The sequence below is a fragment of the Larus michahellis genome, chromosome 1 (genome assembly GCF_964199755.1).
Source record: "Larus michahellis chromosome 1, bLarMic1.1, whole genome shotgun sequence".
NCBI classification, from domain to species: Eukaryota; Metazoa; Chordata; class Aves; order Charadriiformes; family Laridae; genus Larus; species Larus michahellis.
Genome location: NC_133896.1, coordinates 212,514,882 through 212,586,970, shown reverse-complemented (window position 1 = coordinate 212,586,970; position 72,089 = coordinate 212,514,882).

Here is a 72,089-nt window from a genome sequence, read left to right as displayed (position 1 = left end):
CTGCACATTTTTATGCTTACAAAACTCTTTGATTTTTGTGTCTGGAATCTTCTTGTCTTATATCTCACCTGGCAGAAAAGGACAGCCAGCTGAATATGAGCCAGCAATGTGCCCAGGTGGCCAAGGAGGCCAACAGCATCCTGGCCCGTATCAGGAATAGTGTGGTGAGTAGGAGTAGGGAAGTGACCGTCCCCCTGTACTCGGCATTGGTGAGGCCCCACCTTGAGTACTGTGTCCAGTTTCAGGGCCCTCACCACAAAAAAGACATTGAGGTGCTGGAGCAGGTCCAGAGAAGGGCAATGAAGCTGGTGAAGGGTCTGGAGCACAAGTCTTGTGAGGAGCGGCTGAGGGAGCTGGGGTTGTTTAGCCTGGAGAAAAGGAGGCCGAGGGGAGACCTCAGAAAGGAAACGGGGGAGCTGGTGACAAGTGATATGGAGAAGGCTGAGGTTCTCAATGACTTCTTTTCCTCAGTCTTCAGTGGCAAGGGCTCCAGCCACACTCCCGGAGTCACAGAAGACAATGGCAGGGGTTGGAAAGAACTGCCCATTGTAAGTGAAGATCAGGTTCGTGACCATCTGATGAACCTGAAAGTGAACAAGTCCGTGGGACCCGGTGGGATACACCCATGGGTACTGAAGGAACTGGCGGATGAGGTTGTTAAACTGCTCTCTATTATATTCCAAAAGTCATGGCAGTCTGGTGAAGTCCCCACGGACTGGAAAAGAGGAAACATAATCCCCATTTTCAAAAAGGGAAAGAAGGAGGAACCAGGGAACTATAGGCCAGTCAGTCTCACCTCCGTGCCTGGTAAGATTATGGAGCAGATCCTCCTGGAGGCACTGCTGAGGCAGAAGAATAACGAAGAGGTGATTGGGTACAATCGACATGGCTTCCCCAAGGGCAAATCATGCCTGACAAACCTGGTGGCCTTCTATGAGAAGGTCACAACATCAATAGACAAGGGGAGAGCAACTGACATCATTTACCTGGACCTAAGCAAAGCCTTTGACACTGTCCCGCGTGACATCCTGGTCTCCAAGCTGATAAAATATGGCTTTGATGGACTGACAATTCAGTGGATAAAGAACTGGCTTGACGGCCACACCCAAAGCGTGGCTGTCAATGGGTCCATGTCCAAGTGGAGGCCAGTGACAAGTGGAGTCCCTCAAGGATCAGTAGTGGGACGGGTCTTGTTTAACATCTTCCTCAGCGACATGGACAGTGGCATTGAGTGCAGCCTCAGCAAGTTTGCCAACGACACCAAGCTGTGTGGGGCGGCTGACACGCTGGAGGGAAGGGATGCCATCCAGAGGGACTTGGACAGGCTGAAGAGGTGGGCCCATGCCAAGCTCATGAAGTTCAACACGACCAAGAGCAGGGTCCTCCATCAGGGTTGGGGCAATCCCCAGCACCGATATAGGCTGGGCAGTGACTGGCTTGAGAGCAGCCCTGAAGAAAAGGACTTGGGGGTGTTGGTGGACGAGGGGCTCAACATGAGCCGTCAGTGTGCACTAGCAGCCCAGAAAGCCAATCGTATCCTGGGCTGCATCAGGAGAAGTGTGGCCAGCAGGTCGAGGGAGGTGATTCTCTCCCTCTACTCCACTCTCGTGAGACCCCACCTGGAGTACTGCGTCCAATTCTGGAGCCCCTACTACAAGGAAGATATGGACGCGCTGGAATATGTCCAGAGAAGGGCCACAAGGATGATCAGAGAGCTGGAGCACCTCTCCTAAGAGGACACACTGAGAGAGTTGGGGTTGTTCAGTCTGGAGAAAAGCAGGCTCTGAGGAGACCTTCTAGTGGCCTAGCAGTATCTTAAGGGGGCCTACAAGAAAGCTGGGGAGGGACTTTTTAGGATGTCGGGGAGTGGTAGGACTAGAGGGAATGGATTAAAACTAGAGATGGGATGATTCAGACTGGATGTTAGGAAGAAGCTCTTCACCATGAGGGTGGTGAGACACTGGAATGGGTTGCCCAGAGAGGTGGTGGAAGCCCCATCCCTGGAAGTTTTTAAGGCCAGGCAGGATGGGGCTCTGAGCAACCGGATCTAGTGGAAGGTGTCTGTTCCCATGGCATGGTTGGAACTAGATGATCGTTAAGGTCCCTTCCAACCCTAACAATTCTATGATTCTATGATTCTGTGGCCTTATCACTACAACTACCTGAAAGGCGGGTGTAGAGAGATGGGGGTCGGTCTCTTCTCCCAATTAACAGGCAACAGGACAAGAGGAAATGGCCTCAAGTTGCGCCAGGGGAGGTTTAGATTGGATATTGGGAAAAATTTCTTCAACTGAAAGGGTTATTAAGCATTGGAACAGGCTGCCCAGGGAAGTGGTTGAGTCACCATCCCTGGAGGTACTTAAAAGCCGGGTAGACATAGTGCTTAGAGATATAGCTCAGTGGTGGTTTTTTTCAGAGGTAGATTGATGGTTGGACTCGATGATCTGAAAGTTCCCTTCCAACCTAGGCGATTCTATGATTCTATATATTCATTGGTCTCCTAAAGTACAAAGTGGGCTGCGCAGGTCAAGGCCTTACTGTAGCTGATTAACTGGGGATCTTCTTCCTCTGCCTTTTCTTTCCAGACGTCTCTTAACATTGAAGCAAGGTCTTAGAGACACCAGAAGAACGAAGCTCAGGTGTCAAGCTGGTAAGATGTGGAAAAACAGAGTTATTTCTGCAAGTGAAACGATCTCAGAAATGAAACAAGCTCAGAAGTTTCACCACCTGAGCATAGACCCGGTGCTGCCCAGCTTGTTAAATGCATGGATTGAGTCTAGGCCCAGGTGAACAAGTCAATTCCTTAAAGACCATAAAGTTGGCATAGGCCTGTTGGAACTATGTAGCCAAGGATGCTTATTTAGCTCAAGGGCACTGTTATGATTTTAATCTAGGAGGATTTGAGTGTTATAACCTCTCCAGTAAAAACCTGGGGGAAAGAAAAAAGGGAAAAAAAAGGAAGAAAAGAAAGGAAAAAAATGAGAGAAATGCAGAAAGGGAGAGAGATTGTAAATATCATTGGCAGCAAGCAGACTAGAAGCAGCTGTCTCTGGCAGACATGTTTCATTCAGATCAAACAGAGAGCTGTGGATGTTTGGAAATAACCCACATTTACTATATATTTAACTACAAGCTTTCCGTTTGTTTGGAGGCAATCAGGGATTTATGCTCAAACAAGAACTTTTCTCACCCAGGTTTTGTTCAGAAAGCACCATTTTCCCGTGGCACCGGTGCATGAGTGCCAGGGTGCCACATGGAGCACAGGCAACCCACGGCGGGAGGAGGGCTCCTGATTTCACAGCTTTTGGTCACACAGTCCTGGAAGTAAATGGAGCTGTTTTCAGAATGTGCCTCCCTCCAGGAACATAAATGCTCCCATTAGCAGGGGGAGAAGGTGGCGATGACCTTGTGCTTTGGGTGTGATAGTTGTTGAACCCTGGCATCTGACAGTCGTGACCACTGCTGACTCCTCGGGGCTTCTGCGAGCAGAGTTTCCCACGAGGGACTCTGCCATCTGCCATATACTCACAGGGACGACAGTCAGTCTGGGGACTCAGAGTCCGTCCTCTGTCATCTGCAGAGATCCTCTGTCCTCCTTAATAAGGACACTGAAAGGCTGTAATTTTTGCTTTACCAGCTCTGTCACATTTCCTGCCTATTCAATTTCTTTTCAGTTCTTCCGAATGTAAATGCTTTTTTTCTTTTTTCTTTTTTTCTTTTCTTTTTTTTTCTTTTTTTCTTTCTTTTTTTTTTTTTTCTGTGCAGATGCACTCTAGCATTTCAATGATAGTGTTTAAAGCCTTAAATAATATAGTAGTGCTGCTGTCTACTTGCAGGACTGTCCATGGACTCTTGTTGCGTCACGGCTATTAGGATCAATTGCAAGGAGAATACAAGATGATAGAGTGTAATTACCTGCGTTGGAGCCTTGCCCAGACTGCCAGCACCTGCATTCCCTTAAAAAAAAAAAAAAGAAAAAAGAGAATGTCTTTAGAAAGTCTAAGTGGCAAGTTACCTTGGTGTGGACAGTGATCTTTGCTAGTGCTCTTGAGGCAGGTCTTGAACCTGCCTTAGGGCTCCACCTTGCAAGCCATGAGGATGCTTCCAAGATGTGCCTGCTAGTCCCAAGTCTTGCTGGAAGGAGGTTGTGTGCACCTTGCGGAACTGCTCTGCGCCACAGAGACAGTTGTCTGTGGGATCTCACAGTGAAACTAGGAGAAAATTGCGAATCCTTGTGGTGGTAAGTGGGGAAAAAGAGCCTGGTGATTAGGAGAAACAGAGTGCTATTACAGATTGTTTGTACAAATCTCTGTATCTGGGACAGACTTTTTAGTAGGGCCTGTAGCGATAGGACAAGGATTTTAAACTAAAAGAGGGAAGGTTTAGACTAGATGTAAGGAAGAAATTTTTTACCATGACATTGGTGAAACACTGGCCCAGGTTGCCCAGAGAGGTGGTAGATGCCCTGTCCCTGGAAACGCTCAAGGTCAGGTTGGACGGGGCTCTGAGCAACCTGATCTAGTTGAAGATGTCCCTGCTCATTGCAGGGGGGTTCGACTGGGTGGCCTTTAAAGGTCCCTTCCAACCCAAACGAGTCCATGATTCTATGATTGTAAAAGTAGCGGAAGGTGTTTCCTTTCCAAAACAGAGAACTTCACTGTTCTGTATTAGGGTGTAGCTCTACCAAAGAGCACAGGGAAAGGCAAACATTTTTTACGCTGATTTTGCCTTATGAGGAAAACTCAGCATGAAATTATGACCTGAGATACCGTAATGTCGAAGTGCACTGTCAGTCTCCTGAAGATCACCTCAGTATAATTTGAGACAGATTGTCAGAGGACTGAAAACATTCCCTCAGCAAAAATCACTCTTGTATTTAAATTTTGTAACAGAAAGACTGCTTCCCCAAATGATTACACACACCAGAAAACTGTGTTCCTATTAAAAAAGATCACAACTTAGTTTTCTTATTCAAAGACATACACACATATGGGCCTGCTATTTATGTGTGTAGGCACCATGATAAATCCCCATGATAAATCCCCAGATGAAAGTAACAGTTCAGAATTTGCTAAAACACTGTGGTATTATGGAACACTTTCAAAAGTGTGGATTTGTTTTCCACCTTTTTCTCCAATAATAAATATTGGACTCAGCAGTAAGGGATTATAACGGAGCCACAGTAGTACTGTAAAGTGTAGGATTTACGAGCCAGATCTGTAGAACATAAATTTTCCAACAAGGGCTGTAATTATATAAAATGCTACATGAATCCAGCAATGTGAAGAAATCTATTTTTAGGGCAAAAGTTTTCCAGTTATCAGAGTTTCAGCCTTTGGCTGGGAATTAAATACCCTGCAGGACTGAGGTGCTCAACAGCTTGTTGGAACCGGCACACGTCTCTTTCTTGCTAACTAGACACAAATCCCTCTCGAACCCTGGGAAGGGCCTCCATTACCTGAACTGGTCAGTTCTGGGGTGTGTCTGGTATCAGCACTGGTGTTAGCACAAAAGATAGTCCAGGTCAGGGTGAGTAAAAATATAAGAGTTAGTGGAGGGAAACAGTGGTTCATAGGAAGAAGGGACTTGACTGAAGTATTTTCATATCCTAATGGTTCTGAAGGGTTATCAAGTCTACCACAAGTCTTCACAACACCTAAATAGCTGCAGGTTGTGTCCCTTGAGCAGATAGCTATTTAGCCTAAAACCAGGTCATACTTCTAGGTCAGCTCCATGGTAATGCAAAGTCTCAGTTCCTATTTAATGCTTCTCAGTGGATGAATTCTTCATGAAGTATTGTTCTTCCCTTTCCATGCATTGGCTGTGTGCTGACTACTTCACAGGGAACAGATTTTACTGTTTTTCTCTAACCCCCAAGATCACTAGTGCCAGTTCTTTTGAATATGAACATTTTGCTAATGAAATCAACTGGAAACAACCTCAGAACTGTTTTTTTTATATATTCTCATTTAGGCCATGCTCTCTATAAAAGTGAGAGTCTACTTCAGACTGTCCTGTCCCTGTGTCCATATGTAAGCCAATTAACTCATGCAATGAATTGCTCTCAGTGCTGTTCATTTCTCCCTTTTCTGCCTTTTGTTTTCGCCACATCTCACCAAATCACTTTTGAAATTAGACCCACATCCTGCAGGCAGGTCCACAGGAGTGGAGCACTAGGCTGGTCAATTGTTTCCCCAGCTTCTTTAATCATAGAAAACATAGAAATCATTTAGGTTAGAAAGGAACTTTGAGATCTTCAAGTCCAACCAAAAACTCAGCACTGCCAAATCCACCACTAAACCAAGTCCCTCAGCGCCATGTCTACCCGTCTTTTAAATACCTCCAGGAATGGTGACTCAACTACTTCCCTGGGAAGCCTGTTCCAATGCTTAATAACCCTTCTGGTGAAGACATTTTTCCTAATATCTGGTCTAAAACTCCCCTGGCACAACTTGGGGCCATTTCCTCTTGTCCCATCGCCTGTTACTTGGGAGAAGAGACCGACCCCCACCTCTCTACACCCTCCTTTCAGGTAGTTGTACAGAGTGATAAGGTCTCCTCATCCGGCTTTTCTCCAGGCTAAACAACCCAGTTCCCTCAGCTACTCCTCATAAGACTTGTGCTCTAGAACCTTCATCAGCTTTGTTGTGAAGTTGTATTGGAGCCAAATGCCTAAAGAAGGTTGAGATCATGCCCAACAATATATGAAAAATTTTAAAGAAAAAATAATGTAAATCTTAAGGAAAAGTGGATGTAAGCCATAACTTTAGCTTCTATAAGGTGCCTTCAGCTCTTTGTCTTTGTTTTCTTAAACCAGGGACTGCAGGATTGTCCTACCTCACAGAAAAGTCATGGCAATAAATGCATTAAAGAGTAAGATGTGGATAAAGTAGCACAACAGAAACCACTTCATACTCACATACATGAATGCATACGTACCTACAGTTTGCAGACACATAAAAGAATAAATCCAAGATGCTTACTCTTAAAAATAAATTGCTTTTTTGTACCGATTTCATAGTTTTCTGAAGCCTAGTTCATGAGATTTGGAAGTGACTGCTCTATGGCTTGAAACAGTCTCCAGACATCTCCCACCAGTTCTTTGCAATAGACCAACCTCTAGTGGAATCTCGCCACTGAACTTGGTTATTAAAATCTGCCTTTGTGTTCTTTTTTATAAATTTAATCTACCATTTGCCATTTGCACATTTGTCGTACTAAAAATGACTGTTTGGTGCTTTCCCCTTAGAAGCTGTGCATTTTTTCCTCCATAGATACCATTTCCAAAGCTCATATTTGTCACTCCAGCAAAGCCCATGAATGAGCTATTTAGCCATATAATAAAGTAACAATGAATGAAGCAAGAGGACCAATTGAATTGGTGCTATTATTTCAACAAAATGCTTTTAGCAATTGCCGCTCTCTTCATAGAGACCTTCACTGCCTTATTTCACTAAATGACACCATGAGTGTAATTACTTTGATTCAGAGTGTTGGAATCACACAGGTAACAAATTACGCTGCCCCCTGATGAGTAATAATTCAATTATTCAGTGGCCTTATAACAGTTTGAAATAGTGTATTCTCATTTCACAAACATCATATTTACTGCTGGAAATAAACCATTTCTGCAAAGTGAAATATTAGGTCTATATATCTTAGCACATGTAAGCTCCCAAATGGATCACCGCATAACTGCATACCTTTGGTGTTTTTAATATTAAAGGGACTGCAGAGATGCTGAGCCTCTCGGGTTACTCCATCTCTGTAGATGTGTACATATGTTTTGCCTATTTACTACCTGGTGAATCAAGACGTTATTATAAATATCAAGGAGCAATTGTGCACAGAGTGAGGTTTGATCTCAGTGGCACCAGCGCTATTGGAATTCATCCTGAACTGGAAGCAGAATCTAGATGTGTGTCCAAAGAGACATTCCTCGGACATGACTCTTCTTTTCTGTGCTCCAGCACAAATGAGGCATATAACACTGCTAAAGCCAAGCCAGTGTAAAACAGGGGTGAAGAGGAGAAGAAAGAGCCCTGCTTGCTCAAAGGTCGGTTCAAAGTTAAACTTTTGGGGTAAAATGCATAAAGTCCGGAGAGATTTTAAAATGCCTTAAGTGCCAAATTCCCAATTAAGCAATCTCCAAATTATATTTAGACATCTAGGAGCGGAGCTTGTGCAAATCCCGCAGACGGATGTCTATCTTCACCTTTAAGGGCCTAAATATTTTTAAAAACTTTAGGTGTCTTAATCTACCGTGGTGTGATTTATACGAGCTGTGTCCAGCTCAGAAGGGCAGCATTCCTCCAGGCTGGCTGCAGGAGGCATCAGTGAGGAACTGCCAGACCATTATTGCTGGGTTTGGTCCTAAATAAAAGCACCAGCAGCTGCCGCTGCAACCCCTTTTTCATCTAATACTCGTCAGCTTGGGGTTTTTCTCCAGGATGTGGCAGACATGGATTCCGTTTCTGGATTTGCCTAAAGGTGTCCAAACTTCTACTTCCTTGGGGACTGTCTTGACACTCTTCTTATCAGCAATTTGGTTGAACAGCTTTCAGTCTTTCCCATGGAAGTTGTGCTGTTATACATGAAGTATTTAAAGATGTGTTAATCTCGTAAGAGCAAGATGTGCTCCACTGGTTCTCAGTGCGCCGCGGAGAGCAGATCACAACAAGGAGGTGATTTTCCTCTCAGGTAAGGACTCAGTCCCTAGACAGTGGAATCGTTCTGTCTCTGTCAAAGAATTTCCTCAACCAGAACTAAAGTCTGGTATTGTGGTATATTTTTCCCAGCTTCGTTTAAAAGCTATGGTCATTTAGATGGTTTTCTAAAAGTCAGTGTCACAAGGTGGATGTAAAAATATCACTTTACGACTCGCAATAACTGAATTCCACTAAGGAAATGTACCAAAACTTTGCAATAAATGGCCACAAAGTTATAATAAGATGAGGGATGAATCCCTCAAGGGAAAATGAGAAAAATGAAAACAGATGAAGAAAATTAAGCTTATTATCTACCAAGTCTCAGTGCTGCTTACCAGTATTCAAACACACATCTCTCTAAGTCTAAAAAAATCTGCAAGATCATGAACATGCATAAGCACTATGGATTACTGCGCACATATAGAAATACAAACCCACAGGGAAGGATGGGTAATCAAAAGTTGGACTTATTTTTACAGGAATGACTGAGTTTCTTCCTCTCTAAGCAGAGCAGTGCTACTTAAACATCTCTATGCTAGACAGAGATCTCAGCATGGTAGATCATAGTAAAAGTTTAGTTCCTAATCTTACAAAGACACACGACACACTTAGCTTTAAGGATGTGAAGTGCTAGAGAAATGCTCATTTTGGACCGAGTTTTCCATTCTCTTCCATGCTGCTAATTGCAATGAGATGCTCTCTTGAAATCTTCATTATTCAGTTTTCTCACTTTAAAGTATGAACACAAAAAGCGTTGACTTTTCCCCACCATGTAACATCTACGACAGTTATTTCAGCTCTCAAAAGCATAAAATGACTCCTATGGATAAAGATTTCAATTGATTGGAAGCCAGAAAAGTCAAGATAAGCTTGTCTGCTGTTGTCTCTCCTGTCCTGATTGCAGTTCGAGGATCTAAGTGTTCAATCCTGAAATGGGTTTGAAGTAGAATTCAATCCCCAAAACCTCCTGCTATGTCGCCACCCTGTTCTGAAGGTGAGTAACCCCAGCAGCTGTCTCAGTCTTTTAACTTTGATGTACCCTGACAGTTACAGAGCAGCTTGGCCTCTCTGTCCTGCTTAAGCTTGACTGTGATCCCGAGAGCAGACGCTCCTGAGCCTGCCTCCCTTGAGGGATTTTCTCAGGAACAGAACAAGTCTGACACACTTGTGTAAAACTAGTCTCCATTCAGAGAGGAATGATGTTTGCTGCTCTCCTGTTTTTGATTCCTCTTAAACAATAGTATTTGGAAGCAGAAGACCCTTATCCTTTTGTCAGACATCAGCTCCCCACTTGCCATCGCTCAGGGAAGTTCTTTGCCTACCCAAGTGCACGTAGGAGTTAGGGGGAAATTGGAGAGAGGAATTCAGTCCCTCTTCTCAGTGCTTTTCAGAGAACAAAACAAGATTCGTTGCCTTGGTGAAGCAAAGGAGCATGAACATGGCTGTGTATTTCATTGAGTATGGTGGTTGTTCAGGGTAGTGGAGATAGGAGATCTCTCCCATGATTATTCTGATGCTTTCTCAGATGATTGTCTAATATTAAATTCCAGTCCAGAGCTAAACGCATAAAATTTAGATGTCAGAATAGTCATTGACTAAGTTTATTTTTGGAGATACTGCTAAATATAATGTGTTTGCAACCTTGTTATGGATAGATGGAGACATTTATCTACACTAGTACACTTGAAAAACAGTTTTGTGGGAAGGAATTGCCACGCTGAATACTTTGGTTTATGCTAGGTGAGAATGTCTGCTGCAAAATCCGCAAGGCTTGCCAGGATGCATTTGGTGGTCATCCTTATCAGCTTTTCCTCCCAATCAAATAAAATCAACCTCTGACTGGTTGATGACCTAAATTCCGGTGCTAGTGAGAGTTGTTGAAACTGAGGAACATGGGTTGAGGACTGAGAACTGGTTATTTACAAAGAGACATTGCCTGGAAGTACACTGTGCATTTTGCGTATTTCTTTTTGCTATGAAAACCGGGCATTCAATAGTGGGACCCAGAGAGGTTTCTGTTTTACGGGAAATCAGTTGAGGGTTGCTCATCCATATTCCAAATGAAAAATAAAATGCCAATAAACAAGAGTGTTATGTAAGAAAATAAAAATAAATTCTGCTAGACCTTTTCAAAACAGAAATCTCAGCTTTTCTCTCCCATTATGCAGGTTTAGTATGTTTCAGATCAATATTTTATATGCGGTGTAATAGCCCTCCATTTTCTTTAAACAGGGTTGATTTGAGAAGGGAAGACAGAAAGATTTTATTGCTGTCTAACTGGTATTGATTCCATAACTGCTGAATTTACAGCAAAAGGGACTCCAGTGAAGGAATGAATTTTTATTTCACGTGACATATTCCCTAAGGAGAACGCAGTAAAAAGAGGGCAAAGAAGGATTTGGACGAGATCATAAAAATCGAAGACATCATAGGGAGAGAATTCAAGAAGGCTGGCATGGGCACTCCAGAGGAAGGATCAGCCATATCTTTGTCTTCCCTGATTCTCTGAGCTGCTCTTAAAAATCTCCAATGACAGAGAGACTCAAATCTCCCTAGGTGATCTGTCCTCATGCTTAAATAGCCTTATAGTCAGAAAGCTTTCACTGATGTCTGGCTTAAATTTCTGTGGCTTTAATTCTACAGCTGTCTTTTCCCTTTGACTTATTTCCCACAGAGAGTTATGAATTCTCCGAGTTAGCTATTTTCTTGAAGTCCATTGTCTTTATTCTCCTTCTTTCCTTTCCTTAGACAAGAATGCCACTGTTCAAGATGGTCAGTGCCATCTTACCCTCCCTCCACTTTCACATCGTCAATTCCCTGTTGTTGCAATAAACTGTAGAAGACAATTCCGCCTCCTTCCTTTCTCCAGTTTATTTCAAGAACTAGACAGCCCGTGTTCTGCTGTATTAGCTGGCATGTCCGTTACTCCCAGCTTGTGATGATTCTTCTGATTGCTCAGACTAAACCTTTCTTCTTGATCTTTCTGTCTTGGTAGTCTAAGGCAGATTGAAACAGAAATTGTGGGTACATTCATAACATTAAACTTCTCTTGTCATCGTTATTCAGACACTTTCAGACAGCCTATTCCTTTATCTGCTGAATCTGGAACAAGTATATGTATCTTTTTTTTTTCCCCCGGTCTATTCCTCGAGCTGTAATTTTCCATATTAATATTCTAGCTATGCCAGTTATCTCACTATTTATAGCACTGAAGTAGTAGTTTTTATTAGGCATTATGCTTTTAGTCCATGCTGTTTATTCCCAATATCTCTTGCACTGGAATATAGACGTGAAAATACAGATATCAAAGACATAATTTTGAGCCATAATTCTGCTGTTGACAATGGGCTTGGACATTAACTCTGTACTCTGATCAAATACGTATTGGTGTCTCCTTGTACCATGCAGGAACGCAGGAGAATAGCGAAAGGTAGGTAGTTGCATATCACCTGTTTCGGTGCCTATGAGAAAAGGGCCCTTTTGAAATATAAATAATGCTATTAGACCATACTCAAATATTATATGGAAATGCTAATTATAATAATTTATAATTTGATAAAGTTTACAATTTGTGATTTAAAACTATCAATCAAAATGTAGTTTTACTTGTTTATAGCTTAGGCTTACTTACAAATTATTCATTTCAAAGCATGGATATTCAGCTCTAAGCCAATTTCCCACAAAGCTGCAAGGGATCTAAGCTCTTATATCAATGATTCTTAAGTTTGTAATTCTCTAAGTTAGGAGGCCTACTAATACAGCAGATCCATTGACTACAGCAAATAAAAGAAATAAAATTAGTTCTTAGAATGGATGAGGTTAGATGGACTGGATTCCTCCCTAATGTGCATGCTAGTCTTTGAAAATATAAATTAGGAGACCACAGGCCCTTTGGATTTCGAAGGAATTTGCGCAAGTAAGTTACCTTGAATATCCCATTCTTCGGATATAAACAGTACCATTGCTAATTTTCAGTACAAGAAACTTTATAAAAAGCTGACAACATGGTTATGGTATGTGCAAGATCCAGAATCACCTTCTTTCCCTCAGCACTCAGTATAACAGAAAGTTTTCCTTGTGTGAAGATCAACCTCTTAAAACTTTGTATAAATATTATTTCCTTTTGTTTTCAAATGCTTAGTTTTGGGCAAGGAAGAGGTATCATCGGACAAGGCCATGTCCCACAAAATATCGGGCTCTCTACAGTACTTCTGTGGCCAGCAATACAACCATCAACAAAGAGAAAGGGAGCCTTATGCAGAGGCAGTTGCCTTTCTCAAGCAAGGGAGATATTTTGGGGTAATTCACTGCTTCCATATTGTGCATTATTGTATAATTTCAGAGTCTGATAGAAAGCTTGCTAAAACAGAGTCCTGAGGACCCCAGGTCGCTTTGGATCAAAGTAAAAACAAGGTTTCGGCTTCTTAAACTATATCAGAAGCTCAACTCTTTTAGATCCAAACGTTATGTGACAAACTAATACAGCAGTCAGTACCAGCTTGAAAATGAAAAATTCTGTCCCACAGTAATTTGTGTGATTTTGCAATTTCTTCTCAAATTAAGAGGCTTTTTTTTTTTTACTCATCACATTCTAAAATATTTCATTTATACTCACTACATTGTTCTGACTTTCATAATATGTTCTATTATAAATCTTCAATGTCAGAATGATATGACAATGGTACACTCAAAATGTTTTAATTATATCAAAGTGTTAAAATTAAGATAATTACTATACTATTGCTAAAGGTTTTTATTGCATGAAATCAGCATTTTCAGATGGAAAACCGTGCCTTTGCAAGATGTTTTGATCATATTTTACTATTTTGACATGTTATTATGGGGAAACTTTTTCTCTTATACTGTTATAAAAACATTTGTATAATTGGAATGCTAACTAATTATGAAGCCTGGTATACACACGAATATTCTAAAACTTCCTATTCTCATTTTGAAGATATATACCTTGTCTATTCCTTAAGCAACATTCACAGAGAATAGGAATCTGTAAGCAAAAAAATATTCATCTATTTCATTTCTTTTTTTTGTGGAAGCTTTTAAAGATCAGTATTGGTCCTAAAATGTAGGATTCTTCCTGTGGGGACCCAATCACAAAGGACAAAATCTATCCATGATCTTATTAATAAATTTTATATTGCTTTTTAAGGGTTGATCTCAGAGCATGTTGCTATGATTTATCGAATTCTAGAAATAGGGGAACTAAGGCACATCTGAAGACAGGGACTTGGCTGTGTCATCTCTTCTTGAGCCCTTCACTCCACCTGCAATCTGAAGGACATTGGTGTGTGTTTAACGGTGTATTTTTCCTTTTTTTTCACCCATATATATATACATAAAAAAGAAAAATGTTCTTTTCTCTTCTGTGGTGAAGGTGGAGTTAAGCCAAGAGGCATAATGCCACTGAGCTTTATAAAAATGTAGGTCCTAATGCAGACAAGTACTATTGCTATCATGCACTCTGACATAACCACACAATTAAATTTTGCACTGTCACAAGAGGATATTTGTATCTTCCTGCTGTATCTATTGAAAAGCCATCCAATCCTAATGAAAAAACACCTGAAGATGGAGGTTTTTTACCTTTTTTTTTTATTCTATTGCAAGTATATTTGGACGAAGAGAGATTTAGGCCAAAGACCAGGCAGACACTGTGTTATTTCTCAGAGTGTGTAAGGTGGCTATAGCATAATTTGTATAGAGGGCACAAGTGCAAATTGCTGTTTTTTAGGACTGTGTTTCAAACCTGAGTGTAAGTATGATATTTAGGCGTGTCAGAACTGAAATGTCGGATGCCTCCATTACCAGCACCTCAGGGAAGATGAAGAAGAACTTGCTCCAGCAAGTAGTCCAAAGAGGACCTGCTACAGCTCTGAACCTGATGTGCTTTCACCTCAGAAGGACAATCATCCCCTCCAAAGTGTACCTGTGTAGCTCTGTAACAAGCCATCACTAGTCACAGCCACAGGGTTTCTACAGAGTTTGCAGGTTCTCGGGCGGGAGGCTTGTCTGCCTTCCTCTGCATGAACTTTGTTCGACCTGCCTGTAGCTTTGTTTTACTTCATTTAGTGCTGACATCAATTTCTCTTATTGACCAGGTGTCAACGGCTAAATTGCGTAACTTTATCTTTCTATGGTGCCACTGTAGTTTTACGCAGATAGCAGTAACGAAGTGCAAATAAATATTTCATGTAAAATGAAATATTTGTGACTCTAGCACAATGATGTTTGGTAGAGAAATACAGGTAAAGGCATTGAGAAGTGGAGACACTGTTTGTGGTGGAGAAGAGTACAGGCATGGGATGATAAGAATTGAGACACAAGCTGCCTCTATAAACAACTGAATAATGGTTGGTTAAAGGAAGGTAGACCTACAGATGGACAAAGCAGACTTCAGGGGTAACAAAAAGTACAAAGAAATAGTATCTAACATACCTAAAAGGCACCAAATAGAGTCAATTCAGATGTAACATGGAGCTGTAAACCAAGGAAGAAAAAGCAAGGTGTCAAAGCACGTTAGCAAACAGGCAAAAATGACCCCAAGTGGATCCTAGAGGGAGGAAGAAGAAACCATCAACATGAAAATCATGTTCCTCCTGGCCAAGGACTCCAGAGGCTGAGGACTCACTGTCCACACCCTCCAGCAATCCGAGGCTCCTGATTTTAAGACCAGAGGATCAGTGGAAGGGTGAGCATAACCTCAGGAAAAAAGGGATAAAACCTAAGTGTTTTTGTTACAATTTTAATAGTAATATTGCTATTATTGAGATTCCTAACTGTATTATTATATGTTCTTTCTTTTTCTGTGTTAATTATATCTAGACTAATAACGATTCTTGAATTAGACTGTTAAGATTTCATTTATATTGAGAATAAACTTTTAGCTTTATGTATAAGGTGTGTTTCTCTTTGCCCACATAAAAGATTTTGAGCATAACAAGGCAGCTTCTCTGGGGTCAGCATGTGTATTAGATTATTATTTGTGCCATAGATTTCCAGGCTGTTTGCTTCTGATAGTATATAAATCTCAGTTTACTGGCACCCTGCAGCTCTGACTTAGTTTTTAGCTGTGATTTATCCCACTAATATACTAGTAGAAATATTCCTTTATTTTAGCTTATTTTTATAGACATTTTTATAACCGATCCCTTTAATAATTCAGACCAATTGCTTATCTTCTTTCTAGGATGTTGCCAAAATAAGAAAAAACATTTTTACTGTAAGCATGATTGAAGATAGGAACAGGCTGCCTGCAAATATTATGGAGTCCCTGTCCTTGGAGATATTCAAAACCCAGCTGGACAAGGCCCTGAGCAACCTGCTCTACTTGACCTTGCGCTAGACAGAGGATGTTGGACCAGATGATCTCCAGAGGTGTCTTCTTACCTCAGCTCTTCTGTGATTCTCTGATTTTGACTGGTGCTACAAGAAATGCCACAGTAATCTGTTGTGATTCTGCTTCCTTGCTGGCTGTTTCTAGACGGTGTAAACTGAGTCCTGGGTTGCCAAATTATTTTATTTTATTTGTCTGGGAGGCAAGTTTTGCAAAGAACAAGGCTCTTTCTAACAGCCTCTGGCTTCAGTCAAGGTGCAGATTACTCAGCACCTTGATGGTACCTTGCAGGATGAAATTAACTGGCAGATGACTGCATTCCTATTCCATTTGGTGTGTGACCCTAGTCATGTAAGAAGTCTGTGTTCCTTTGTATAGATCTGGTAAGACTGATACCATGAATCTTGTAGATAAGAGCTTGCAAGGGTGGCGCAGGGAACATATTATTTGGGGAAGCTGGAATTTCTATTAATAGGAGCCATTAGGAACAGGTTAGACAGATGGAAATAGTTCTGATGGAACTTGGGACTAGACCGGGTAACCTCTTTAGACCCTTTCCTGTGTTTTCTGTATTTTTTCCACACAGGGAAGCTGAAGTATAGCACCTGGGGACAAAACATGTCACTTCTGTTCAAGTGGAGTTTTATTTTCCTGCAGGACTAGTCTCAGCTAGAATCACTAACATAAGTAACAGGCCTTGATTACTTCCACTCAGTTACGCCATCAGCGATTACAGACCCAGTCCTACCCTGACTGGCAGTGGTAGAAACGAGTAGCAGATCCAGTGTGGAAGCAGTCTAATATTTTATGTGACTTCTCTTGTGTAGAAGAACACTTTACAAATTTCTTTTGAGCGGTTTTGCACTTGTGCAGCTACTAGTAGCTTCAGAAGGTGTCATCCATAGATTTCTGATGACAGGTTTTTTTTTCCTGCATACTTACAAGAAGAGATCTTGGGAAGTCCGAATTATAAAGAGAAGGGTCTAGGCTTGTCGATAATGGAAAAGTGGCTTGATCTCAAAGGAGCTGAGAAGTGTCAGTCTCACACACAGTAGAAGAAAGCCTGGATGGCCCCCTTCATGCTGAACTGCCAGCAATAGTTCTCAGTTGAAAAAGTCGTGATGAACTTCTGTTGATGCGCACTGGATTTGGATGGTGGAAATAAAACTTAGCAGCCCTTCATTTCTGTTTTACTCTGTATAACATGTATGAGGAATCGTGGCAGCAATGGTGATAGGGTAAGCACTGTGGGATACTGATAATCAGGATATAGCCTGGGTATAGCCTCAAGCTTCATTTCTTACAACCAATAGCCATGTCTTTTTGCTGGATAGTATGAAGACGTATGCTAACATGTGGCTTGTAAAAACATTAGAGAGCTGTTTGGTCTTCAGTATATGTATGAATTGGATTGCCAACTATTAGAAGAAAAGCAGCAAAAGCACATAGTCTGCCTGTGGCATACTCTATGCCAGGAGCTCAGTGAACCAAAACCTAGAGCTGGCTGTTGGAAGGAGGGGAGTGAATTTATGGCTGTTTGTAGTATTTGTGTCCATGCTCAATACCATGGTGGAGTATCAAAACCCAACTTGCCTGAGTCTTAAAAACTTACTAAGTGAGGCCACACAAGGATGAGTTACGGAAGCTGTTCTTTTCCATGGTCTTATGGTCTTCAGCAGTTATGCCAGCTTCTCCAAGGCAAAGTTCACACCATCGTGAATCACCATCTAACTTTCTTGTGGTTTATGAAGAGAAAGAAATCCATTTGAAGGGTTTTGTGTAAGTATTCTCTCTGAAGAGGGCAAGAATGCTCTTTAACAACAGCAGGATATAGAACTCAGCAAGACTAAACTGTTAAGTTAGAAGCCTTAAAGATGGACAGAGTGAAAGCCACTTCTGGAAATACATCATTACCTTATGACTGACATTTCTATTGATTGCCATTGTGATATATAGACCTTCTATAATGTTAACAATAAAAGAGCAGTGGCAGAAACAAACTGTATCCTTCACAAAGACACATCTCTGGCTCCTGGAATCTGTCGTTCTCTGCTGTGTTAGGGCTTGACCCAAACCCTTTTGGAGCCAATGGACACACTCTCACTGTCTTCAACAAGCCTCAGTCAGTCTTGTGAAATCCAGCACGCTTTAATATCTGTAAAAATAAATACCTATTAAAAAGGGAGGTAAAAAAAGAAGCAGTTCTGGGAGAATCAGAGCTAATGAGGCTTGATTGCCCTTGAATTTGCTGTCTATGAGTTCTGTCTGAAGCAACCCATGATTGGGGTATTAACTAGTGTTCTTCCCTGTCTGCATCTTCTTGGAGTTTGCTAAGATGCGAAACTCATGTTTCAGCCTTTCTCTTCATCTGAGTACTTAAAATGCAAAAATGTACAGGAATTTAGTTATTTTAGAGAGTTCTAATCCTTTGCCACATTTGAACAATACATTGAAATGTGACTACAGAAGGACACAGACAGAGAAAATAATAACATGACCACGAGTCTCTCTTCTTAAAGAAACTGAGCTAAAAAATTTTCTTTCCCTTCCCTTGCCATGACATACGCAATAGTCTGAGTACGTGCTGGGATAACAGAAGCTATCCAAATCAGCGCGGATGTTTTTAACAGCATGCAAATGTGAGGGGAGAAACATGCTGTTTGAAATGCCACAAGCCATGTTTGATTAATCACAGAATCACAGAATGGTAGGGGTTGGAAGGGACCTCTGGAGACCACTGGAGACCATCTAGTCTAATGCCCCTGCCAGAGCAGGGTCACCTAGAGCAGGTTACACAGGAACGCGTCCAGGCAGGTTTTGAATATCTCCAGAGAAGGAGAGTCCACAACCTGTCTGGGCAGCCTGATCCAGTGCTCTGTCACCCTCAAAGTAAAGAAGTTTTTCCTCATGTTCAGATGGAACGTGTTCTTGCGTTCCTGTTTGCACTCATTGCCTCTTGTCCTGTCACTGGGCACCTCTGAAAAGAGTCTGGCCCCATCCTCTTGATACCCACCCTTTAGATTTTATAAGCCCTGATGAGACCACCTCTCAGTCTTCTCTTCTTCAGGCTAAACATACCTAGGTCTCTCAGCCTTTCCTCGTAAGAGAGGTGCTCCAGTCCCTTGATTATCTTTGTAGCCCTCTGCTGGACTCTCTCCAGTAGTTCCTTGTCCTTCTTGAACTGGGGAGCCCAGAACTGAACACAGAGGGTGGCCTCACCAGGGCAGAGTATAGGGGGAGGATGATCTCCCTCGACCTGCTGGCCATGCTCTTTTTAATGCATCCCAGAAGATCATTGGCCTTCTTGGCCACAAGGGCACATTGCTGCTTCATGGTCAGCTTGTTGTCCACCAGGACTCCCAGGTCCTTCTCCAGCAGGTCAACCCCTAACCCATACCAGTGCATGGGCGTTATTCCTCCCTAGGTGCAGCACCCTACACTGGCCCTTAGAATCATAGAATCATAGAATTGCCTAGGTTGGAAGGGACCTTTCAGATCATCAAGACCAACCATCAACCTAACTCTTGACAAAAGCCATCACTAAACTATATCTCTAAGCACTATGTCTACCCGTCTTTTAAATACCTCCAGGGATGGTGCCTCAACTACTTCCCTGAACAGAATTGGGCCCTTGTTGAACTTCAAGAAGTTCCTCTCCATCCAGGTCTCTAGCCTGTCACCTGTCCAGGTCTTGCTAAAAGGCAGCATAGCCTTCTGCTGTGTCAGCCACCCCTCGCAGTTTTGTGTCATCAGCAAACTTGCTGAGGGTAAACTCTGTCCCCTCATCCAGGTCGTTGACAAATATATTGAACAAGACTGGACCCAGTACTGACTACTGTGGAACACAGCTAGCTACATGCTTCCAACTGGATTCTACACCGCTGATCACAACCCTTTGAGCTCTGCTATTCAGCCAGTTCTCAATCCATCTCACTGTCCACTCATCTAACCCACACTTCCTAAGCTTACTTAAAGGATCTTATGGGAGGCAGTTTCAAAAGCCTTGCTGAAGTCAAGGTAGACAATGTCCACTGCTGTCCCCTCGTCCACCCAGCCAGTCATACCATCGTAGAAGGCTATCAGATTGGTGAAGCATGATTTCCCCTTGGTGAATCCATGTTGACCACTCCTGATAACCTTCTTTTCCTCCACATACTTAGAGATGACATCCAGAATGAGCTGTTCCATCACCTTTCCAGGGATGGAGGTGAGGCTGACTGGCCTGTAGTTTCCTGGATCCTCCTTCTTGCCCTTTTTGAAGACTGTCTTTCCTCCAATCCTCAGGCACCTCTCCTGTTCTCCATGACCTTTCAAAGATGGCAGAGTGGCTTAGCAGTAACACCTGCCAGCTTCCTCAGCTTCTGTGGGCATCCTATTGAGGCCCAGGGATTTGTGGGTGTGGTGTTTGCCTAAATGATCTCTAACTAGATCCTTCTCAACCAAGGAAAAGTCTTCCTTTCTCTAGATTTTCCTCTTACCTCAGGGGTCTGGGATTCCTGAGGGATGGCCTTGGCAGTAAGGACAGAAGCAAAGAAGGCTTTCAGTAACTCCACTTTCTGTGTATTCTCCATCACCAGGGCACCCACCTCATTTGTGAGCAGGACCACACTTTCCCTAGTCTTCCTTTTGCTACTGGCGTACTTGAAGAAGCTCTTCTTGCTGTCCTTGACATCCTTTGCCAGATTTAATTTCAAGCGGGCCCAAGCCTTCCTTGTTGCATCTCTGCATACTCTGACAACATTCCTATATTCCTCACAAGTGGCCAGTCCCTTTTTCCACATTCTGTAAACTTCCTTCTTCCATTTGAGTTTTTCCAGAAGGTCCTTTCTCATCCATGCAGATCTTCTGTCTCCTTTGCTTGATTTCTTACTCATAGGGATGCACCGATCTTGAGCTTGGAGGAAGTGGTGCTTGAACATTAACCGGCTCATTTGGACCTCCCTACCTTCTGGAGCCCTAACCCATGGGATTTCTCCAAGTAGGTCTTTGAGGAGGCCAGAGTTATCTCTCCTGATGTCCAGGGTTGTAATCCTACTTATTGCCCTGCTTCTTCCACACAGGATCCTGAACTCCATCATCTTGTGGTCACTTTTTCTTATCCAGCCATGCCAATATTCCGATACATGATATTTAAAACTAGCAAGTATTTTTAAAAGATGTTCTGCTGTTGCTTTTTTGATTACCTTTATAGTTATACCAATCTTAATATCTCCCAGTCTTTGTGTTCTCAGTGTTTTCTCTAGATGACGATTCTTCCCTCATGGTTGCTGCAGACTTCTAGTAGTTCAAAGGTTTGGACTACAATAGGCTAGTGTAGTTCAAAACCTTCCATGGTGTCTTCTAGCAATGAGTGTTTAGATTTAAGCAATAAAAGCACCCCCACAAAAAGCTCCAAGGTTCAATTCAATTTACAATAAGACGCTAATGACAATCCCATAGCAATAAGTATTCATTTGCAGGTAATGTGTTAACTCAGCTGTCCAGCAATGTGCAGTAATCACATAAAAGTAACACATTAACTTAACCAGTCATTAATTTCAACCAGTCATTAATTTCAAGCAATTCATAGTTTCCCTTCAAACCAGGTCATATGACTGGTTGTGGCAACTCAGCAGAGTGGTCATGAAATGCTATTTTATCCCAAGAAGAAAAAAAAGTTTGAGTAACTAGAGCTACTCTCTCTGTCTCCATTCCCCTTTTTTTCTAAGATGCCTCAATTTAAGCGCATCCTAGAAAATCTTCTTGGCCTGAAATTACATGAATGTGAAGGGTATTAAAAGACATTCTCTTACAGTAACTGATCCAAATCTCTGGGAATTTCCAAGGGATAAAAAAGGCAAACAAGAAACAGGAAAAAGGCAATCATATTCTGGTGGAGGTGAATTTCTATGAGTCATTCCCCTGGCATGATCCAGATGTTACCTAAGGTTATAATTTTTCGGATATTTTCGTGTTAGTTCATCTTCCCAGTCCTAAACCAGGAATGACCCAGCAGGATCACAAAGGACTGTGCACGATTTCCTAGGGAAAAAATCTTCCTTAGATAAAATTTGATCAGAATCTAAAGACTCATGCTTGGTGAGTGTAAGATTTGTCTAAGCAGCAGTAAATGCAAAATCTATGTGGTTCTGCATCTTCTTCCTAGCAGCACACACTCGGAGCAAAAAGGCAAAAGCCTCTTTGCCTGCTCTGGCATCATGAAAAGGACAAACATCCAGCCAACTTTCTCCTCTCAAAGGTTATTATGTTGTTTGAGGGAGATCTCATTGCTGAAAATCACTTCAAAGTCAGATGTGGAAGCTGGTCCAATTTCAATTATGAGTAAATTTGGCTTTTTCTGTTTCCTAGCCATTTAGCATATGTTATCTTGCACAACCTTGCTTGAGAAACCTTCACAGTTTGGAGCTAAGCCTCTGAAGCAGGTATATTCCTGCTTTTTGTGTCAGCAAACCAGCTGTATTCTCCTAGTGGCTTCAAGTACTATATAAGAAAAAGCAGGGAATGTTTTTGATATCCTGGAAAAATTCTTCAGGCAGAAACTTTAACCTGTCTTCCCTTAAATGATTCTGCACCTACACCTGTTGCTAGCAAGAAATGCTCTCAAGTCCTCTGCTTTTGCCTAACCAGTATCTATAGGTACATTTGTATATCTTTTATCTCTCTTATGTGCACGGAGATCACCTCATAGTAGAAATTCTGTGTGCAGCTGCCATAGCAGTCATGAGCTTGGCTTACTTGTGGGACTTACCACAACAGTATTTGATAATCATTGATTGATATGAGAATATATAAAAATGTATTTTTATTAAGGCAAAGGTAGCTCCTACTGGTGTTGCCTTGTGTGGTGTAAACACCTATGGAACAGCCAGATCCAGCTGCTGGATAAAATTATACACAGGAAAATAATGTCTCATCATTCTTTTTGAGTAATAAAAAATATGAATGATTGAAATCAAAAAGGACCTCTAATGGTGTGTTTCTAGAAGGTGGTGATGCAGAACCATAACTCATATGTCCTCGTGACAAGGATGCCCTTAAGGTGTACACTGAGTATTTCAAAGAGGCAGCAGTTTACACCATGATTAAAATAGTCTGTTTGCCTGGAACATCCATTTAAGCAGTGCAATATCCATTTCTGTCTCCAAAAGTGATTTCTAGCATAAGTCTTTTGTAATTTCTATTAATATTGCAGAATGGAGAAGATTGATACTGATTCACTCACCAGCTCACTTAATTTTTCTTCAAGTATGGATTCCTATTAGGAATGTGCCCATGTAATGTAATAAAACTTGCTCATACCATTTGCAATCAGGTCTCAGCGCATATATTTTCCCCAGCATCTCCCCCTTAATAATAATTGTCAGAAGAAGTGGAGGACATAAATGAATACTGCATGATTCACTGGCCTCCTGATAATTCGGTCCATTGTGATACAGGAAAGCCTGAAAGCTCAAGAGCAATGGTTACTGATAAGAGGGGAGTGAATTCATTGATATTGTAGGATCAGTTTTGCTTTCTAATAAGTAGAAAAGGAGAAGTAAGAAAGAAGCTTAAAAAGTCTCTTTTACTGCCGCGTAGATTTGTTCCTGTGAGCCCTTGCCACATGTCTCTTGCTTGCTACACTGATCTCCATCTGTGTACTCCAGTTGTTTAGATACTTTAATTTAACTTTTTCTATGATAAGTAATACATAGAAGAATTCAACAGTAACTCCAAAATGTAACGCTTTTCTATTATCATGTTCCCTCTCCTGTGAAAATAGTTTTTCCTATGCTTTTCTCTGGTATTTATGACAAAGACCATTATAAAGTCAGTGTCTACTGGTCAACTCCATGGAATAAAAAAGAAAACAGAGGGTCATAGCTGCTCCTGTGTGATTGGCATTGGCAAACATTCAGCTTTTGCAACTGTATCGTTTTGCCCCTTTGGATTTATTTTAATAACCAGCTCTACCGAAAGATTCATTCCAACATGCTTATGGCTACAGAAGCCAAATTTTCTGGTCTATTACTCTCATCTCTTCATTCTTAACACTGGCACCACACTTAGATTTCCTCTGGTCTTCTGGTGACACCTCTGATTTTAATGACTTTTTGATCTGTGCCAGAGAATATGCTGACTCCCGGTTTTGCATCCCATAGTGAATCCCATCAGGTCCTGCAGATGCTGATTTGATGTTTGCTTGTTCCACTAATAAGCCTCGTAGTTTGGATTTGATCCTGGCCTTCTATTCCCAGAGCAGTAGTTGCCTTCTGCTCTGTCTGATCTGTTATGCTAATGTAGCTTGTGACTAGCACAAACCCAAAGAGTGGTGATTTCCCCTTCAGGGGACATAATAGATTCATCAAGCCCTGTTCTGCGCTCAGCAGCGTCTGATACAGATACATCTGTTCAATAAATCATATATCCAGAACTATCAGTAGGACAGAGGCATTTTTCCTGGAAGCATGAGATTTAATTACCTTAGCATATGTAATTCTAGCTTTTATTACCAGCGATAAAAAATGTATCACCTAAAAAACCGAACCTCAGTGCTTGACTCTGTGACTACCGATAAGAGCAAACTCTCTGCCTTGCATGTGTTTTACTGGGATTTTGTTGAATACAGGAAAAGTCCAAGAGCATCATCAGATTAACAAAAGAAACAGTTTGAAAGGACACCCCTCCTCAGCTGAGATGTGATAATAGGTCACGAGTGTGCAGCTGAAGCACCACAACGTGCAGCAGATTAACTTAAACCAGGGAATGTGGAAAGGCCGACGTGCTGCTGTTACGGGCATGTGTGTGAGCCCCAGGAGGTTATTTCTTTAGCGCTCTGCATCCCGTGGCCTTTCCAGGTCAATAGAAAGCCCCGGTGGATATTCTGTCCATAAATGGTTTAGCTCGTAATGATATCTGCAGAGCCATGATGGCATTCAGAAACCTTCATATCCTTGTCTAATAGATTAAAAAAGTTTTATTTTCCTGCTGGGAAGAGCAGAAAGTCTCTTCCTGTGTCCTTGCAGTTAACACTGTTGTCTCCACTATAATTTTTGGCTGCCACTGCCCTCAAGACAAGCATGAAACAACTGATGGGAAAAGCACCTCACTTAGGAAAACTTTCCAATCGTAGGAAATGCATGGTGTATGGTACCCACTGGGAATTAGCTATTCCCCTGTGTGGCGTGAATACCGTCCATGCAGTGTGGGTCGTGAGGCCTGGGAGCAGCTGCCCTTATGCAAGGCAGCAGTTCCTCTCCCTCAGGAACTTGGTGGGAATGAAAAGCCAGGAGACCGTGGGCCATGGAAGCAATCGGCTAAACAGCCTATCGGTGTGTTGCTTCGGTGGGAGGCAGTGGTGTACTAATTTAAGAGAGAAAGTGTTATAAATTGGTGGTGAGGATGATTACTGGTCAAAAAGTGATATCAGTGTAATTGATGTTTTTTTTTCTTCTGAAACTGCAACATGTTCCCCGTCATGACCTCGATCAACAGCTTTGACATGCTGCTGGAAAGGGATTGCAGCACAGAGATGGTGGTCTGAGAGATGAAGGAGGTGGAATCTCCCTTACAGCTCCAAAAGGACTCAGCAGTGATATTACTAAATACAAAATTCAAGGTGACCACATATGCTTTTTCATTAAAAATCAACGCTTGCCGTGGAAAGCAAATACAAATATTTTGTTTTCCAAAATATTAAAGGTTGCGGGTCTCCTGTGGTAATCTGAAATCTCCAACAGGTGTGAGATGTTCCTAGCAGATGTAGTATTAATTAAGTTAACTTGAATAGAGGATTAGGTGTTTGCAAGGAAGGGTTGATTATACCCTGATTCTGAACTTGGACTGCTGTTGTAAATATGCGTGGACTCAGTCTAATCTACTTCTGTTCCTTCTGACACTTTGTCAGTCGGGGATATGTCTGACCATTCATTGCAGGCTTTGCTAATTAGGTTGCAAGACATCTTAGGTCAGGTTCACGCTGGAGTAAATCTATAACTTCTGAACTGGAGCTGAATTATATCTGATTGGTTCAGAAAGTGAACCAAGGGATGGCGGAGTTCATTTATTGTTGCCTGGGATGAATCAGGCAGACATTGTGTGAGCGTCTTCTGTAAAATGGAAAAACAAAGAAGAAGTTGTAAAAATGAGCAGAGGCCTGTGCAGTAAATTTAAGAGCTCCTCCTCTGACTGCCTCAAATATTTGAACAAGAGGGCATACAGTGAAATCAAAATGAGGAACAGTCAAAGCTGATAAAATACAAAATTATCTACAATTATAATTATCTACAAAATGTACAATTAGCCTGAAGAACTCATTGCCACGGGAAATTGCACATCTCCACTACAGAAAAAGGGGTGTACTAGGGTTGCAATAACATACAGAGTTATTCTAATTAATGCTAACAGTATAGCTAACATAATTAATGTCCCAGGCTACAAGACTAAAGCCAGTCACTGATACAAGGGGAATACGTTATCTAAAGTGAAGGGTACTTTATTTTACAACTGCCTTAAAAATTTCATTTTTTCCAAAGTATCTGCTCCTGATGTAGGAAACAAGATATTAGGAGAACCTTACATCTGATTATATAGGGCAGAAGCCACATTCATGTAAGAAGATCTCTGAAAACTAAGAAAAAACCCACCCAAGATAATTGGGTGCTTGATGCTCCCTTGTCCACTTTCAGTTAAATACCAAGAACAAAAAAAAAAAAATATATATATATTTTAAGATCAGTCTTCAATGTTATTTTTTGTGCATATCTTTTTTAGGCCAGGAACTCTCTTTACAAAGGACTCTAAGACATCATTCAAAATTTATGTGACCAAAACAGTAAACCAACAGTATTTACTAGCCTGGATATAATATCCTCTGTTGTCTGACAGCAGTTCTCTTCATTGAGTTACTCATTAGTACATTCTCATTAGTACCTACTTTTGCTGAAAGCAAATAAGGTCATGAAGCCATAGGTAAAAACGCTGAGGCTTTGAAAATAAGATATGTATTATATCACTTTGTAGAGTAATATCCTTAATCACCTCTATCATTTGTGGCAATAAGCCAACAGAGTTGTTCAAGAGTAGTGTTTTAATTTCAGAGACCTCGTGTGAGATTTTTATTATCAGTTCCCAGACCTGCCAACTTATCTGGAGCTTACCTTTGTAGCATATTTGTTGGAGTTCATAGAATAGGCCACTTAGCATCAAGTGAACCACGAAGACATTTGGAATTAGCAAACTATAATGATTGTGAAGCAAGTACACTTGTAGTTTGACCTTTCTATACATAACCAGCAATGACTGGGAGAAATAAAGTGGACATTAAGAAAGAACAACTAAGAGGCAGAAAAAAAGGCTCTAAATAAAGCCAGTTGGAGGAAAGGTGCAACCGCAAAAAGCAGGTACCTTGATCTTGATGTGTCCTTATTGTCTCTCTGTGGTGTGTTGACCCTGGCTGGACTCCAGGTGCCCACGAAAGCCTCTCAGTTTGAGGTCCTCCACGGGCTGCAGGTGGATCTCTGCTCCCCATGGACCTCCATGGGATGCAGGGGGACAGCCTGTCTCACTGTGGTCTTCACCACGGGCTGCAGGGGAATCTCTGCTGCAGCGCCTGAACCACCTCCTCCCCCTCCTTCTTCACTGACCTTGGTGTCTGCAGAGCTGTTGCTCTCACGTATTCTCACTCCTCTCTTCTGGCTGCTACTGCACAGGTTTTTTTATTCCCCCTTCTTAACTATGTTATCCCAGAGGTGCTACCACCATTGCTTATGGGCTCAGCCTTGGCCAGCAGTGGGTCCGTCTTGCAGCCGGCTGACATTGGCTGTGTTGGACCTGGGGGAAGTTTCTAGCAGCTTCTCACAGAAGCCACCCCTGTAGCCCCCCTGCTACCAAAACCTTGCCACACAAACCCAATAGGGTCTCCTTTGTCATTTTGCTAGTCTGGGCAGATCTTCAGGCTGTTTAAAGATAACTAACTGGAGCTTGAAGCAAAGTGGGTTATTTATGCTCAAGACAATGGCTCTACTCTGATTTTACATGAGTGGAGAATCTAGTTACTTTATTTCTAGGGTCTGGGATACATAAATTGTTAATTGAAAATGTGGGATTATTCAGTAGAATTGAGCAAAGCTTGGAGAACACATCTGGAAGCAGCTTCTCTCACGAGCTCTGAAAATCCTAATGTGAGAAGACACAAGAAGATCTGCGGCAGCATAAAGAATCAGGTGCTGGATTTCCAAGGAGTGACACAGCTAAAATAAAATTCAGTCAGAGCAGTCAAAGCAAGACAATGTTCCTCTTTCTCGCAGTTTTTTTCGTGGAGAATGACCACCTTATCTCACAGCCTTATGTAATTCAACACCCAACCCAAAACGCAACGTAGCTTCCTTTTCCCAGGTTATAACATTTCTTTGCATGCACGAAAAATTGTAATCAGATGACCCCTGATGCAACAGACAGATCTAGTGACATTGTCACCCATGGAGACCTTTACATACAAGTTGGACAACAATTCAGGCATCTCTAACTGCTTAGGAATTGCCCCTGTCTTGGGGCAGGAAGACGGACTTTACAAGTTTTGAGGGTTCTTTATGTATTTCTTTGTTGCTTTCAGCAATTTTTTAAAACAAAAATTAATGTCTCCAGGATGCTGCACAGACGTTCACCAATTATCATTAGACAGTTCTTGCTAAAATTAATAACTTAATAGTTCTATACAAAAATTGTGTTTGGAGTTTGGGATTTCTTATGGATGTATTACTTTCTGCAGACTAGCGTGATTCTTGAGTGGCAGTATGGTTTTATTATAATTCATTAGCTGTAGAGCTACAGCTTTTTTTCTTAATGATATTAGTAATATCATTAATAACAATATTGATACAGATAGGTGGAATTTATTTGTGATAAAAATAACATTACATACTTCAAACAATTTGGGAGTATTGGGATTATTTTTGACAATTGAAAAGGTAAAGTTTGTCAACTGGTTGCATCCAGAACATATTATTTGCTGAATTACTGACAAATGTGCTCTACTGGCACATGGAAAATTTCACAAGTAAAAATAGTCACAGAAGCATGATTAAAAACTTAAGGAGATTGTCTAGTAGGGTGATTTTTGAATTCTTTGTTGGCCTCCAACAGACAAAGAAAAGTTCCTAAATACTCTATTGTTGTTTAAATTGGTTGTGAGTATAGTCAATAGCTGTTCATCTAAAAGCAGGAATGGAAAAAAGAAAGGCTGAAATAAAGCAGGTGACTGCCCTTTGTCATCTGATCGAAGTGTGTGGAAAGGGAAAAGGTATCTTTTCTTCTAGAGTTGGGGCAAAGTCAGTTTATGCCGCTGGAATGCCCCTGGAATGTAACAATAAAAAGGACCAGCTGAGAGTGGGAAAACACTAAATTTAGTTGAGCCACAACTCCAGGTTTGAATTTGGCTCACAGAGCCTTTATTAATTATGACTGATAATTTTACATATATAGAAGTAGCATCAGAGCACAATTGTAAGTAAATGATCTATTAACTCAATATCCAACTTTCTCTAAGTATTTACAGATAAATACCAAAATTATTTATCCTACTGAGTGAGAGTGAAAGCATAAATAATTTGATTAATTTATAGGTGATTTTATTTGGCATGTTAATTTCTGTAAATGCTGTCTGTGGAAACTCAGAGAAAATCAAGGCAAAATAATATGCTCTTAAATTTTATATCAAAATTGTTAGCTTTGTGTTGAGTTTTCTTCTGTGTCAATAATTTTAATAGCATAGGGCTAAACCTCATGAGAGGAATGGTGCTAGCCTCTTGAACAGAGCAAATTAGTTTGATCACTTATGTGTAGACCTGGTCTCTCAAATATAGAGCTGGAAATTTTTTTTAACAAATTTTATTATTTAAAAAGAGTCATATGTATGAAATTCAAAATTTTAGGTTTTATGGTTTAGCTTGTCTTTTTAGTTTGTAAAACTACTTAAAATGCAGTATAAATTATGAAACACTGTAAACACAACTTCATAGATTCTTATCAGAATATGTCCAAATGCAATGTTTGAGATGTCCAGTGCAGTGATTGGGATGCTCCATTTAAATTTTCTTCAAAAATAAGGGAATACTATTATTTTCTAGTACAGAAGCACTGCATGAAAAAATGGTTTTCTTCTGTGTCTTTTGCTACTGGTTGCCATTTGCAATGTTTCAGTGAGACACGGGCATTATAGGCAATCATGCATATGGAGTAGAGAAGGTGTCACAAGTCACATCCAGATATCTGAAACTTGAGATCAAATTTGAACTTAGAAATCGGTGCAGAATCAGCAATTTACGTTATTCCAGATTGATTGCTCTTGCTATGGGAATGAACGGTGTTTTGTACCAATAGGGAATTTTTATGATATGTGATTTTATTTTGTGATACCGTGAACTGAACAAATGCAGACTGCAGGTCATAGTCTTGTCCAGTAAGTGTAATAGGATGGGCTTAATATCTGATTAGCTCGGATAAGAGTGAGCATATTCAACCGCTACAGCAGGATTGCTTTTCTGTTGGCATGTTTTAGGAGAGTGAAATAGGGATCACTCTTGTATACTCTTTAATTTTCTTTGAAGTGATTTGGAGCGCTTGGTTACAAGATACAAACAAAATGCATTTATAGTACATTTTAAATGATTTTTAAACAACAAAAGAAAAAATAGTGTATATAAACCTAGGGATCTATTTGGGATGTTAAAGCTGAATTTTTAATTGTCAAAGAAATGTGATACTAATAGCCTGAAATTTTTTTTTTTCATTCTTTCCACACATGCCCAAATAGCATCCTGAGAGCAATTCACATTTCAAACCAAGAGGCATGGAATGGACAAAACAGAGTCAAAAGAAGTATGATGCTTCCTGGCATAACTATGTATTACCTAAACCAACACAAAATGAGTATTTCAGGCATGGGTGCACAGTACACATTCCACCTCAGGTGTTTGTCTGCTACAGGCCAGCTTAAACCAGTACATGTCATCAATGAAGGAAAATAACCTCCCCTTTTCATACCTCTTGCTTCTCTTTCCAATTCAGTATACAGAACATCCTTTTATAACTACAATGCTCCTGAGAACAATGACACTGATCATATATACTCAAGCCCTGATTCAGCAAAGAGCTTAAATATATGACGACATGATTTATCTTGTTGAGTTTAGAATGATGCTTGAACCATATACCTTACTTTTTTTCCTGAATCAAAGTCTCCCCGTGTGAGAGAAGCAGAGCTCCTCATCAAATCGTCACAAGTCTAATGGGGTAACAACCACATTTACCATAAACTGTGGATTACTAAACATAGGCTTTTAAAAATAAATACAATTGAAAGTGCTGAAAATTCCAGAGTTCTCCTCTCAAAGGCTTGGTCCTGCAACGCTAGTTCTGTTTTAACTAGAGCTCATGGTAAGATGTTTCGGGGTAATGGTTTCAAACTGAAGGACGGTAGATTTAGATTGGATATCAGGAAGAAATTCTTCACTGTAAGGGTGGTGAGGCACTGGAACAGGTCGCCCAGGGAAGTTGTCAGTGCCCCATCCCTGGAGGTGTTCGAGGCCAGGCTGGATGAGGCTTTGGGCGGCCTGGTCTAGTGCGAGGCGTCCCTGCCCAGGGCAGGGGGTTGGAACTGGATGGTCTTTAAGGTCCCTTCCAACCCGAACCATTCTGTGATTCTATGATTCTATGTTTAACTGGGTGTCCTCCTAGCTGAGGGCCCCTGAGTTGAGTGTCTTGGAGACCTCACCTAAACCAGTGGTCTTACCTTTGTAGTTGATGGAGAGAGAGAAGTATTGGGCACCTCCATGGTAATAGGGCAGGCCAAGGTGAGGCCAGGACATCAGCCCGTGGTGGGATCAGCATCAGGCCCAGTGAGGGGAATCAGGGTCAGACACAGCCTCATGATTGCCCGGCAGGCCCATGGGGATGGGGAGAGACCAAGGACAGGCTGGGACATCAGCCTACTCTAAAAATACTTTATACCAATATTAATCTTGTAATTTATACTGCTGATGGGTTTCTTTTACACAAAAGTCAGTTAACATTTCTATTCACGACAACAAAAATTAAGCATTCTCATTTCAGTTCTGCTAGTAACAGTTGCATTCAAAGTTGTGGCAATCTGCAGTGAGGACAGTTACTGTCGAGGCCTTGGGGCACTGAGAGACTTTCCAGCCCGACCTTGGACCTGCCCCATCACCTCCAACTTGCCTGATGCTCTGGGCTGGGGCTGCCCCCAGCTGCCCCCCTGGCCTGCCCTGATCCCTGTCTAGGGATGGTGGGATAGGCCCTGGCTGCAAGGCTCTGCCCTGCCAGCCTTCATGGGAAGCCCCCATTGCTCCTGTCTCCAGGGAGGTGCCAGCCCACGTGGTGCCCTGGCACATAGCCTTCCACTTAGTGCGAACTACCTCCATCAGCCTGGGGTGAGGTGGGAGTTACCTCCATGCCAGGCTCTTGGACCTTAATGAGTGTCCTATTGCAATTTAGCAGAAGATAACTAAAAAGTTTTCTATGGTGGCACCCTGACAAACTTCTTGTACTTAAATTTTGTATCTGAATACAAGGAATTGTTGGAGGAGACACTCTTTGTAACTGCTCTGAAGTGTAAGCATTGTCATGTATAAAATGGATGACTTTTGGAGGATCCTTGCCTCTCCTTGTCTTGCTTTTCTACTTGACTACGCTGACAAAAGAGCTAACCATTGAAATATTCTTGGCTATGAACTCTGCTCTTAGAAAACACATATGATGTTCATATATGGCCTCTTGGCTGCTTACGCTTATGCCCATCTGCTAGAATGGCAGGATGCCGGCACACACAGTGGCACGCCAGCTTTTTTGGGCAAGGAACACCAACGACGAATGGTTCCACACCAGCAAGCTGCCGAATGCTTCAAGCACCATGTCTCTTGGAAGAATGCTTTATTTTGTTATAGGATTGCCACACTGTTGCCATAGGACTCTTTAAGCCACTGGTAGCTTTGTGTCCAAATACAATACTTGACTGTCGAGGAGGAACATAAGAGGCTGAAGAGCATTTGAGACTAGCAAGTATCTTTTGAAGTGTTGTCTGACTTAGATGCATATGAAACACTTATTATTTGAAATAAAATCTATGGCTATGTTAAACAGGAGCGCTGAGTGTTTCTGGTTTTATGTATCATCTTTTTAACTGATGAGAACAGAAATCCCAGCCCTGTGTGGCACAGAAGCACTTGCCAGCATGGGATGCACTGTGTGATCAATTAATCACAAAGCTTCAGTGTTCCCACAACAGTCAATAACCAAATTAAGTGATTCTGTGCACAAAGTTGTCTCAATAAAAGTGGAGGGCATATGGGGACAGGAATGACAGGTCAGATCATAAAGACAGAGGAAATTTAACACAGGATTTGAATTTGAAAAGAAATCAGTGAACTGGAGAAAAATAGCAAGACTTTCCAAGGAGTGCAACTTGGGACAAAATGAGGGGCTTTCTGCAATAATGATCAGTTACTGATGGATGAGAAAGTGATGCTGAGGGTGTAAAGAGAAGAAAACAAAATAGAATAATGCAGTTCAGACTTAAATAATTTTATCACTTTAAATGCAAAAAAAGTTTGCTGTAAGTTGAAAAAGGGTTCATTTTACACATGTTTTCCATGATTTCTAACTGGGGAATAATTGGAGCTTCCCCTCTGCTTCATGAATGTTTTGCAATCTCAAGGCATGCCACCTTCGGCACTGGATGAGCGCCCCAAGCCCTAGGCTAGCTGCGGTTTGGGAGCGGTAGAGCTGTCTTTCTCACCCTCACCAGAAATTTCATCCCTGTTAGTGTTAGTATATTTATTCCTGAGGAAAAGTTAATGTTTTTTGAACAAGAAACTCTTGTTCAAAATCTCTCTTGACAGGGAAAAAATGTAATTGATAAATTCTCCAAAGACAGTTAGATTCAGAAGAGTGACACAGGCAGAATCAGAGAAGTGACTGAGTCTTAGCAATGCAAAGCCTACCTAGAGGTAGTAATGATGTCAACAGAGCTGCTCCATCTGCCTTCAAAATGCACTGAGGAATTCACCCATTAGGGCCAGGGACATATCCCTTTACAGTCTTCTCTGTGGCCTAGACTGTACTAAAGAAAACGCTTTTGATTATTTTCTTGTCATTTGACTCATGTCTTAAATTCCGTTTTTCCCTTTTGAAAATGATAACCTAGTTTTCTTCCTCACCAAACCACTCGCCAGGTTAAGGGGTTTCTTATAACACTGGAAACTTTTTGCTGAACTTGGGCTCTCAAACCAAATCATTTCCTTCCCTCTGTACACCCTCAAAGCCCAGTGGCTTAGTGCTTTGCTCATTCTGCTGGTGTGTGGAAGACTTGGCTTCATGTCCTCAGCTTTGCTTACCTAGAGAATTTACAGCACCTTTAGCGAGAAACATCAAGGGACAGCCAATACTGAATGTATTATTTCTTGACAAAGACAGAACTGATGGGAGACATCTGGTTTCAAATTCTTCCTTCTAACTGGGCACTCAGTAGACTTACAGAAATGTAGAGACCTCCAGGATTACATGGGACTTTCCATCTTCTAAATTTTGTATTTAAGTACATATGACTCAAAATAATTTAGCCATCTAATTCCCAGCAACTACATTAAGGGATGGGTAATACATTACCTTTGTGGGTTTGGGATGTAAAGTGGTAGTTAGGTTCCCTTCCTCTTTCTAAATCTCCTCGCTTACAAGATCTATCAATATTTAATTCCTACTGGCCACAACAAAGCCAGTTAGGATGCAGGTATAGAGGGAATAATGATGCCTATTATAGCTGAGATTGTCTAATAGTTTCTATTTCACAACTTTCTGAAGCTGAAATTGTGAAGGCTCTGTCCAAGAGTGACCTTATTGCTGAAAATATACTCAATAATGGTTCAGCAATTTTACAATACGAGGAGAGAAACTATTTTGCTGTTATAAAAATTAGACCTCATAACTTTTTGAACAGTTACACATCCAAACTATGCCTTAATAAAAGTTGGAGGTTGTCATGGAAACCGCCCTCTGAGGAGATGGGCATTTGGATTCATTTTTCTGGGCTTGTAACTTATGAAGCAATTTACCCTTCTGCAAAGCTGAAAAAATCCCACAGGTTTTAAAATAATTTTGAGCCTCAACTTGAAGGAAGAGTTAAACATGTTCACTTATTATTTTATAAGTATTTTCATTATATTTATTTAATTGACAGAACCACAAAACGAGAAGCTGCTTCTATGCATCAAGATGAAGCATCAAACAAAATTTTTCCAAATACAATTATTTTATTCACGGGAACTGAGAACTGAATGACTGAGCACGGTAAGGGAGAAATAAGACATTACGTTGTTAATGCTGCCGCAATGGTTACTATAAAAAATGCATTTCCATACTGATTGTTGATTTGGTTGTTCACAACCATCCCTTTAATGTGCTTAGTTGCACCTTCAACTCCAAGACACATAAAAGGTGGTGTTGCTTTTGTACTAAGATGAAACACGTTAGCCTTCTGCTGATAGAATTGGTATAAATTTATATAATTCCATCAAAGGCAATGGAACTACATTGACTTAAACTGGGAAACTGGTTCTACGTGAACAGCTATGCCTTCAGCATATGCTCACACCTATTCCTGAACATCACTGTTTTCCCCAAAGCTTATGTGTGGCACCCTTCATGTCTACATTTCCAGTGTCATTCATAAGAAAAGGCCCATGCATTTGACTAAGCTCTTTGAGAGACACTCAAAGGTATTTCTGAAATGTGTAAAGATTGTTGAGTGGACAGAATGAGGACAAAGCATTCATGGTAAGTAGATTGGCATAGCTGCCTACAGTGCAACTCCTGAAACAAAATAAATAGTAAGTGCAGGGAAGTTGCATTGTTGGGAAGATTGAGGATGATCTCAAGAAGCTTCCAAAACTTTCCATGCAGAGACTTTCTGAAAACTTTAGCACTAGATCCCTTGAATACAGAAACTCCTATAGATATGGAGACAGGGTACTCTAAAAGCTGATTTTTATTGTCTCAGGTCAGCAGCTCCTCAGCTAGATGTTGTCAAGGCTGCTGTCCAGTTATAGTTGTGAGGCATTTGCAATGTAACCCTTAAAGCTGATTGTTGGTGCTTTGCAGAATAGGTTGTAAAATAATGACTGGCTTCTGCCGAGGCCACTGGTTCCACAATCACCTTTTTGAATAAGAGAGGAAATGCAGTAATTGCATGGAATAATCTTTGCTTCCTTTGCAAGGTACTGCAGAGATGGGTTTGTGAACACAACTAGATGTTGTTTGGGAAAAGTGGATACTGGTATTTCTCCTACAAAACTGTTTGTATATCCATGTTTCAAATGTCTTCAGCATTACTGTGGATTGCTGCTCTTTGAGCAGCTGCCTGTTTGCCAGGTATTAGTCCACAGAGAGGACAAAAGGAAGTGAGGGTTTCTGAAGCAAGTGCAACCAGGGACTGTAAAGCAGGGCCAAAGCTGCCCCTGCCTCTGACTCATTTTAAAGACATATGGGAGAGGCCTTATTCCTTCAAAATGCCATTCCATCTGATGATGAAAGAATGATTTGGACCATCAGCCAGAGTGACTTTGGGTGTTTAGATTTATATTTATTAATTCTTCAACTTAATTCTCTGTTTAAGGATGAATATATCTACTGCACTGTGCTGACGAATCCTGGCAATGGATTCAGGGAGACAGGGGTGTCCTGACTGCTAAGTTTCCATTCAAACACACTAAACTCCAAATTTGCATTCCTTCTTTGACTTGTAAATGCATGAAAAAGCTTTAGAGTTTATTTAGGAAAGCGCTCAATGTCTTTGTATTCCTAACAGTGAAAGGTTTGGGGTCCAAGTATTTCACAATGCCATAGACCAAGCCAGACAGAGAGAGAAAAAACAATAGAGAGATGATAAAAGTCTGTAGGAGAAGGTAATTCGTATGTGAGCATTTTTACAATGCAAACAAAATATAATTTTCTAGATATTTAGGTAATAATTACCTCATTATCTTTCAACAATGCATTCTTTATTCCTGTTCTTTTTGGTACCTGACACTAATTTTTGTCACCACACTAACATAGAAATTACTGTACGCACATTGTTACAGCTTAAGCCTGTTTAATTAGTTGCCTGGAAAAGAAAGATAATGTCTTATTATTTGTCTGGGGATAGTCAATTTATCCTATATTTGGAGATACTCACCTTCACTCTGGAGTGGGAAGACATCCTGCCACAGAGCTAAATTATTACATTATTATTGAAATATTATATTAATATTAATATTATAAATTATTACATTACCACAGAGCTAAACCCAGTCCTTTCTTCCAGGGAAGGCGGTGATTCCTAAAGGCAATGACACCTTCCAAGCCTTGGCTATCATTAAAGTCTTTTCAGCACTGTAAGACTCCTTTTTTATGGAGGTTATCCTTTAACATATTTTCAGAACGGTAACAACTGCCTTCTCCATTCATGTGTTTCATGGTGCAGGCTTAAAATTCCACTTGTCTGCAGGATTCATTAGCGATGTCTTTTTTATGTACACACATGTGCAGGCTTTGTGTGTGGTCTCCTAGAAAGTATAAACCGCCTTCCTATCTGATTGAGAATCGGGCACGCTCAGCCCATTAACTTGACTCCTATACTCCTCTGCTAAAATCTTGTGCAATGTTGAATACCCCTACGCTGAGAAATACCGAGCCCGTTTCTTATCTTCGAGGATAAATAATAGGTTAAAACTTTACCGTTAAACTTCCTTAACCTGTTCCCATAACCATAGGACAGTCCTGCAGAACTGGCTCTTGACTGCAAGAAATGTTTTAAACTGTAGGTCTGGACAAGTCACTCCATGTGCTGCTTACTGTATTTCACTCCAGCCTTATTGAAACTGTACAGCACTGTCTGTAGCATCTACCTACTGCAGTGGCGCTCCAATTGTTGTTGATAAAAATGCATATGCATAAACATTTTCTTTTTTCTTAGAATGTTTAGGCCTGATTTTTCAGTCACTTTTATGTCTGTAAATTTTAGTACTTTGGGGAGATCAATTGCTTTGAATAAGCTGCCCCAGCTTTTTCAGGCTCGCGGTTGGAATACGGTCGCAAGTTGCAACATAATAAGCAAGGTGTTGTGGAGACACTGAGACAAGGCTTCCAAGGTGGCACCACTCCATACAGCAAAATGTCCATCCTGGATGTTTCCTGGTGAATCTCCTCACCAACATCTGGCAGTCATTATTGGTACAAAACAGCTATTAATCTATAAATAGGAATCCTGTTTCTGTCAGGAGAGGAGAATGTCAAGGCCATGGTTTGTCAAGGGAATTTAAAAAAAAAAACATTCAGGGAATAGTTGGAAGTCCATTACCGTTAGTAATGTAGCTGAAGATCCCTCCCAGACATTTGATTCTGTGATTCTGTGAATCATAAAAAAAAATCCTTATTTCTTTCCTACTGGAATTTGTTCATTCATCAGAATTGAATTGCTTTGTGGAAACCATTTGGTTTTGAGCAGACAGGTCTTGTGAAACCCTGCCTGCTAGGCAGTTGTTGAAGCCTGTTTGGTTTTCTTTCGCATCTGGCTCTACACCAGCTGCATAATGAGCTGCTGGAAAATCTGCTTCCGGGCTTCAAGCTTCCCACTAAATTAAGCTCCTATTTACTATAACCTCTGGGGAATTCCACCAGGCAGACCATCCCAGAGCTGGTGCTCCATTCCCTTTCACAGTAAATTTAAAAATGCTATTTTCCTTCTGCCTTAGAAAGCAAGCTAATAATGAAGTCCTGAGATTCTCTGTGAAGCAGGACTCTGTCCAGCACGGTCTTTACAAGCCACAGTCTATACTCTGTTTAAAGGGAACATCTGAGGGTATGCTTTGTTTTGTGTTGTGCCTTGGCTCTGCCCAGACAATGCCCTTTACAGTGCGCCAGTTTGATCCATAATACAGGTACCATGTGCAACACTTCACAGTCGTCTTGACCCAGACCAGATTTCTTTGGTAACTCCGGGAAGTTAAAATTAAAGCACCTGCAGGTAGAGTGGATGAGATGCAACAGACACATGTTATTCTCATTGGACATCGAAAAAACCCACAAACACTTGAAAGAGGTTGGCTGGAACACCCTTGGACTCTCCAACCTTAGACCTTTTCAAAGCTTGACTGGACAAGGCTCTGAGCAACCTGATCAATGAGGGCTCTCTTTTGAGCAGATGACCTTCACAGGACCTTTCTGGTCTAAATTGTTCCATGATTCAATGAATTAACAATTATGGGTGGAGTACAATTCTCACGTGAAATCCTGAGTGCTCCATTTAAAGGTTTAGATGCACCCAGGTGGACTAAGGAGGAATAATGGATCATTTCAGCAAGGCATTTTCTCATCAACACTCACCAGTTATTGACTTTAGCCCTCGTTATAGGCCAAAAGAGCTGCAAGCTCCACTTTCACATTCTGTGGTTGACCCTGTATGTACCCCTTAGAAAGGTATTTAATTTCTCCATAAATCAGGACAGAATGTCACTGGAGGGATGGAAGAACCGATGGATGAATCATTGTAAAACATTCTGCACAACTAAAGAAGTATTTCAAAGCAAAATAAAATGAAAATTTATTCTGCCAAGCTCTGTTCCACCCCATGAAAACAGACAGGAGAATTTTTTTCTGTAAGTAAGTGGAAAGTATTACGCTTTTGCTTTGGTATGTGTATATGCAGTTCTGGATAGATAAATAGATTATAGTTAGGTATATATTTACTCCATTCTCCAGAGTTAATATGCTTATAACTTGGATAGATCTGGCAGATTGCCGCACGTTCTTTTCATGTATATAGAAGCCCTGATAATGATAAAGGCATACAAAATCCAAAGTATTTGCTGTTTCTAACTAGAGATCTTAATAATTGCAGTCCAGCTTTACTGCAAGAACATTAGCAGTGAATGTTATAAATCTGAGATCTTGACCAAGGCGCAGTAGTAGCTCATTCCACAGATTTTATTGAAGTACTCTCCATGTAGGAGAGGTTGAACACATTAACTGGAAAATTAATGATATTTTTGAATTTCAAATTTTAATATATGCCTGAAAACTGTACCGCAAATGTAGTAGGAAAGATGTTTATTGCTGCTGGAGATGGGCCATAGTTGGGATACACTGCTACTTTCCAGTTAAAGATAAGCAATCATATTTTAGTTAATAATCCTGGGGAGCCAGCCAACCTAATCCTTTTTTATTAATAAACTTGATTATCAGTAAGTCATATATGTTGTTATCCCAGCACTGTTGGAGGGTTTTTGGTTGTATATACAGCAGAAATTATTCAATCTTGGGAGCAAAGGCTTCTGTGTTCTAAGAATATACATAATGCTTTCCAAAAGGAAAGATATCTCAGTGTTAAAATCAGCTCAAGGAATTGTGGTATAATTCTTCACTTTAACAAGTGAGATAAACTGTGAAGTGAAAGAGTTTAACACTTTAAGAAGTCATGGGAGAATTTTGGGTGCTACTATGAAAAGTGATTCTACAAGAAGCGCCTTTATGTGGCTCTGTCTGTTGAAAAGGCTTCTCGCATGTGCCTACTTGATTTATGGTATTTATACATGCCAGGATTGCAAGGAGATGACTGACCTGTCTCTGGTATTGGAATCATCCTGAATATGTCTGTGCAGTAGTCCTCCCGATCTAATTGCCTTGAGGGGATGTCTGGAGCAATTAATCATAATGACTGTACCTTGATATGTGCATCTTTGAGATGTGTTAATGTGGCTGTTCAAAACTCCGGAGAGCCAGCATGTTCCAAATGTCCACAGGAGGCAAGGGTATGCTGCATGGCAAATTCCCAAGTATAATGAAGCTAGCTTTGGGCTGGAGGCTTAGAAAGCAGGGGAGGCTCCCAAAGACAGAAAACCTAGGTTAAAAAGGAAGATTCTTTGTGTGTGAGAATGGAAGAAATGGACAAGTTTCTGTTGTAATAGTGGGCTAGCTGGACTTCAGAAGGCAAGCTATGAAAGGCAGGAGAAGGAAAGTCCAGTTGAGACCTTGACCTGAGTCTAAAAGTTAAATTTGATAGCAATTATAGGTTTGACTGGTTTTGGCTTGTTCTGTGGAATTATTCTACTAAAGAAAATCAAAATAATGTTTCAAAATGTTGTGTGGAGTCATTTCATGTTTGTCTTAAGTACGAACAGAAGCGTTCTGGCAAATTGTACTAATACAGTTTAATACGTTGCTGCCCCAAGTTGCCTATCTTGCCTCTCTGCTGCTGCTTATCATGCTTGCAGCAAGGTCAGCAGAATGCTATATCCTCGCTGATCCAATTTACCATCTTCTGCAACTGTCACAAGCCTCAAGTGAACAATAGAAAAGAATTTTCTATTCTACAGATTTTGTGAAACAGGGCACCATTAAGAAATCAGGATCTTCTGGTACACGTGGTCTGAGAAGCAGCACTCTCAGCAGTGCATACATTAAAGAGGAAGAACACAGATGGTGCCAGAGCTGTGTGTGCCACAAACTGGCTCATTATCCACATCTGCTTTTTGATGGGTCATTTGCCCCTTCCTACAAGCATCCTGCACTACTGGCCAGTGTCAGAGTCAGGATATTGGAGGAGAAGGATCCAAAACAGTGAAACTAGATGAGGTCCAGCCTGAATATGGCTGTACTCAAACATGCTCTGAACAAAACAATCAGATGAGCTCAAGATCTCACTAGTTAAGGTTGATAACAACCTCCATTTAAACTGATAATTCCTCCATACAGCTGTTACTTAAAATCAACATAAAGCTTCTTGGTGGTTTGCCTGAGGAATCAGCCATATAAAAGTTATTCCCCAGTTAGTCTTAATTATTTGCTGAATATACACTTTTCTGCGTGCTTCAATCAGCTTCCAACTCAACACTCTGAGGAAATGTGAAACTGTTGAGACCAAATCCAATTCACTTGGTTGAGGTCAATCATCTCAGTGGTAAAAAAGAAGTTTTTAAGTGAGCAGGATTTGGTGCTCTGCATAAAATCTGCTTCCTTCAAATAATGCACGTGTCTGTCTCAGAGCCATATTTTTTTGTATGAGAATATCTGACTGTCTCTCTGCCTACCTAGTTCCTCTGATCTTTTATATAGAATCATAGAATCATAGAATGGTTTGGGTTAGAAGGGTGCTCATTGCGGCATTATGCATGTTTGAACAGTTCCTTGAGAAACTTTGTCTGCAGGGTGAAGTCTTAACAATTAAAAAGCGTACATATTATTCATTTACTAGAAACGGTTTGTAAGAAATATTAGAAGAAAATTGTTTTGTTTTTTTCAAAGATGTGGAAATATGTTTAATGGAGTGCACTTAAGTGACAGTAGGCCAAGCATTGGAGATGTTTTGATGTATCTTCCATTCTGTTAAAGTTTCTGCTTCCTGAGTATTATGGACCTGAGAACACTATTAACTTTGAAGATGGTTTGTACTCAGGTTTTTTGCATCCTAAGAAAGCTCAGGTAATGGTTTGAAAATGGTTGGCCTGAGGAGTCTATTGTGTCAGGCTGTCAAAGAAGGAATCATATTCCAATGCAATACTCCATTGTACATAAGGGTCATCACAGCTACACTGAAACTGGGGGAGCTGGGGAACAGCTTTCATATTATTCAGGCTCGCCCACTCCTTACAAAGGAATTAGCATCTATCTGCCACCTTTATTAAATTAACTTCTGGTAAAGCAAACTTTTATATGCAAAGTTTATGCTGTGAAAGGCAGCAGAACTCTATAAGGAAGGGAAGTAGGTGTCTTAAGAGACGCACAAACACCACTGACCAAGTCATGTCTGCTGTCACTCTGCTGAATCCAGTCATGGATGAAATCAGACTATTTACCGTTTCCACACATTAGATTCACTGTTTCAGTATTATTTTTTCAATTATTCATTTAAGTGAAAGCAAATTTTTTCCATGTGGCGTGGAAACAAAATTGCTATTATTTTGAGGGAAGATTGTTCTCTGCCCAATTTGACTGAAGGCAAAACTGCATTGAAAAAAAAATGAATTGTGTGCAGATATGTATGAGACAGTCCTGAGGTACTCTAATGTGAGTGTCTCATGAAATGTATAAGAGAGGTCAGTTTTATCAGAGGCCCTAAGGGCCTAATCGGAGTACCTCCTCTGGTACCTCAGGCCATCTGCTATGGCATCTAATAACCTCGAGAGAGCAATGAACAGCTCAGAGTGTGATTTAGGGCTGCGGTCTGACTGCCTATTCTGGCTGCTCTATGAAATGAAACTCCAATTACAGTGTCTAAATTCAGAAGAGAAATGAGCAATTCAGACCTCTGGTTATTAAGGGCTGGCGTCCCATACTGCCCGCGGAGCAAGGCGGAGGCATTATTTAGACCACCAGCAAGAGCTGCCCAAGTTAACTGTGGTGACTCTTCCTTTCCTGTGATGCTAAAGGGACTGAGGGCCTGACAGTCCCAAGCACAGCACAAGATATGGATTGCTCATTTTGAACTTAGGTGCCGTGACTGTCTCTTAGTCCATCTTAAGTGTCATAACAGGCAGGCTGAACGCAGCCCTCCTCCTCCCTCTGCTGCTCTGCTGGGATTGTGGAAGGAGGGAGGGAGAAAGAGCAAAAGCCATCTGTGCATCCCATCAAATGGTGAAACGGCGGGGAAAAGATCCTGCTGCTTTCAGCTCTGTTTCCATGAGTGCAGAAGTGCTGACTGGGATAAGACCGAGAAAGAGTGATGGAGAGTGAAATTGAAAAGGAGAGAGAGAGATCCATGGAAGTCAGTGGGAGTTTTGCCACCGACCATAATGGGATTATGATTTAGGCCAGTCTGTGGAGATTTTAATGAGTCAAATGAAGACAGCTAAATAGTTTAACCAAGCTATGTGCGGGCTCCTTTTTCAGTATCCAGCATGCTAAGTAAGCATACCAAATCACATCCAGTGTCCATTATCCAAACGATATCATTATCCCCCAAAGAGCACTTCTCTCCTGGCAGGGCTATGTGACAGGCTGCCGCCCAAAGCACTCTGCAGCTCATGGCAGAGGGGAGATTATGATTAGGCTGAAGTACAGGAACTCTTGCAATTCACTCGAAAACTGGTATTAATACATATGCAAATGCATTTGGACAGTGTGAAAATCAGACTGTACATTTCCAGTCTTACCACGTAACACTAGATTTCCTTTTCCTTCCTCCGTGACTCAGATATTTGAGAGTTGCGCAAGCTGGGCATACAGGCTCTTCGGTTTATCATCGCACAGCCCTCGCTGCTCTCAGCCTTGAGCACATTTACAATTGGCGTAAACATGTTGCCCAAACTGATAAGTTTGTCCACGTGGGCCAATGCAGTACTTTGTTGGAACGCTGACCTGGGCTTTGAAACAGTAGAGGCAAGTGCTGTATCCCAGCACAGATCCTCTCAGGGAGACTGTTTACTGATCCCATCGTAGAATCATAGAATCGCCTAGGTTGGAAGGGAACTTTCAGGTCATCAAGTCCAACCATCTACCTAAGTCCTGACAAAAACCACCACGAAACCATGTCACTAAGCACTACGTCTACCCATCTTTTAAGTACCTCTAGGGAAGACAATTCCACCACTTCCCTGGGCAGCGTGTTCCAATGCTTGACAATCCTTTCAGTGTAAAAATTTTTTCTCATGTCTAATCTAAACCTCCCCTGGCACAACTTGAGGCCATTTCCTCTTGTTCTATCACCTGGGAGAAGAGACAGACTGGCCCCCGCCTCTCTACAACCTCCTTTCAGGTAGTTGTAGATCATCCATCACACTGATGGTTCGTATCACCTGGGTTACACAGGTCAGACAGCGCAAACAGATCTCTACTCAGTAAGAAGCATGAAGTCTTCAGTCCTGGGTTTTAGGAATCCTCAGTCCCGAATCATTCCCAAGATCCTGCTGCAGCAACCTCCCTGTTCTAGCCACAGGTACAAGTGCCTCCTCAGTTTGTCTCAATCGTTCTGGTTCCTTAATTATCCGTATTATGTAATGTGCTCTCAGGTGCCCAGGGAATCCAGAAAGATGAAGGGAAAATAGGCATTGTTAAGGCAGCCTTATTAAGAGCACAAAGGTTCCAGCAGTCTGAATAAGCATTATTGACCCCTAACATAGGTGCCATTACCCTAACTTACTCTAATAGTTAGACTTTTATATCTGAGCTTGTCACTCTAGTTTTATAGTACATGCACAGAAGTAGACAATTTCAGAGAACGATTGCTTTCTTCCTAAAACCGATTTCTAATACAAGATAGATGAATTGCCCTCCAGAGCTGCCTATTTCTCTGCCTTGATTATAAAGAGAACCTGGGATACCGATCTTGTCAGCAAATGTCTAGCTTCTAAGTACCTTAATTAGGTGAGGTGAGATGGGAGATGTTCAGAAGATCTCTGACCCTGGCAGTCTCCATTTAGGACGGCTGCCCAAACTGGAAGAGTCATCCCTCAGAACTGATTGTTTTTGAAAATAGAGGCCACATGGGATTTTATCCATGAGAAACAATAACAAACAGGAATGAAAGAACAAAAATGAATAAACCCATACGTTTTATAAAACTTATTTCCTCTGTACTTGCCAGGGAAGCCTAGCATTCAGGATTCTGTATTTATTCTGCAAAATCAGAGGCACAGTCCCAGGACTGACACAGTGTATTGGATTCGTGTGTCAAGGTTTTGGTAGTGGGGGGGGGGCTACAGGGGTGGCTTCTGTGAGAAGATGTGAGAAATCTCCCCCGTGTCCGATAGAGGCAATGCCAGCTGGCTCCAAGACTGAGACACCCCTGGCCAAGGCCGAGACCACCAGCGATCATTGTAGCGCCTCTGGGATAACATAGTTAAGAAGGGGCAAAAAAAAACCCCTGCATGTCAGCAGCCAGAAGAAAGGAGTGAGAATGTGTGAGAGCAACAAGTCTGCAGACACCAAGGGCAGTGAAGAAGGAGGAGGGGAGGTGCTCCAGGTGCCGGAGCACAGATTTCCCCCGCAGCCTTTGGTGAAGACCATGGTGAGGCAAGCTGTCCCCTTGCAGCTCATGGAGGTCCATGGTGGTGCAAATATCCACTTGCAGCCCATGGAAGACCCCACACTGGAGCAGGTGGATGTGTCCGAAGGAGGTTGTTACCTCGTGGGAAGCCCATGCTGGAGCGGGCTCCTGGGAGGACCTGTGGAGAGCGGAGCCCGTGCTGGAGCAGGTTTGCTGGCAGGACTCGTGACCCCGCAGGGGACCCACGCTGTAGCAGTCTGTTTCTGAAGGACTGCACCCTGTGGAGGGACTCATGTTGGAGAGTTTTGTGGAGAATTGTCTCCTGTGGAGCAGGGGAAGAGTGCGAGGAGTCCTCCCCCGAGGAGGAAGGAGCGGCAGAGGCAATGTGTGATGAACTGACCACAACCCCCATTTCGGTCCCTGCACCGCTCGAGGGGAGGAGGTAGAGAATTTAGGAGTGAAGTTGAGCCCTGGAAAAAGGGAGGGGTGGGGGGAACGTGTTTTAAGATTTAGTTTTTATTTCTCATTACCCTACTCTGGTTGGATTAATAATAAATTAAATCAATTTTCCCCAAGTTGAGTCTGTTTTGCCGTGACAGTAATTGGTGAGTGATCTCCCTGTCCTTATCTCGACCCATGAGCCTTTCATTATATTTTCTCTCCCCTGTCCTGCTGAGGAGGGGAGTGATGGAGTGGCTTTGGCGGGCACCTGGTGCCCACCCAGGGTCAACCCACCACACAGGCCATTCCCTACCTCACCGTAGACAATTAGGAAATCATCCAACTGCGTGGTGGAAAAAATAGAGATGTTTTATCAGACAACTCCTATGGGCAAGGCGACAGAAAGCTTGCTGCCTTCTCTACCAGAGTGGCACTCCACAGTCCTCAACGTGCCTGGCATTCAGTCCTGCACAACCACTGCATGGCTCTTTTCCTCACTTAAAGTCTGTCTAAATGTAGGAAATAGAGACTTGTGCAGGCCATAAAGCCTACGCTTGCACCCTGCCTTGGTGAAGGTCCTTCCATTGTTTTATTACCTTTTCTTGCCTTCATGCTAGGAAATCCAGGGAGCTGGTACACAGTATCCCACATTAAGATTCATTCCAGTGATAAATTATTTTTTAATAACATATTTTGAAATGGCAACAGCAGGCCAACACTAAGTCCATGAATACAACTGAAATACCTGATGCATCAGTCTGACAGGGAGATCATGACAGCCAGGGGGGTCAGCTGCTCCCTGGTACTTTTGGGGAAGAGGAGTGTCTCTTGCCAGTGCAACAGGAAAAAAAATATAGCACCTGAATAGCAGCTGGCATCAACACATACAGACGTACACGGTGCTGACCCTGGATGTTGTCAACACAGCGGATAGGAAGGGGGTCGCTAACAGCTACATTCGTACTCTGTCTCTTCGAGGAGGTTATATCTTTTTAAGTATGTACTTAGCCCTCTGATGACCCTAAAAGAAAATGCAGGTGATAATTGGACAATCTGTATCTGTCAGAAACTGAGATTTTAAACAAAAGTTTGTTTGGCGTTCTTTCTTTCTCCCCTCACTTGATATATGTTGTGTGCATATTTATTAGGTAGCCTTTAAAATCCCTTTTCCTCTCCCAATAATTACACACGTAATAAAAATGATAATCACAGTGGGTGGAGATTGTATTTCCCTTCCTTTTAACAGAAAGAACAGCCTGGTAAAAAAATAAATGGAGTTAATTAGTTGAATATAATTGCAAATTCCTTGGAGTTAGAACATGCTGCATACCAGCAGAAAATGCTATTTGCCATATGGTATTGGAACACTCTGGAATGATGTCTTTTCCTCTACTATTTTCTGCAGACTGAGTATGGACTTGGATTATTTGTGGCTTCCCAAGTATTTGAGTTATGCAAGCCAGCTCACTGAGTGCCCCAAAGCAGCAGAGAACCACGCTTGTTCAGTTCATAATACGTACTATAAATAAACAAACAAAAAAAATCTCAGTTTTGCAAAGGTTTTAGTGAAAGCCTAAAGTTTCACTTTTCAGTGGTTTTGGGAAACTTTCAGAAACTTTATTCTTCTATACAAGGTCCATACAAGGTCCCCTGGACAGTGTTATTAAGAGCAGTGGAAGGTCTTTGAGGGAAGTTATCAAATACTAGCAGGAAATCATAGAATCATAGAGTAGTTGGGGTTGGAAGGGACCTTTAAAAGTCAACTAGTCCAACTTCCCCTACAATGAGTGAGGACATCTTCAACTAGATTGGGTTGCTCAGAGCCCTGAAAAGCCTCAACAAGGTCTCCCCAGAGCCTTCTCTTCTCCAGGCTGAACAACCCCAACTCTCTCAGCCTTTACCCACAGCAAAGGTGCTCCAGACCTGTGATCGTCTTTGTGGCCTCCTCTGGACCCACTCCAACAGGCCCATGTCTTTCCCGTGCTGAGGACTCCAGAGCTGGACGCAGTACTTCATGTGGGGTCTCACCAGAGCAGAGTAGAGGGGCAGAATCACCTCCCTCGACCTGCTGGCCACGCTGCTTTTGATGCAGCCCAAGATGAGGTTGGCCTTCTGGGCTGCGAGCGCTCATTGCCAGCTCATGTCCAGCTTTTCATTCACCAGTTCCCCCAAGTCCTTCTCCTCTGGGCTGCTCTCAATCCCTTCATCCCCCAGCCTGTATTGATACCGGGTGTTGTCTCGACCTGGGTGCAGGACCCTGCAGTACACAAATGGTTGTTAAGCACACAAATGGTTGTGTACTTAACACGGAAATCTTTTAGAACAAGAAAGAGGTTAAAAAAAGAGGAAGACATATACAGTTGAGTCTTTATTTAGCACCACTTTCAAATTGAAAAAATAATAATAAAAAATGAGAGTTTGCTATACAACTATGCACACTTATTTATCCAAACTTTCCAATCTAAAATTTTAAGTTTGACAGCTTTGGTACAAAGAAAAGAGAAATGATGGACAACAAAGGCATTTACTGTACTTAAAAAATGTTTTCACACGCAGAACCCAAGGCAAGTTACCATGCCGCCTTCTTAAAAAATAGTTCCTCTGCCGATTTCTGGCAGTGATTTTCCACTGCTCATTTTTAAGATACACATAAACATCCACCCCCCAAAAAAGAAAACCCCAAATCTGCTAAGAAATAGCCATTCTGATATCTTAGATTTATACTTCCTTGGGAAATTGCTCTCCAAGCTCCTAAGCTTCTTTTCTTGTGAAGGACATATATGGGAACTCACACATAGCTGCTTACAAACTCTGACTTAGAAGTGAAATAAAAGTTCATTTTCAAGCTATAAAAGTATACTTGGATCTTACAACAGCAGCATTGCCTTAATTACACTGGTTGCTCTGTTTTTTGGTCTTTTCTTCAGTTTTACGGCCCTGTTAATGCTATCAGGTCAATAAAGTAAGCAGCTTTAACTGAAAAATTGGCAGTGAATGTTTTCAAGCTTCATTGCTCAGATAGGATGATTATTGTGATGTGTAGATTTTTCCTTCTTGAAAGTAAACACTTATATCACACAAATAAGTAGGCCACTGCTTTAGTTGTTAAATCTGTCAGATGGGCAAGTTGTTTTTTTCTCCATACAGTGTGTAAATGGAAGGTGAATTATACATATGAGCAAAGCCAGGATGAGGAATCCTAAATTGCTCCAAAAAAACCCCCAACCCGGACATGGGAAAGCTCACAGAAGTACTGCTGGTAGCTTCAGGGGCTTTGTGATTCAAACCAGCAGGAATTTACAACATATAGTACAATAAAATTTATAATTTACAAATCAGGGTTGGTCATGCAGATTGGCTTTTGCTGCTCAAAACTTTTGAAGTTTTAGCACCTTTTTACTGAGGTTTTCCACGATGTTCACAAAATGCTGTATGTTTTTCCCCCACAGTTCTAATATGTGCCACTAGCAACTTCAAGGCAAAATTCAACTGAATGTGAATAAAACTACTTACGAACTTTGAAAGCATTTAATATATATTTCTCATCCTGTTTTATTTTGTGAGGCTTGTCAGTGGCAGGTTTCCTTTAAAACAGGTAGTCAACGTGATTAAAAAATACGGAGAAAATCTGTTCACATGCCTCTGCTATTCTGATTTCATTAAAGTCAAATTTTTGCTTATTTTTAGAACAGTCAGTTCTGTCTTAGTGAACAAGTGGCATTATTCTTAGGACTTGTCTGAAGTCTTAGGGAATTGAGAAATTATTGGGAGGTAGAACCTGTCAGAGGGGCTTTCCTAGCAGAGGCAGACTTTAAGAATATGATCCTAATTTTCCATTTTCCATTAAGAAAATCACAGATGATTTCTCTCTGGCTGCCCCTTGAAGTCAGCAACCTGCAGATTAAGCTGGCGATTCTTGCTAAAGCAGATTTTTTCAAGAATTGTCAAAAATGTTGGCATTTATTCCAAAGAAGATCAAATTAAAAACCGGACAACCCTCAATAGTGTCCACAGGGTAGAAATTTCCTGCTTGCCTCAGAGCTTACCTAGCCTCTTGGTCCGTTCCTTACGAAGTGTAAGACACCATCTTTTGACATCTCATTGCTACTTGATGTGGCACTACATAAAGGGACATGAACCGTATCACAAAATTTGCAGTTTCTGGAAGCATTACCCAGGTACTGGGCTTAGCGCAATTAGATCTGCTTCTTAATTTTTCTAATTAGCCAACGTGCAGCTAAAATGTATTTGCTGTAGGAGCTGTCTGGGGCAGTTTCTTGGGGACATTTCATCTCTTCATATTGCAAAGTGCAGACGTTTGACTCTCTGGTTCTTTCCTGTCTCCAGTCATGCTCTGCTCACGATTCCGCCAGACTAGAGACCAGCCTGCTGAAATATTTTGATACCATTGGCCTGATTCTCTGTTTCTTTGCACACAAGTTGTCAATGCCTTGTAAGATGTTGCTCTGACAAATTACAGCATAGATTTAATTTACTGTAAAGCAGAGCAGTTAGTTTCCATTTCCAGTAAACTTTTGTGTGAGGATCCTACAGTGGATGCAAATGGATTTTAAACTTATCTGAAGACTCTTAACAGTACCGTGTTGGTGTGTATGCCGTCCTGATCTTTGTACTAATTCAGCTAAGGATATTTTATTTTTTCTTTTAACTCACACAATGACACTCCAGTTCTATCTATGTGAGAGAATTCTATATCAAACATTCTCACATGAAGGAAAATTTTCCTTTTATGTCTTCTTAAGCAAATGAAAATCCCATGCCCTGGAGCACTGTGTCTGCTGAAAGACCCAGTCCAAGCACTGCAAATTCAGGAATCCACCCATGCCACTTACTCTGCTCAAATCTGTCGACCTGGAATATGTTTAGTTGCTATTACTTTTATTATTGATTATTGCCTGACACTAAGTGATTATAGAATTTCCCATCCCTGCCCACAGGATACTCATGAATTAATTAAATCACAGTAATTCTATTACTAATTTGCAGTTTCCTGAGGCCCCAATTCAGAATGTGGAACTGGCAATGAACAAAGATACAATAAAAGACAAGCTCTGAAAAACACTAATATAGTTTAAGGTGAAGACAGGTAAAGGGAGAAGATCAGCATCAGTTTGCGTCATGCAGAATTTACCCACTTATCTCAGTTCAACCTTGAATACCGAACAGCTGAGTTTATTTGCTTATAGCCTTATCAACCCAAAAAGATGGGAGAAAAGTGTTCATCACCATTTAACAGATGGTGAAGAGAGGCACAAAACGTTAACATTAGATTTTAAAAGCCATTTAGAAGCCTAAAGAGGCAGATGAAGATGAAATGTTATTTCTGAGGTTAAAGTTAGTGCCTATGTGCATCATGAAACGTCTACCCTCTTTTAGAATTACAGCTTTAAGAAATTTGCCCAAGGTCATTGAGAAAGTCAGTCACAGAGTGTGTGGTAGGACTAGTTTCTACGCATAACCTGTGAGCACAAGCATATCTTTGCTGCCTTGAAAACAAAATACCTAATATTCTCCAGAAGTCCAGTAGTGGTTCTCCACCCTCACTTCAGCATCGCAGACAGGCCTGAGTTGGTGCTGTGTCTCTGTCCCGGGGAGAGTCTCTTCCATTGTTCTCATATGGCAAAGAGACGGGTTGCCACAGGTAAGTCATGCTTTAAAAACATGTTTATTTGATTAGCATATCTGTCCACCAGCAGTGGCAATGAAATCTCTACTTCAGTTTTGTTTCAGCAATGAATAGAGCCATTACAGTGATAAAATAGGTAAAATTCATAAAGAAAAAAGCCCAATATTGGTTAAGCACTTTCAATATCTACAAATCCTGCTGTAGTGGGATCGTAAAAGGAGACGAGCCAGACAATAATTTCACTGTTCCTGTGACTAGGTATGCATTCCTGCTCATAAAGACACCAGAAATGCTTTCAAAGTGGCCTAAATATTCCAGAGACAGTACAGCATCATCCATGTCATTGAGCCCATGACCCACCCATCACAAGAAATGGGGATCGTCTACCTGATGTTTTCTGCAGTGAAAGCACATCTGGAGTCAGATAAAAGAAATGAAGAGAAGATTTTAGGGTGGGGGCTGGAGAAGAATTTGTTTTACCAAAGTATGTAAGCCAATTTTTGTGATTCAGATGTCTCTGAGTAGATTACGTTGTGAAAGCTGGCATAGCACGCTTTGAATTCCTACGCAAGGGACTATGTACAGGAATCTCATCTGCTGCCTTTTTGTGATTCTTTTTATTAGTATTTGAATCAGTGAGATTGCTAATTACACAATATGATGCGACTAAGGCACAGACTTAGCATACTGTCTAGATGAGACTCTGAGCCTTAAACTTGTTGGAAATCTAACATCTAAGCTGTTGTTTCCTCTACTCCTGCTCTGATTTTTTGAGCCAGACCTGTCCCAGAAATGTCAACGGATATAAAGGAAGTTCATAAAACTCATGTTTTGCAAAGTCGAGCGTGACATTTTCATGTTAATCAGAAAGGGTTGAGAAAAATACTGATCTATGGTATTATAAAAAGATATGTCATGATAAATGTTAGTCCTCCTGCAACACATGTCACTTGGTGGGGTTGAAGTAACACCAGGACAGGTGCAGTGTAGGAGTCACTGCATCAGACTGGACTCAGCTAGACGGAAAGTTGCCTTTTCGCAGTCTGTTGCCCAAGGATACAAAGAGTAAAGAGTTTTGAATTCAGTTTGAAGCAAAGTCCTTCCTCAGAGTTGAAGCCTGATTCAAATCCATTCAGTTCAAGGTTAAGGTACCTCTCATGAGCGATTATTTTATGACCTATGATGCAAACCCAGTAAAGTAATATTTTGACTTATTAATTTTTAAAAAACATGAGAACAAGTCACTTGATCACACTAGAAGTGCCTGATCATTCTGTTTTGGGTTCTTTCCAGCCCTAAATTCTTGAAACATTTATTCTTTTCTCCTAGCTGAATAATTTACTGCTTCTTTATCAAAGTGGTGATGGTCCTGGAATGACAGTAATACAGTAGGGGCAAAATGGCTCATCTCTGTAATTGATAAATTCCTAAACAAAAGGCTGTATGTAACATGCAAAGACTTTTATTAAGGTCATGATCTCAAACTTTTCTAAGTCAATTGGAGGCTGACATCAGAGGTCTTCAGGTTTGGTTATATTATAATTCTCGTCACATGCATAAAACAATTTAGATTAACAATGCTCTGAGGATTGTTCAGAGCTATTTTTTTTTTGTATTCACTTCTGATTTATCTTCGTCTAAAAATTAGCAATAAAACAAGTCTCCATCCCCCAACAAATATGTTCCATATGTACAGAGAGTCTTAAATAGCGTCTGCACAAATTAAAACAGTTGCTAAATAAAAACTTACTGTTTTGTAGATCAGGAACAAAAGATCCATGTTATCCTATGATTGGTGGCAGACAATGAGTCATTTACTTATAATTATATTCAGTTGGTAGCTCAAGAAGATAATGAGGCACATTAGAAAATGAAATAACAACTTTATTGTTGAAGCTATCTCAGAAAGGTAGTTAAATAACAGAGGAAATCCAACTCCTGCACCAGAATCAGGTATTACCTTCTTCTTGAGAGATGGCTGAAGAGGGAAGATCTTAATTGTCCGACAGAGATAATACCACTGTTAAATTCTTCCAACAGCTGATGATTCTTACTTTGAGTTTATTGCTGGGCTTTACACTAGGAATTCAACGAATGTTCTCCTCTGCAAGTTCTTTAAATTGTACTCAGTCACACGCTCACCCCCCTATTGTACTTTTCCCGTAGGGTCACAGTGGAAAATTCTTTGTATAACTTCTAACTTTGAAAAAGACAGACTCAGAGGCAAGTCTGAAAGCCTTATGGTCTTTTTTTGCTCAGGTTAGCAAAGTTAGAAAATCTGAGATAGTAATTACAATCTTCTTTAAAATATTTCAACTCTCCTGTAATCTTAATCTTCCTCCCCCTTTTCCTTTCTTTCTTTTTTTTTTTTTGGTATTTTGTTTTCTCTTATCCTCTAGTGTTAGTCGATACAACATGATGAAAACGTTTGGATGATTGTGAGCAGCAAAACGAAGTGGTTTATATGTTCAACACTGAAGAAACTACCATGTGGTGCCAGTCTGCCATCAGCTCTGCTGGGTTCGAATTAAGGTATTGCCAGCGAAGAAGTGAGAGAAGCTCAGACTTTCCCGTGTTTCCGCGTTCAGGAAATGGTTTCGATTTAACTTGATCTTTCCAGGTTTCTAATTTCACAGGCATCAAATCAAAGATTTGTTTGGTAACTTCTGAACTTTGCTTGCACTTATTGACTTTTGGTTTATAAAGCTCGGTTTCAGTTGTGTCCTAGAGGATAAGAATTGAAGCATGAAAGCTGAATGAAATGACAAAAAAATCCATTAGTGGTTTAAATGTGCAATGGGACAACAAGTTCTGCTTAAATTGGAATAAACTTTAGATCAAGTGCCGCTACATGCCAGAGATGCTCTGTGCTAAGAGGTATTTTGACCAAGTTCAGTAACAGCAGAAAGACCAAAGATCCAGTAAGCTTAGTGAGCGCAATGACACGATTATAAATAAGAAGGGGAAGTGGAAGTAATCTTCTATATAAGGCCTTAATGATCAAATCCAGACACTGAGGTAAAGCAGATTCAGAGAGTGACAATGGAGAAAGTTCCCAGAATTCTCCTTTCCAAGGTTACTTAAGAAAAGACAAGTATATTGAACAATATCCACTGTGCCAAGAGATACAAATTTGGTTATGCATCACTGTCAGGAATCCAAAATAAAAAATTACACGTACTTGACCACTTGAAAATATCACACCAGATTTATACCTAATGGAAGTCATTGGAATAATACTGGGAATAATAAATTTGGCTCACACTCTGGATGAGACACTGATCAAAATGACTGTGTCACCCACATTTCTTTAGCTTTTATAGTTCTCAATGAAAATTAGAATCATGCTATGATGAACTGCATCCCAAGGTATTTAAACTCTGTTGTTCAAGTTAAGTTCAATTTCAGAGTGTAATACCAGAAAAATCCCGCTGGGAGTTATTTAATTTTTTATACAGGTTCAACATGTATGAGAACACTTATGCAGCCATTTAAAATCAATCTAGTGAATACAGTGCTCATCAGAGGTGAGCAATTTGCATTCCACATCTCTGAGCTTTCACTTCCTTTCATGGGTTTTACACAACTAACTCTGTGGCGATGTTTCAGATTTACAGCGGGATACATCACTCGTAGAGTTGAGTGAATGGTTCATCATTTCCATCAGCTGAATTCAAACCTGATGTGAAAAGTTACATATCCCATTTGAGAGTTTATTATAATCCCTGCTAGTGGAAATCATGTATATTTTAGTCCCTTTTCAGGTGAGACCCTAACATCACATTTATTTCTGCATCTTGCCTGTTCCATTTTCATGAGATGGGTTGTGGGGTAAAGATCATGGCAAGAAATCTGGCATGATATGAAAACTGGCAAGACAGAGATATGTGCCTCCACAGGTCAGATACTGAGCAAAGTGCATACTTGCTGGAGGGGTGGGAATATTTGAATTAGGCTTTGCTTCCGCATTAGTCATAAGTAAATGGGCTGTACAGTTGCTAAGCAAGTAGTGTTTGTCATTCTGTGTACTGCAAGTACCATCAGCTCAACTCTGCTGTCAGTTCCAACAACAGACTCCGGGGAAGTTGCTGTGACAGTAAGGCTGTGCAATGTTATTTCCCAGTCACAGATGGATTTCAGCTCTCCCCCAAACTAAAATATTTGCTTTATTCCTCTCCAGACTAGGAAAATATAGAACAAATCATAATGTGAAAATTGAGCTTCTGAAATCTCTGTTCCCAGTATTTAGGCTATGACTTTGAAATGAAAAAAATAATGACAGCTGTCTTCACTCTGCACATGTGTTTACACATGCATTAGTTTAAACATATGAATAATTACAGTAGTTAGGGGGATTATATGCATATTGCTAAATGTGTTAAATCTTGCAGGAGGGGGCCCATCGGCCTGTAATGCTGGATACCATGTGAGTGTTGAAATTAGTAAAAAAATGGTATCAACAGTAAAAGATGCTAATTTTTCTTAGGCTAGTGGTTCTGATACGTACTTAAAGTGTCTGACATATCCACATGGGTCAAAATCAAATGTTGTTTTGAGTTCTGTAGAAAATCTCTTCTCTCACTCCTACCCACACAATGTGGAAATGTGAACAGAACAGATGATTCCTAACGCAGGGGACAGTAATTGAGAAACAATTACTTATTCAGTCAAACAGCTGAAAACATTTTCTGACCAGAAATGTATCTTGTGGACAGCTTTCATTGTTTCTTTTCTTGCAAAATATGCCTATTTATATGACTAGTCCCTTGGACTATTTTTATCTTAGTGCTAATGGACTGTAGGTGCCTTTGAGATTTTATTGCTCTATATCTTGTGAAGAACGCTCTAGCAATTTTAACATCAAACTGTAAACTTACAACCCCTGCTGAGGTTTTCCCCTTTGTCTTCACACATTTTTTGTCCACTTGCACTTCATTTTGATAACGGTGATTGCATCCATTTTATTTCCATTTGTAAAATCCAAGGCATTTTCAGCGTTCTTTTTTTCTGTAAGATGGTAGCTCCCAAGGTTTTGAGGTCATAAGTGCTGCGGTTTGGACTTTCAACTTGATTTCCATTTACACCTCAGGGCTTGTCCTCCCCATCCTTTGAGGTCTGTGACTGCCTGTTTGGCAGCTTTGGGCATGGTGAAAAATAAAAGATAGGAAAGAACAATCAAATTGAGACAAGGAAAAAAGTTTCCATGTGAGATAGAATAGAATCATATCATTGAATTTTCTAGGTTGGAAGAGAACCTTCAGATCATAGAGTCCCACCATGACCCTAGCACTGACAAAACCACCACTAAATCATGTCCCTCAGCACCTCGTCTACCTGTCTTTTAAATACCTCCAAGGATGGCAATTCCACCACTTCCCTGGGCAGCCTGTTCCAATGGTTGATAACCCTTTCGGTGTAGAATTTTTTCCTAATATCCAGTCTAAACCCACCCAGCTGCCACTTGAGGTCGTTTCCTCTTGTTTTATTGCCTGTTACTTGGGAGAAGAGACCAACCCCTCCCGCCCGGCTACACCCTCCTTTCAAGTAGTTGTAGAGAGTGATATGGTCTCCCCTCAACCTCCTTTTCTTCAGGCTAAACAACCCCAGTTCCCTCAGCTGCTCCTCATAAGACTTGTTCTCTAGACCTCTCACCAGCTTCGTTGCCCTTCTCTGGACTCGCTCCAGAATCTCAATGTCTTTCTTGTAGTGAGATCATCTATCTCTTCCATTGCAAGTCACAAAGACTGAACAACTGTAGCTGTGGGTACAAACAGCTCAATTCTGTTTTGCAAGCCCTTGGACCATTGCGTGCGGTGCTTTTCCCCTCATCCTGAAGGGGGATAGGAATGAGCTGAGAGAAAGGCAACAAGGGTTAAAATACATAGAAGACTTTTCTAGATGTAGCAGCTGAGTAGGTGAGGATTTCTTAGTCCTCAAAGCAGAAAACTTCAGAGGAGATATGATAAGCTTCTATAAAATTATGAGTGTCATGGAGAGGGTAGATATGACTTAATTATTTATCATTGTCTTTAAAGACACTATGGATCCCCAAATAATGGTATTAGAAGTTATTTTCAAACAAACAAAAAAGCAGTGGTTTTACACAGAACATGTGCTAACACTGTCGATGTTCCTATGAAAGAATGCTGTGTGCAGCCAAAATTTACATTGCTTTAAGAGCCAACTAGACAAGAACATGGAAATGAAATTCTTGAAAGATTATCAAATACGCAGAACGACATCCAGTTCAGAAACTTGCCTGAGCTAAAAATAGTTGGAAGATGAGACAATATTAGAGTAGCAATCAGATACACATGCTGTTTTCTTACAGATCTCTAGACATTCATTTAGGGTCATTGCTCCTGCTGGTTATCTTCTTTTGGAAAGGCATCACCTCCTCCCAAACAAGATCAAAAGAAAGGGGCTACAGAAAAGAATCTGAGCAAAACAAAATAATTCTGAGGAGCAGTGAATGACGGTGGTGAAGGTCAAAGGATCAAAAGTGAAAAAAAACCCAGTTGGGGGACACAAAGAGTGGGATGCCCTGACAACATCTCCTTCTCTCTGAAGGCACCCAAGGAGATGGTAGAAGTTCCCTGGTCATGTTCTGCCTGCAAGACACTGGAACAGAAATGTGCCATATGCCTCTGTCATCCCCTCAGCCTTCCTTTTCCTTGAGCAATGGATGTCTGGTTGAATAAGGCCAGGAGGGGTGGGCTGAGGAGAGCCAGAGATTAAACAGAGCTTTTGACGAAAGGTGAGAGGAAAAGCACAGCCAGAACCTCAAGAGATTTTGGTGAAGCTGAAAAGTGGACTTTAGCCTGGCAGACTCAATGTACATAGGCGCAGGATTGTCTGTTGCTACAGGAAAGAGAAGTAAGGGAATCCCATGGCCCGTTCCACGAGCATTCCTCTACACACTGTTCCATGGAGACAGTAATCCATCATGGGCACAGTTAATGAAATCTTGATATAAGCCAGAGCCTTTACGTTGTTAATGGATAATATTCAGAAATGCACAGTTAAGAATTTCAGAAATAGTAAGTGATTTTTGAAGTTATCTTTGCATGTCTTTATTTTGCAGTGTTGAATTTTTAGCTCCTTATAGTACCGTATTTTCTATAAGGATGTCACATATCATGAGTGCTCTTTGCACGGATGAAGCCTTATCATGGTATGTGACTGGATATAGAAAGTGTCAATGGAAATGAGTTTGAGACATGTCACCTTCATTTACTCCACAAAGGCTTTTCTTTTGAATCCAGCTGAAATATGGTGGTGTGAGATGTGATTGAAGTTAAATTTTTGTGCGAACCTATACGGGACAATGCCAGATTACTTTTACTCTGTGAACATGTCAATTTGTTGTTTTCTCCTAGTCTCCACTGTGATTAGTAGGACTGGTTTGCTTTGTGGGCTTTTTTTCTTTTCATCATTTTTCGTCTTGGAGGTATGGAAAATGGATTGGGGAATTTAAGTATCCCTGGAAATAGGAGAAATTCCCACTGTGGCTTACAAGATAAAAGTAGCAGCTACTGCAATGTAAACAACATGGTGATGGTTTTGCATGGCCTTGTTTACATCACCTTTGAAGATACACTGAGCATGATTCAGGTTTCAGACAGAGAAGAGGCACCGTGATTTCAGAGGGCATCTTCAAAAAATGTGTGTGAAGACTACTGCAGCAAATCATGCACAGCTGTCAGTCTCATAGATCTGGATTTTTTAACATTCAGGCCACCGCAATTAGCTCAAGATATGAACAGGTTCCCCGTGTCAATTCAAAATGCAACTTTCAAACAGAGGAATGTTTACCTGTTGGTGCTGAGGCTTTACCACCATGCCAATTTCCCCACTCACCACATAACTGTAGGTTAAAAGTTCAGCGGGGCAACATCTCCAGCTCTAGACTGTTTCAAAATCTGCTGGACCTCAGCACGTGTAGTTTCTGATCTGTCACACAACGGAGCTGTCTCTATGTGGCCAGGCACCAGCAACACAGTGAAAGAAATATTGATCTGTCATATACTCAGGGGACACAGTTAGTGTGACAAATCACAAGGAGGTGAGGCTGTGCTCAATGTAAAGAACATAGCAACAAATAAGAACTCTTACACCAGTGGGTTGTATATCCCTTGGGTGCAGGATAAAGGATACTCCTCTGCATCTTGCGTGGTAAACAGAGATGGGGAATAACTGCATCACTGGACTGATGTGACCTCTCACCCAAGTTGTAGAAAGACACCAGGGGGTCAGCTGCATGGGCCAGCAACCAGTGTTGGCGTTTGATGGACTTACTGGCGACTAACACAGGAACAGACATTCCTTGCCCATGAGTTTTAAGTAATTTAATTAGACTGAGAGAGATTATTTGTTCTGGAGAAAAAGGATGGCAATAAATAAAGTGTTCAGCATTTTTGTTGTCATTGTGTCTTGAGCAAGAAAAAATCTCATCTCGTTCCCCCTGAATTTTAAGAGAGCAAGAAAAAGTGACTTTAGTCAAATGCACATAGAGTGCACAGTTGTCCTTCTTTAAATATCCAGATCCTCTCATATAGGGACACTATTTTTAGTTAACAAAGAAAATAGCGGTGAGGGTTGGAAGAGGCTTTCCAAAATAACAGCAAAACTAAGGATATGAGAAGGAATGTGTTCCAGAGAGTACCCTTCAACTGAAGAAACTCTAGGCTGTGCAGGATGTGTTAATTCAGTTCCTAAAATTTCTTTTTTTGCACCAATTTATGCTTTTCTAGCCCTAGTGCAAATTTGTACTGTAGCTCAGTAAATCCTAAAAGCTGACATAACTGCTTGCTGCCACGGCGGAGGAGAAGGAGGCCTGTTCCTCTCAGTTACCTTCTCCACTGGTGCTCTTGGTCAAGACTATGTTGTGCTAGCTCTGTCACTTGTCAGATCTTCAGAAAGTCAACAGAATACAAACACAGTGCAAAATGGATGGCTATTCTTTCTGGATGAAGGCGTTAAACTGGCTTACAGAAGAGCACCGAGGTGTCTGTAGGGAAAGGGAAAGACTGCATGAGGAGCAAAACGGGAAAGAGATGTGAGAGAGGAGCAAGAGTGAAGGGGCAGAAGCGAGACCTAGCATACTTGATAGCAGGGCTCTGGACTGCATCTCAAGGAATCTGTAATTTCACACTAAAGGCAATCCTTACTAAATGTAATTTAAAAGTAAGTATGCGGATATATCAATAAACTTCAGCAAAACCCAGTAATTTCTCTAGGACTGTCCATGATCAGTGGATTCTAATTTCAAAATTCTACACCTAATTTGGCTCTGGGTATGGGATAATCTTTACTGTAACACAGCACTTGCAGAAAGACTAAAGATAAGCCAGCGTTGTCAACAGAGACCAACCTCAGTTTGTATCAATGGTCAATAGAGGATCCAGAAATAGTTTAGTATTATCATCTCTTTTATTTCTAAACCTTTTAACAACAACCCTACAGAGCAGACTATAACAAACTGAGAACAGCCAGGGGACTAAACGGCCAGGTGACTAATACTTGCAGAATAAACCCAGTTGAAACGAGAGGCCTCAGCTAAAACAAGTCATCGAGGCCTGTGAAAGGAGTTTCAACTATGCAAATACACTCACCTTCAATCTTTGTTTCCAAATTTTAAGAAAAAGCTGTAAATTTAAAGTGAGACTAGCCTTTATTCCAGGTTTATTTTTTGGTTGGATACAGCTATTTTTAACTTACATCCTAACCGCAACAGGTTCAATCCTTCAATATTTCTTTTTCAGTCCTTCTCAAATACTGACCTTTAAAAGTTCTAACTATACTTTTGCAAGGCCTGCACTTTCAGGAAACAAAGCTCACTCTGTTCTCTGCTGGAAATATCAGATCCAGGCCTAATATCAGCAACCCAGTTCCTTTTCTTATAAGCTTTAACTCTACCATTAACCACAGACAGGTGTCCAATACCTATTGAAAAACCTCATATAAATTATGGACCTCAGCAGAAATCAATCTACAGTCTAGTCTAGTGGGCTGCACAGTATCCAAGAAAAACAAAATAAGCCCAGAACATGTTGGCAGGTAAGCTCTTCTTTATATTTTATACTACCTACAGGTAACTATAGAATCAATACAAAATATTTTCAGTTGCTATGAGCTGGACTTCTGCTGACACTTCAGAAGTCACCAGTAAAAGATACAGATCCTTATTTTCCCATCTCTAACTCTATTCTTAGTCTCAAAATTAACAGTATTCAAAGGAATATTATGCAGACATGGGTTGTTGTCTCTTGGAAAACATATCTCCCATCCTTGCCTTCTGGGCTGTATGGGAGACTACTATAAATTTAACTTAGTAAAGTGACTTACTGTCCTGGTTTTGGCTGGGATAGAGTTAATTTTCTTACTAGCAGCTGGTATAGTGCTATGGTTTGGGTTTAGGGGATAGTGTTGATAACACACTAATGTTTTTTGTTGTTGCTAAGCAGTCAAGGACTTTTTCAGATGAAGGAGCTGAGAGGGAGCATAGACAGGACAACTGACCCAAGCTGGCCAAAAGAATGTTTCATACCATAGGCATCATGCTCAGTACCTAAATGAGGGTTGCCTAGGAGGCAGGGACTCGTCAATCACTGCTTTGGACAGGCTGAACAATCAATCACCATGTGGTAAGCATTGCATCACTCATTTTGTATATTCTTTTACCATTATTATTATTATCATTATTTTTCTTCCATTACCGTTCTATTAAACTGTCTTTATCTCAACCCACAAAGTTTCTTTTTCTCCCTTTTCTCCCTGTTCCACAGGGTGGGGTGATGAGTGAACGACTGTGTGGTCCTAGTTACCGGCTGGGGTTAGACCACGACACCTGCCTGCACTTGGCTCATAATCTTTCAGGAACTGCCAGCGTCCTCCCTGACCCAACCCACTGCACACGCACATTTGAGAAGATTTAGGTCCTGTACTTCAGTTCTGACATGTCAAGCTCTGTCCCTTAGTTGCTGTTCGAACGTGCACATCAGGGGTGGAGGTAGATGAAGTAGCCTTACTTTGCAGGAATATGCAACTGCCACAGGGCACAAGAAAAAAAAAATCCCTGAGGTCTTTCAAAGGTAGTATGGATATTCAGGTTTCAGTCGCTCCTACCTTGTGCTCGGAAAAACACATCGGCTTTTTGTCTAACCTCTGTCCTGGGCTAATCCTATAACAACTGTGGCTTATCCACACACCAGTTTGTTGGGAAATTTATGGTCTGGAGGGTTGGTCCACCAAAGGACGATTCTACAGGTTCTGAGAAAGGGACTCAGTGCTGTATTGGAAGGGCTTCCTCACAGTTTGCTTTTCCGTGTTGGAGAGAGAGAAAAATCTAAGTTGGGAGATGTCTTCTCTTGCTGACGTTTAATTGTTCTAATGGGCTTTGTTTCCTGGCTATCTTCAAGGCAAGGATTAGATATAAAGCATGCTAAATGAAAAATTTTCTTTTTTTAACCTAGATAATGCATCTGATAAATATAATCCTTCACACTGCTTTGTCAATCCCCCCAAACTATCCATAAACTTAGCCATGATTAACCATAGTCATCAAGCCAGTAACACCATTAATTATCCAGTGGTGATGTCTCTGCACCACGACATCTGTAAGTAAATGCCTGCAATCTAGATAATCCTACAAGAGATAACTGACAATTAATTGTGTGTTGTGTCTTTCACCCTTTACTACAGCTCTGACTGTGAAGGAATCACAGAAGCACTGCAGGATCAAAATAAGTAGGTTTACAAAAGATATGTGATCCTCATTCCAGAATTATCCATTAAATTACATGTTCCTTTCCTTTCCCAATGCTTATTCCTCTCACAATACCCAAACATTATGCACTCGACTGCTAAGTATACGTAAAGGCGCTCATTTTTTAAGTAGAGTTACATTTTGCTTCTATTTGCTTTTATGAAAGTCTTAAGAGTTATTATGTTACTATAAAAAAAAAAAAAAAAGAAGAGGATTTAGAATAGTTTACCACAGCGAGAGGCTGAAATCAATATTGTTTATACGGGCATGAATGTTATTGACTGTATATTTACAATAACCTCCAGAAAGTAACTCTTAAACCATTAAACCTCCTGGTAAAGTATACACTTCCATAAATCTGACTAAACATTTTACAATAATAATTAAATTAATTACTAGGTGAAAACAACACATTTGATGGATTTTATCCTTAGGAAAAAATGAGACATTTCGCTATTGACTTAATTCAAAGTGCCTGTTTTGTGCAGTCTGGTATTTGCAACTGGAGAAATACCTTTTCTTTGGAAGAAAAAACTTCACAATGAAGCATAACCCAAACAGGATTAGTTTGAAGACAATTGGTTTAACTTGCAGAGAATATTGTTTACAATGTTGTTGATAAAAGGGAGCTCAGAAAAATGCACCCAGATGTCATTGTTTGGATGTAGAACATTTACACGTGACTAAGTAATTAATTACTCCATCCCCTTTAAACCAAGGTTCACCAGGAAATTTGGGATGAAAATGAGTACTCAAGAGCTCCCAGAAACAAGATAACTGAGGAGCACTTTTCATTAGTTCGTTATGTTACACATAAGTGCCCACTAGAGATCATTGTCTGCATACATAAGGCATTTCCAGTAGATCACTGCTGCAGGCAGTTTTCAGTTTTGCACAGAAGACAGACTAATAAAAATGAAAAACAGGTTCAGAGACATGAGGTCACGATTCTGAAGATTCACAGTTTGTCAGTGGCAGAACTGGGGACCAGAACTCAGATCTGCCGAGTCCCTAGTCCCGTGTCTTAAAGAGAATACATTACAGTCTTACATTTTGTGTGAGAGTTGTTTCAGCAGAAAATCGTCATTAGGAGAGATCTAAATCTGTGAGAACTCTATTGAATTCTTTCGAGTTTGGGTTATTTACGAAATATTAAAGAATTCAATGGTTTCATGGCCACCTAAGAATTGAGAAGATTGATTTCGTGCCATTTTGCAACTGAAATCTGTTTCCCTTACACCACAGAATTCCTGTGGTCTTCTCTGGCCAGATCCCATCTGCTATCATTCAATGGACCTATGGATTTTCATGATGTTTACAAGTATCTAAAGGGTGGGTTTAAGGAGGACGGAGCCAGGCTCTTTTCAATGGTTCCCAGTGACAGGACAAGGGGCAATGGGCACAAGCTAGAACATAGGAAGTTCCGTTCAAATACACGGAAAAACTTCTTTACGGTGAGGGTGAGAGAGCACTGGAACAGGCTGCCCAGGGAGGTTGTGGAGTCCCCTTCTCTGGAGACTTTCAAGACCCGCCTGGATGCAGCCCTGAGGGATGTGCTTTAGGCAATCCTGCTCTAGCAGGGGAGTTGGACTAGATGATCTCTAGAGGTCCCTTCCAACTCTGAAGATTCCGTGATTCCGTGATGCAAGATGACTGGAAAAGAAAAGAGATCATGGAGGTTCGTGGTAATCTGACTTTGTTGATGAATATCTTCCTTCCCTTTCTTTTTCTTTTTTCCCCAACCAACTCCACAACCAACAAAGTAGTGAGAGAGATTAATTTAGCAGCAATATTTTGGTACTGGGAGCAGTAAAGCTACAGGTCATGAAGCTAAAATAAGGCACAAGCAGAATTTTGGTATTATCAGTACAGAAAAATTAAGGTTTTGAGAAGTATTATACAGAGAATTGCAGGCAGCTTTAGCTTAGGTTAGTAGGGCAAAAGACAGGGCCAAATTAAAGATTATCCTAAAAGTGAGTATGTGACTGAACCCTGATCTCATTTTAGTACTTAATCCACAGAAATGTTTTCCTTGTGTCTTACCCAGTGTCTCTCATTTTATCTTTTCTGATGTTACACTGGGCAGATTACTCTTAGTCCCCTCCAGACACATCACCTGCAGCTGGAGCTTCACCCTTCCTCCTTCACCCCTTTAACTTTTTGTACTTGACACTAAACCAGAAAAAGACTATAATCCAGATTCATAAGGGAAAGCTGATATGAAGGGCAGAGCCTAACTAAAGGTAATGAAAAATTCCCAGCATTCATGCTCTCTAAAGACACACAGACACCTAGACATCTTGTCTGGCGTCACATGAGAGGCAACAAAAGTAGTCCACAGTGTTAAGATGCAGAATTCCCAGAATTCTGAGTGACTCTTGACCAAGCAACGTACAAACACGACAGAGCAACAGCATCTTGAAAACAATATAATTTTACTAAACGGCAAAGAGAAGGAGTGGGTCATTTTCCAGTAATGTCAGAGACAAAGTTTTTAATTAGCAAGACTGTGGATAAATGTGGAATATACAATTTATCATGAGGTTGATCTCATGCACAGTTTTGATCCCAAGAGCTTATATTGTTAAAAATCCTTCTCTTGCACTGTTGGAAAGCTGCTCATCCTCTGTGCTTTCCATTTGCAATTTTACTGTCCTGCTGAATCACCCAATGTTCACCTTCGTATTCTTGGCAGGCTTTAATGTGTTTGCTTACAGTATAATTAAATGCTCTGTATTCATTACTTCCCAGCTCTGACTTACGTTTAGTCTCTTCAATGTAATTACTCCACCGTGTACATTCAGTCAAATGTGCTATTCTGTGCCTGTCCAAATTTTATTAAACAGGGGTAAATGTGTGGTCAATTACACTGTTACACATACAATTGTATCTGTCCTTAAAAGAAGCTCTTGAGCCTCTAGTGTGCTTTCAATGACATGAATTACAGGCATATAAATCCCCTTTCACACTCTTTTCTATCCGTTCTTGTGTTCCGCCCGCTATTAGTGGTGAATTAATTGACTATGGGAAAAAAATAAACAAGCTCTGTGTTAAATCGATGATTTCAGATGGTGATAAAAGTAATAGAGAGAGGATCTGTAGTCTTCCCGAATTGACTAGATTGCCAGGGTTAATTATCCAACGCAATCTCACTTTCTCATTATTCTGTGCAGTCGTGTTCCAGCAAAACAAAAGAGAAAGACTGGGTGAATCCCCCAACATCTCGCTACTAGAAATATTGTGGTTCAAAGCTGTTATCCTGTCAATCCCACATGTTAATCCTATTGAAAATCCTCTTTTGAAAATCAAGCTCCAGAGAGCAAAACCAAATTAACTGTAAGACTAACTTAGAAATCTTGAGGCTTTTTAAAAGATATTCTCATTTGCTTTCTAAAATAAATTAACTGTTGGACTGACTTTGAAATCTTGAGAGTCTTTTTTAAGGTCTTTTAATTTGATTTCTAGTGTCTGAGCTTTGCAGTCACATGCGTGCCACTTAAAGTAGAGATCATTTTTTTTCTCTTCCAGATGAGTTTCGTGTTTCTGATGTAATCTCCAACTGCTGCATACTGCAAGTTCAGGGGGAAAAAAAGTATTAACAATTGCATTAATCTCACTTGACTTTAGTTAGATGTGGAGTCTAAACTGCTTGTTTAGGCACGCAGTGCAGAGAAACAGACACCTCAAGCAGGCAGTACAGCCCCTCCTGAAAAAAACCCAACTTTTAAGGCAGGGCCAGTTAGCATCGCTAGGAGATACTCGTCCCTCTCTCTGGTGAAGGAAGGGAGTCTAAAGCTTAGCTGTGTAGAAGTTACAGTCCTAGTCTAAAACTAGATACGAAGCATCCAACCTCCGAACAAGCGCATTCAAAGATAATTTGACTTAATACGAGAGTTTGTGTTGAACTGAACAAAGAGTGGATTGGAATAATTTTGCATTTGATACCATATTCTCAGAGAACGAATGAGCATTTATGCCATTTCTTGCTGTTTCTTAAACTTGCTTTGCAGAGTATCCTTTGCTGGAGTGTGACAGAAGACAGACTTGACTTTCTTGTCTTGCTCTAAATGAATAGCTTTTAGAGTAGCTATCTATATTAAAGCGAAATTTTCTAAAATAAGCAATAAACCACAAAGAGATAAAAAGTAATTTATAAATAGTTCATATCAGGTTGAAATAGCATCTAATGAGTTTCATCCTGAACTAAATTCATATTGTCAAGTTTAACAGCCTTTCATAAACTGGATTTACACTCAGTGGGCTAAATTCTCCTTTCAATTAATTTTCATGAATGCAGTTTGCTGTGGTGTAAATGAGAAGAGAATATGTCTCCAAATGCCTGGAGGCCTTTATTGGGAGTTTGCTGATGATGCATACAAGGATACTAAAACAATGTTATCTTCATCTAAGCATAGCCTTAAAATTAGATAGCAGTTAAGATATGTCCTCTTTTATTCTGCTGATTTGGAAAATGGAATACATTTATTGGAAGAAAGGATGCAGATTAAAAGTCAATGAGATTTTATTGCATCATGGATAATTATTTCCCATTGTTTTACCATTATTTCTTCATTTAGGAAAAGAAGATGATTCAAATCATTTTATCAGCTCAGTGGGTTTATGTTCCACATCTAATGCAAGAAATTGGAGTAAATAAAGGATTTTCAATAATGGACCTTTCATTTTTAATTTAATTTTCTTAAAAAATATATACTATATACATACATAGGAATATAGTATGTTCTTATATCTTTATTAATGGTGTATATATATATTTCAACATAAATATGCCATTGATAGACCTCACCATTGATATTGTGGCAGTAGATGAAAGTTGTTTGAAAGAAAGTTAGTTAATTTGAAAGTTGTTGTACAGTTAGAAAAATTCCCTAATTTTTTATTTTTCAGCACCCAAGAAGGAGTATATGCAATAGAGAATATAAAGGAAATAAAGTTATAGCTAAGAAAAGATTAGTTAAAAAGATCTAATGCAATCAAATGCAACCTATTGGTCATGTAACTCCATAAGGTTCCCTGGTAATTGCAGGATGAATGTGTAAAGGGATATGATTTCAAAATTATAGTTACCAATAATTACTTTGGGGTTAGGAAGAAATTTCCCTTGTATAGGTCTGATTTATCTTCATATTCAAGGTACCTGAATTGGACATCAGGTCAGGATAAAATACAGGAGACAAGTATTAATGCTATCTACTATGTCATTTCCTATGTTGTAGTAAAACCCCAAACTTCATTCCACCCAGAGGCTTTTAGTCATCTACAAGTGATTATGAAAAGCTTTAACGATATTAATAAATATTTCCTTCTACTTTCCTGAGCTCCCTTAAGCTTCTGACTAGAAAAAAAATCCTACCTGTATTTCCCTAATTAAGCTACATCCATTGCAACTCATATTATAATTGTTCTTCTCTAGAGGTGCAGGTAATATTTCCTAATATATAAATCAATGCACATCAATCCAAAAGAAAATCCGTGATTTGTGACTGCCCCAGTTTTCTGCACTCATTTATTTCAAAAGCTTTTTCTCATTATAATCTTTTTTGCCCTCTCTAACTTCATATTCAGGTCTATAACAAGTGACCATTCATGCCTATATACGTTTCTTTTTTTGGTGCCAGAAGGCAGTCTTTAAATAAAATGAAACTGTTAGAGAAGCTCTATTTTGCGGTATTTAACTCTTCTGTAGAATAAAAAAAAGGCTTGCAAGAACTTAGGAAGACAGTTAAGCATTATCCATTTTTGAAACAAAGAATGCAGAAAAAAATTATAATTAACTTTTTGTTTTCACAATGTTATTTAACTTCTAATTTTCTTAGTAATAGCTCAAAATACCAATAATACTTCTGCAGTAGGAACTGCAGTAGGAAATCTGAGAGCATCAGATTTCCGCACCAGTCCCACCCCCCCAAGATCAATGCCACAGCTACAATGATAGTGAGAATAATCTAAGAATTGAAGAGGGGAGTGTCTTCTATATTTCTCTTTTTTCATGGATTCTGTTAAACACATTAGTTTCTTAAAGTTTTGCTGGAGCTAAGTTATATACCACTTATAGGCATTTTTTTTCAAACAGCCTGGCAAATGAGGCTACTTTTATTAAGCAACAATTTACAGATAAAAGACCAAAAGGTTCACAGTCCAATTCAGCTTAGCAACACAGCCACAACAGCATGGCATTTCATACCACTTGATTTCCTTGCTTCATGACTCGAGTGTTTCCTCCTTGGCAATCTCTTTTTAGCATTAGAATTTGTGGCACCCAAGACTCAAGAGATGGAAAATTATTTCTCCAGTGACAAATAACATATGCAGGGTCAGGAACTGTATCTACTGCATCCTATTCTAGAATGTCCGATGAGCTTTTCCTTTCAGCTTTCCTGTTTTCCAACATTATGTGCATCTGAAAAACTGGTAAGAACACAGTGAAATACAGAAAAAACCCCCATGATTCCACTTGCTTTGGATCAATATCCATGCATGCACTGGTATGCATGACTAGTACTGTTATAGAATCATAGAATCACAGAATGGTTTGGGTTGGAAGGAACCTTAAAGACCATCTAGTTCCAACCCCCTGCCCTGGGCAGGGACACCTCCCACCAGACCAGGTTGCTCAGAGCCCCATCCAACCTGACCTTGAACGCTTCCAGGGATGGGGCACCCACAGCTCCTCTGGACAACCTGGGCCAGTGTCTCACGACCCTCATATTACTGCGTTGACCTTCAGAGAAGGATCTCCAAACACTTTTGAAAAGCCTTTGAGAAAACATTTGCTACATTTCTGCAGGAGATAGACAGTCTGCTGTGCTCAACTCCCTGTGCGGGGGCTGCCAGCTTGGTCCTATCCCTCCATGTCCTAGTGAAATACAAGGGGAATTGGCTAACCTTAATGTAGCTTTCTTAGTGTTAGCATATGACCCGGGGTAGGTTGCACCCACAGCATGAGGAGAGTAGTGGGTACTTCCAGCGGGTAATTCACCCTGGGTAAGAAAAGTGCTTCAAGACATGGTTTCACAGCACTCTCATTTTGTCTCCAACAGGTCTCAGTACCAGATCCAGTACTTACCATTTATTTCCAATTTAATGGAAAAAATAAAGATCAACGTAAGTACAAGACCAGTGCCAAGAAAAAGGCATAACCACATGTCTGGGATGGGGATGAAAAGCAATGGGACCATGGGCTTTCCTCAGCAACGAACTGCTCATCACATCTTGTACAATCATGCCCTTAAATGGAAGGCACTACGATATCAAAGCGTCTCTCTCACTTCTCTGTCAAGAAAGCTTAGGTGTCTGGCTCGGGACACTGCATCTGGAGGGCTGGAATCAGCTGAGATGATTCCTATCTATCTCAGGTGTTTATTGCACAGTACACCACTCATCAGGTGCGCCGCTGAGTGGGGCTGGCTGGTAACAGGCCAGTTAAGTGCCCATTCAGCAGAGCAGTCGCAGGAGATTCTCAGAAGTCTCTGGGTTTCTCTCCAGGCAAGTCTGCAGGTTTTGTTTAGTAGGACATTTCAGAATCCCAACGTCCGTGTAGATGAGAGTTCTAAAGAATCCCAGTTCTCCCATTTCTGAATTTCACTGCAGGTAAAACGGGTCGCTTGGAGAAAAAAGCGCCTTGCGTTTTGTGGTTGTTGTTGTTCACAAAGGTCTGTCTCAAAAAAGCAACCTGAAAGAGCTGCTTCCAGAAGTTTTGAGGTGTCCATACAGAACTTTAGCATTAAAGGCATGAGTTAGGACTGTCAATCCTGATGTGGTCACTCCATGGCTGTGCAAAAGGACTGGAATGACATCAAGGACCCCTACAGGTTTGTCGGTACTGTAAGTTACGTGTGGGTCTGAGTAGGTTCTGAAGTCTGCCTCTGAAAAACATCCATGTTATTTATGAGCAGAGACATAAGCAGGACTAGATTTTGAACTGTGAAACTCTTGGCAGGGAAAAGCCTGAATACACAGGACAAGTTCTTATTCATATAATATGGGTGGAAGCGGATGGGGAGGCCTGAATGCCCTACAGCTTCGCGCACAAGCAGGAACCCAAAATTCAGCTTTCCTCAGCTGAAGCACTGGCAATAGAAAACTCACCAGGGACTGGGTAAGACACATCTACCGTAGGATCGCACCCCTTATCTCAAGCGTTGCTA